This window comes from Chelonoidis abingdonii, chromosome 4 (assembly GCF_003597395.2).
Source record: "Chelonoidis abingdonii isolate Lonesome George chromosome 4, CheloAbing_2.0, whole genome shotgun sequence".
In the NCBI taxonomy this organism is placed as follows: domain Eukaryota; kingdom Metazoa; phylum Chordata; order Testudines; family Testudinidae; genus Chelonoidis; species Chelonoidis abingdonii.
In genome coordinates, this window is record NC_133772.1 from 123,947,187 (window position 1) to 124,019,275 (window position 72,089).

General features: G+C 43.0%; 1 protein-coding gene across 1 annotated transcript; it reads left to right on the forward strand.

Moving 5' to 3' along the window:
* The first annotated feature begins 22,258 nt into the window (after positions 1–22,258).
* GOLGA5 (golgin A5) lies at positions 22,259–56,837 on the forward strand. The gene is made up of 13 exons (XM_032777448.2): positions 22,259–22,510; positions 23,541–24,155; positions 26,267–26,488; positions 27,569–27,788; positions 28,591–28,714; positions 31,468–31,671; positions 38,408–38,578; positions 39,751–39,879; positions 48,240–48,338; positions 50,887–51,112; positions 52,472–52,577; positions 54,975–55,038; positions 56,332–56,837. The coding sequence occupies exons 2-13, from the start codon at positions 23,591–23,593 to the stop codon at positions 56,410–56,412; spliced, it is 2,211 nt and encodes a 736-aa protein (XP_032633339.1). The 5' UTR covers positions 22,259–22,510; positions 23,541–23,590; the 3' UTR covers positions 56,413–56,837.
* Positions 56,838–72,089: the final 15,252 nt, after the last annotated feature.

Consider the following 72,089-nt stretch of genomic DNA (forward strand, 5'->3'; position numbering starts at 1 on the left):
GTAGACCTGGTTTATGTAGATTAGGGATAAGATTCCCTTGCCTTCTCAATTATAATAGCTATTCACTAGGTTTCTTGCCCCAACAGAGTCTAAATTATACAAGACCTGAATTTATAGTGGAAAACACACTTAAAAGCTCATTCTTTTTTGCATCAAAAAAGCATAAATCACCACAAGCCCATTTTTCCTTTTGAAGTACAGTAGCCTTTAAATTCACCCTTCCCCTTTTCAAGAAGATATATTATCTTTTTTTCAGATTCCATCTGTGATCATTGTAGTACCCATTAACATGAATACAAGAAAACTAAACTAATTTTAATTATATAATTCTGCTATGACCTTCGCAGAAATTTGTTAGAAAACTGAGGAATCTGTATGGTTGAACTGTCTCCACCTATCACCTGATCTTGAGTTTAAAAGGTCATGGTTAACCAATGTTGGAGATAATCCTTTTTTGGATGCTGACATCTTTGGCTAGCAGACACATTTCTCCCAAACTTATGGCTAAACTTTTAAAATTGATTGTGTCTGATAGGTTACCCCTCTGATCTGTCAAAGTCCCCAACACTATTTTCTAACAGAAAAAGTTATTTTGATCTTAATTTACACTACAAGGGTTATGGTTTGTATCTTGAGCTATACCCTCTGGCTCTAGTGTCTGTGGAATACTTGCTATCTATCTAGTGTCTGTTAAGTGCTTGCTTAACCCAATAATTTCAAGTCCAAGGGTCTTTTTCATATTGTTTCTCTGTTGTACTTGGGTTACACCAGGTAAGCATGCTGGGATTTAGGTGTGTTACTTCCAATGGAGCTAACAGCTACATAGTTAAAAACTTGTGTTATGCGATGCTCAGCAATGTGCAAAATATAGAAGACAAGACCTCTGCCCCAGTGAGCTTAGCCTAATCTTTATACACTTAGGTCAGATGCATAATATCACTGATCAAAGTGGTGCAGAATTTTTTTCATTTAATACACTTCTTTCTCTGGTGGAGTTAACATTAAAAGGCTTCTTGGGTGGAGTGAGTGGGTGTTTGGATACAGAGAGGGTTTCGAGTGTAATGACCCTGGCAATGACAGTGAGAAGACAAAAGTGGGAGAAAAATATAAAAGGTCTGAGTAGGTAGGCAAGCTTGAGACAGACATAGGCAGAGCAAGGAGTAAGAAAAAAGGAGAGCAGAGAAGGGGTCCAGTTGTGCAGAGCTTAAAGGGAAAAACAAGATGTTTGGATCTGATGCAGCAGATGAGAGGAAGCCAAGTGAGAAACATCAGTAGAGTGTAGGAGAAGTAGATCAATCTTAAGAGAAAAGTCTTCATGGGCTAAAGGAGAGTGAGGGGAGAATCAAGAATGCCAGTGAGGAGATTTGTGTCGTCCAGGCAAGAAGAGACTAAGGCATGGACAGGACTTTGTGGTAAGAATGGAGTGGTAAAGGATAGGTTTTGGAGATGGAAAGATTTGGCAATAGATTGACTTTTGGAGAAGGAAAGAGGAAGAGTCCAATTAGACATCGAAGGGGTGCAAGCTTGGTGAAAGAGATGATGGAATTGTCAATGATGACACTGAGGTGAGAATTTGAGAGGAAAGAGTGTGTGCAGTTTTGCCATGTCTGAACTGGCATTATGATTAGGGTGACCACATGTCCCATTTTGGCCAGAACAGTCCCTTTAAGCCTTGTCCCAGCCATCATGACTTTTTTGGCAAAACTGGCCATTTGTCCAGTTTGCTCTTGCCAACTGATCAGTTGGCAAAAGCAAACTGGACAAATGCCCAGTTTTGCCAAGAAAGTGGGGTGCGACCCCTAGTGGGGTGCAGAGGAATGGGGGGACAAGCAGCAATGCCAGCCCTGTGCGGGAGGGCAGGCTCAGGACAGTGGCTTGGTCTGCCTGGGCCAGTCCCAGATAGGCAGGTGGCAGGACATCTGGGACTGGTCATGGGCGCAGGGGGGAAAGGGGAGGGCTCTGGGGGGGAAAGGGGAGGGCTCTGGTTGGCCCCACATGGGGAGGCAGCATGGGGAATTGGTCCGCCCCGTGTGAGGGGGAGAGAGGCATGTCTTAGGCTGGTCCCGCGCAGGCAGGCCACAGGGGAGCTTGGGCCAGCCTTTGCCGGGGTGCCTTGGGTCAGCCCCATGGGGTGTCTCATTTTCCCTTTGGGAAAATATTGTCACCCTAATCGTGATAATCAGGATGAGATACACAAGACAGCACTGGAGACATTAGACTGAAGTTAATAGAGGGAGAAGGAGAGATTTTAAAGTCAAATATCAACTATTCTAACATAGTTGTATGATCCTATCCTGGGTTAGACAGCAGCAGAAAACAAAAGAAGTTTGATGGTTTTGTGCATGAGAACAATAAATATTTGAAACCCTTTCCCAGGATGAATGAAAAACTTAAATGTGACTCTTGCTAGAATTGCTCCAAATAGGTTTAGCTATGTTGAGGCAGCTGTGTAATAATTAAAAGATCTGACAAGGGATAGGGAAGAGAGCTAACAATCTAGCATGACCATCACCACCTAGTGGAAGGGAAACAATGAAACAGGTGCATCTGTTGGCAGCTGGGTGAGAAAAATTCTGTTTTGAGTGGGGGGAGGGAGAGAGAGAGAGAGAAAATGGGGAGTGTGTGTGTGTCAGTGGGGAAGAATATCATACATGTAAAACATTCTGATTGTGCTGTCACAATTCTGGAAAGCAAACACGGCTGTCACCCAGACATCACGTGACAAACTCCTGGTACATTTGGGTGCGTTTCCACCAGACCAATGTTGCCAGAGATTATTTGAGAACTGAGAATTACTAATGGGCTAGAAAACTCGGAAACTTCTGACCAAAACAGAACTGAATTACTCACAACATGCATCTGCTCTTGAAAACCAAAAAGCCCTTATCTGCAACTTTCATATGAGGTTTTTGTAAACACAGGATGGAAAGTCCTACACTGTCATGTGTGGAAAGTTTATATAATTTACCTGAAATTCTCCTTTTCTGAAAATATCATTCCAACAAAATTCTCACTTCTGCATCCTAGCTATATAGTGCAAGGTTGGGCTGACGCTTTGGAGACTGATAATGGCATAGTTTGCCACCTCTCCCCAAAAGAAGTCTTCCACATTTCTGGTGTAGCCTTGAAGATTTTCTAACATACACATAGTTGTGGTACCAACTCACTACCCTTACAGCTAAGGACAACTGGATTGGGAACCCATCAACGCTTTTTTTAATCAACTAGAAGGGCTGCTATAAAAACATATCAAACCTGAGGTTAAGTATACTCTACCTCAGCAACCCTTCCATGGGTCAGGGATTATCTATATGAAGCCTCTCAGTCTGGGGGAGACTGACATGAGCCACAAATCAAACATAGGTCTTACTGAACCAAATGCTTAGCTTACACCATTAATAAAATGAATTGAAAAAGCAGCATATGAAGTTAGTGAGTTTGCCAATCTATAAAGAAAATTTTCTAGAGACTGTACCTTTTAAACCCTACAGGGACTTTCTATAAAAAATATTTCCTGTTTACTTGTTGGGAAAATTGTCACTAAATATTTTCAAACAGGAAAATGGTACAAAATTATGACCATTGAAACTGTGCTGAAGTCGTTGCTTAAAAAGCATGTTATCTACTAAAATTAGTCTTTTCTGATTTGATTCAATAAGAGGACTCCTGGGACAGTTCAGAGCCCAGACCATAGCAGTTCTACCTAACTTAATCTAGACGAATGTGCCTATTCAGCAACTAATTTTATACTGTTAAAAATGACTATAGGTTGTTTCTGCTGTCATTTGTTACAGGACAAAAAAATTGAAGGTAGCATGAAGGTGATGGACTGCATAAGCCTATTTGCATATATACATAGCAAAAATACCACCACATTGCCTAAATAGGTGGGATTAAAGACAATCTTGTCCACCCCAAATCCTCCTTAAAATTGGAAAGATTTCCTTCATAGCCACCCACAAGCAGTGGGCTTAGGTGAATGGCTACGCCTTTCACCCTGCCCTGAAGTCAACAAACTCTGTCTTGGGCTACGTCTACACTACTGGATAAATTCGAATTAGCTTAAACCGATTTTATAAAACAGATATTATAAAGTCGATTGTGCGCATCCACGCTAGGCACATTAATTTGGTGGTGTGCGTCCATGGTCCGAGGCTAGCGTCGATTTCTGGAGCGGTGCACTGTGGGTAGCTACTATTCATAGCTATCCATAGTTCCTGCAGTCTCCCCCCTTGGAATTTGGGTTGAAGAGCCCAGTGCCGATGGGCAAAAATCATTGTCGCGGGTGGTTCTGGGTACAGCCTCACCCCTCCTTTGTGAAAGCAGCGGACAACATTTCGCACTTTGTTTCCTGGTGAACTGAAGCAAACGCATAGCACAGCAAGCAGGACGTGCTGAGATCAAGTATAACGCAATCGTGGACATTGTTAAACACGCTCGCGCATTCTCGTGCTGTCTATGGTGAACATGAACTGCAAGTCAGGCGGAGGAGGCAGTAAGGCAGCGCGGGACAAGAGCGATGAGGCATGGACACGACTTCTCCTAACCAGGGCCGCTGGTTTTGGAGCTACTGCTGAGTAATGGGGCAGGTTTCTTACCCATTGAATGCGATTTTGGGCATGGGAACAGCAAGCGACTGGTGGGAACCGATAGTTTTTTGCAGGTTGTGGGACGATTCACATGTGGTGTGCGAAACTTTTCGCATGCGAGGAGCAGCTTTTTTGAACTTTGTGGACTTGCTTTCCTGCCTGAAACGCATATTGATACCAAGATTGATGAGCAGACCTCACAGTGGAGAAGCAAGTGGCAATAGCCTCTGGAAACTTGCAACGCCAGACAGCTACGGTCGGTCGCGGATCAATTGGAGGGAGAATACTTGTGGGCTTGCTGTGATGCAAGTAGCCAAGCAATCATTAAGACTGCTGCTACGAAAGGTTGTGACTCTGGAAAAGTGCAGGAAATGGATGGCTTTGCTGCAATGGGATTTCCCTAACTGTGGGGGGCCATAGATGGAACCTATATCCTATCTTGGCCCGAGCACCAGGGACCCAGTACATAAACGCAGAGTACTTTAAATTGCTGCAACACTGGTGGATCACAAGGGACGTTCACAACATCCGTGGATGGCCAGAAGGGTTCATGACGCTGCGATTTCAGAAGCACTACTTGTTTTAAAAACGGCTGCAGCAAGGAATTCCTTCCCAGACCAGAAAATAACGTTGGGGATGTTAAGCCTGTAGTTATCTGGTGACCAGCCTACCACCTTGATGCATGGCTCATAAGCCATGACCAGGCAGCTCTGGGACAGTGGTCAGGAGCTGTTTCACTACAGGTGAGCAAGTGCAGGATGTGGTAGAATGTGCATTGGCCGTTTAAAAGCTCGCTGCGCACATTACTACTTCGCTCAGACCTCAGCCAAACCAATGTCCTTTGTTTTGCTGCTTGCTGTGTGCTCCACAATCTCTGTGAGAGTAAGGGGAGACCTTTATGGCGGGGTGGGAGGCTGAGGCAAATCACTGGCGCTGTACAACGCAGCCAGACACCAGGGCGATTAGAAGAGCACACAGGAAGCGGTGGCATCAGAGAAGCCTGAAAACGAGTTTCATCACGGCAGGTAGACGTGTTGACTGGCTGTGTTTGTTTCCCCTTCATGAACCCACCCCTTCATTGACTCTTCCCTTAGCGAACCACTCTCCCCCTTTGTTTACAGCTTGCTTAAGGAAATAAAGTCACTATCATTTAATCATGTATTCTGTATTAAAGTCAATCCGTAGCACCACCCTCCCTTTGATTACAGCTTGCTTAAGGAGAGTAAAAGTCCTATGTTGTTAAAAATCATTTCTTTTTTAAAGTCATCATCCTGTAAGCAATCCACCTCCCCCTTTGCATGTATTCTTTTGTTAAAAAGAATTATAAAAAGAGTAGAGATACCAAGGTATCCCGGGTGTGGTTTGGATGAGATAGGAGAGAAGGAAGAAGGCCATTAAGCACATTTCAATGTAAGTGACAGCCTTTTGTGTGGACGTTGTCCCACGGGGGTGATGGCGGTATGCAGAACCTTCCTGCCACCAGTTCTAACACATCTGTGGTGAGAGATATGGACATGTGGTACTGAGATGTAAACGTGGGGTCAGTGCTACTCTGTAACCTCTGCTGCTCTTCCTGAAATCCACCGACGTCGGAGGATATTCAGTTGATCACGCAGCAGCTCCAGCGTGCATCCCGCCAGCGTGTGATCCTGCCTAACCTCTGATCTTCCTGCCGCCACCTCTCAATCTTTCGAAGTGTTCTCTCCTAATATTCATGTTGGTCCCTCCTGTCCTCATGTTCAACACGGCATCTCTTCCGTGTATTCTAGCACGTCCTATCCCTCATTCTGATGAGCTCTTTTCATTGCGGTGGTTACTTCATTGATTTCAAGAGAAATTTAGCACGTCTCTGCTTCTCTCCGCCTTACTGAGCTAGCCTTCGGATGGAGTAGGGAGGCTTGAAAAAATGTCAGCTGTAGTGCGGGGGGGAAACAGGATGAGAGAGTATGTAAAAGATACATTTTACGACAAGGTTATTACTCTTTCACAGTGAAGAACCACTATTCACTAATAGCACATAGTAGATTTCACTACAAGGTCGCATTTTGCATCGTTATATGAGTGCCTTAGTCTCTGGTGTACAGATCTCACAGACTGCAGGTCCGGACATCACTAATTCAGCTTCCATTTGCAGCATGGTAAGGCTTGTAATCTTTGGCTTCTTGCAGCCTTCATGATACACAGTGGCCTATGATTGCCTTTTTCACTGTTAACAGGCAGCCAGCAGCGCCAACCCCTCTCTTCCCTATCCAGGAAGTTGGCTTTAATCCTCCCCCCAACCACATGGCTTCTTATCATGGAATCATCTGCAATTCACCCCCCTTACCTCGCCACCCCAGCGCGGGCGTTGCTGGTAGCTTAAGGAAGAATTCCTGCTGTGAAAGTACCAGAAGATCAGAGCTATCCTTCCTCCCCTCCCCCTGCTTTTGCTATTGCAAGGAAGGATTTGTTTTAAGCAACAGCCCAGTAGGAAAATGGCCATCTGTTCCCTTAATTAAATTCCTGAATTTCAACCAGGTTACCATGAACGATATCACTCTGCTGAGGATAAACACAGCGAGATAAAGAGAACAGCTGTTTCTTGAATGCCAGCAATCACTGGATCCATACGCAGCTGTGATTGTCATGCATGATACCCGATTTACTTGCTCCATGCATGCGTGTAAAGTGTCCTACCATGGGGATGGAATTAAGGCTGCCTTGCCCAGAACTTCTGCAAGGCTTTTGGAGTACCTCAGGAGTGATCATGAGATTTCTTTGGAGGATTTTCCACTCCATCCCAGACATGTGAAAAACTTTCCTGTAACTTTACTGGCTGCGAATGCATTCCAAGCTCTCATGGCAAATCATTAAAAACGCTTGCTTTTAGCATGTTTCAATATTTACAAAGGTACACTCCCAGAGTCGCTTCCATGGCTTCACTGTCTGGGCTAGTGGCTTGGAGAGGCTGGACGGTAATTCTGTCTGGGTCACAAAAAGCTCACTGGCTGTTTGGCGTAACGGAGTGCTGTGTGCTTACTGCAAGGTTTGTCCTCCCTCTTCTTCCTCCTCCTCCTCTCATCTTCCCCTCCCGCTGAATCCTCAGCCATGGTTGAGATTTTAACCCCCACCTCGGAATCCATGGACAAGTGTAGGTAGTGTGGCGCAGCCCCCTAAAATTGCATGCAGCTCAGCGTAGAAGCAGCATGTTTTTGGCCCTGACCCTGATCTTCCATTTGCTGCTTGGTTCTGGTATGTTGCCTGAGTTCCTTCACTTCAATCTTGCAGTGCACTGAGTCCCTGCTGTGGCCTTTTCCCATCATAGCCTTTGAAATTTTCAAATATTTTTTTCATTTCGTCTTTTAGACGGAGTTCTGTAGCACTGAATCCTCTTCCCCATATAGCGATCAGATCCAAGTACTCTCGTGCAGTCCATGCTGGTGCTCTTTTTCGATTCTCAGGAGACTGCATTGTTACCTGTGCTGATGAGCTCTGAGTGGTCACCTGGTGCTGATCAGAAGCTCCACGCTGGCAAACAGGAAATTGAATTTAAAGTTTTGCGGGGCTTTTCCTTGTCTAACCTGCCAGTGCTTCTGAGTTCTGGTTGCTGTCCCAGAGCGTCACACTGTCACTTGGATACGCGTCGGAGGGCCAATACGTCGATTCGTTCCACACAACCACTATTCCGAGTCCGATATAGTAATATCGATTTTAGCTTTACTCCTCTCGTTGGGGAGAAGTACAGAAATCGATTTAAAGAGCCCTTTAAATCGATTTAAAGAGCAGTGTAGTGTGGACAGGTGCAGCGTTAAATCAATTTAACGCTGTTAAAATCGATTTAACGGCGTAGTGTAGACCAGGCCTTGGCAGGATCACAGTGTTAAGTTGGGTGCTTTGGCTAAATTATTGCCTAAAACCAGTCCTGCAGAAATATTCACATTGTATTAGTCTGTCCTGACTTTTTTTTTTTTTGAGAGCCCTTCGGAGTTCTCATCCCTTTGTTAGGGGCCTGCAATAACTTGTGTTTAACAAAATAAAAAGAGGAAATGAAACTCTGAAAGCAAATTCAGATGCTATGTGAGAAGGGTAGAAAAATCACATGGTTAATGAAGCAACGTGGTGAGTCTGACCTTATAAAATCAGCAAGACAAGATTTTGGCAGATGGGTCAAAGTGGCAGAAATGCAAAACTGCTTATCTTGCGAATCTATGCAGAGGTCAGACAGGATGATCCTGGTCCCCTTGGACATCCAGCACCTTTGAAAAGACTTAAGATCTAGTTCTGGTTACATTTTTACAGCAAAATTATCCAGGGAATGGATTATCTTAGTTACTCAAAGAAACAAAGAAAAAGAAACAAAGTCCATTTTTTCTGCATAAAAATAAGAGGGGACTTCACTAACGTTCCCATAGTTCTGAAGGAAATAATGACAGAGCTAAAGTCAGACACAGGGAGATCAGCTTAAGCTAAACAAGCTTGGGGAGCTAAAGGAGTTCATGCTTCCTTCCCTTTCTCAGATTGTGTCACCGTTTCAGAGTAATTGCACCTATGACACCCTCCAAAGTGTGTTCAAGGAATGCCGTCTCAAGCATCTAGCTATCACCTGTCATTGGGATGGGACCCATGACCTACCCCCCCAACCAGGAGGTTAGACTACGAGCCTCCTTGCCTTCACTCTGATTCTCCCCAAGCAGCTTTGGTAAACATCCAACCCCTGCTCTTTGTCTTCTCTCCAAAGACAGTGACAGTGATTTACCAGGAACCAAACAGCCCTTTCAAAGCGGAGTACATTTATTTAAAGACAAAAACATACAGAGAAAACATACAGCAATAACAGGATCTAATTGCTTTACCAGTAGGCCCCCCAATAGTCCTATGGAGACTCTGGCAGGTTCCATTCTTTCCAGTCCTTCAGGAGGATGCAGTTTCCTCTTGGACAAAAGGTCAGGTCTGTCCATTAAATCAAAAAGACGACCTCCCCCCCCATCAGATTAAACTGTGCCTTTTATGCCAAAACACTTGCTTTGTCTTCCAGCCTCCTGAAAACAGGTAAAACCAGTCACTGCCCTTTTTCCCCACAAGGTCAAACTTCAAGAGGCTAGCTATCTGCATAAATGCAAAATCCCAGACCTGGTTCTCAACCCACTCTCTGCTCCCCAATAAGCCAGGAACACCCACATACAAAAGTCTGTGGATATATGATGGGCCCATATCATTTTGCCCTTCTTAATATAATGGACGTCAAAGTTTTTGTGCTTTCCAGGGGATAACCATCCATTAAATACAATAGTTTCAGGATAGCGCTACGTTAATCATAGCTGTTACATCTTGCATTGCTGGGGGCAACATGAACATAAAGGGGGGAAGTGCTTGTAGATGAGGAATCTTTGGCCTAAATTTCTAGAGGCAGCATGTGATTGAGAGCCTGTTTTCAGTACCCAACTTGAGACGCATGAAGGGGATCTGCTTCTCAGAAGGCAGGTGCTCAGCAGTTCTGAAAAATCAGACTTGTTTGATGTCTCAGGTTGAGCACTCCAAAATGGAGGAAACTCAAATCACTAGTCATGTCTAAAAATGTAGGTCTAAAAATGTCTGTGTAAAAATGGCACCACCTTACTTGGAAGAACTCCTACTGTATTCAGTCACATACTGATTTCAATGACAGAAATACATTCCAAAGGATTCAGGTTTAAGGTTCTGATTATGGCCCACCTCTACTAATTAGCTTACTCAAACATCCCTCCATATGCTAGTGGTAGATGGATACATCTGTCTAAGGTACTTGTATGGCCCCCCATTACTGTAATATCTGGGTGTCTCACATTCTTTTAATATATTTATCATCGCAAAAAAACACTGGAAGAAGAATTGCAGCACAAAGAGACTAAATGACGTGCCCTAGGTCACACAAAAATCCATGGTAGAGAAGGAAATTCAATCTGTATTGCTGAGGTCCCAGGCTAATGCCCTAATCATTGGACAATCTTTATATGAGACAGAAGGTAATGAATGTCCTGCCTCTTTTGGTGTGGTGTCTGCTGTACCATTCAGCATTGTTAAAACAAATCTAGGTTGTGAAAGCAAACATACAGGGGGAAAGTCCCTATGTCACACTCATCCTATAACAAGCTCTGCTGGATTTTCTAGTTCCAAATTCCCCATGAGTACAGAATCTTCTGATACTGAATGCACCTCAGCTCCTGGATTCTCACACTTAAATTGTATGTAACTATTTAAACAAATATGCTGTTCACTTTTATTACACCTGGGAGAATTCCGCACCACTGAACATGAGCAGAATTTTTGTCCTTTGCAGATTTTTGCTGCCCCGCAGAAAAATGACTTTGACAGGGAAGCAAAGGGAAGCTACAGGAGTGATCATGTTACCCTCCCCAGCAATAGGTTTCTGGTGCCCAGCTGGCAGAGAGGTAAATCACTGTGAGGCATGTAGCTACACACCACAGTGAAAAGCAAGCTGTGTCCACATTGTGGTGTGTAGCTACACATACCCTACACACTGTCACAAGAGGTGTGCTGTGTATACATAGCCACAGATCACCAAAAGCACTCAGCTTTCTTACTAACGTCCTGTGAAAAGCTGGGTCAAAAATCAATTTCTGTCCTTGTATCAATCCTATGAAAAGCTTTGAAAGAAGTAACCTGAGAGACTGTCTCACCCTGTGTGATTGTGACTGTCCATGACAGTTGCATTTCAATGGAACAGTATTGCTGTCACCCTGTAGAGTGAGATTCATGTGTGCAGAGATAGAACTTTCTTGGTGAAAGATCATAGATTTGGAACTCATTCTTGGAAGATACCCACATAATTACAGACATCAGCATATTCAGAACAGAATGTAAACCCCATTTCTTTGAGCCTGCTTTCCCACTATATCACCATCAAAAGAAAGAGAAATTGATCCCTGTTGACAGGAAAAGGGAAAAAAAGATATCTTAAAAATTCATTATTTTGAAAGGTGCTGAGGTACAATGGAGACGAGCACTAAAAGTGGTAAAACAAAATTCAAAGTTTGAAAATTGTGATTGAAAAAGGACAGTTTTTTTGTGAAAATGTTCAGGAATTCATCCTTTTTTTTGGCCATCTTTAATGAGCACTCTAAGAATCTAGATAGATGCCATTTGTTTAGTTCCATGCAGTTTTACATTAAGCTGTGTCCTGTAGGTAGATAGCATTATTATCCTCAGAGCATTACTGTGAGCAGTCATAAGCTCTTTCCAACAAATGCTCTAGAAAGAAACCAAGCATATGCTTGAATGTGGGTGAAATACCCAAATCCTCAGCTATCATTTCAACCTGAGTCTTCTGATGTCTGACAAAATAAATGCACTCTTCATTTTGAGATTTTTTGCCTTTTTTTTTAACCACATCATCAGTTTTTATCCCCTAACTTTTCTCTCTATCAGCATTTAGAATGGCAGGCACTGTTACCAGTTTGTGTGACTACTACATCAGTACTGTAATTCTCTGACAGAGAAGGAGAGAAAATGGAAAGAGGAAATAAGCACTGAAGATACTGCAGGAAAAGTTGTGTCATCTGTTACATGAAGGAGAAGAATGAATTAGGAATGATGATGGGAAAGGAAAGATAATGTAACAATAGCAACACAAGGTTATACTTTTAACTATATTGTTGACTTCCACTAGGTTACAATTAAATAAAGTACATAGGAGACATTACACAACTGTTTTATCACTTTAAACTGTAGGGGGTGTGGCTTTGGAGGAGTCTTGTGACACAGGTGTTTTCCACTCTGGCTAGTCAGTGTCTTAAATATTTTTAAAGCTCTACATTTTGCACCTGGCAATCTGAGAGATTGCCACTCTATCCAGAGCCACATTTCAGCTAACAATCCCCATATTTAATAATCTCAAGGCTGGAGGAAGGATAGTCTCAGGGTCAGAGTCACTGCTGCCTTGCACCTTGAGTAGTCCTTTAACTGTAATGTAAGGTTGCCCGACACTCTCCATGTATTCAGTTGCTTATAACTTCGCCAGGCTTTTAGTCATTTCATTTAAGATTTTCCATGCTAGGTGTCTGCCTCAGGTTGAATGTTTTTTGGAAACTTCCAGATAAAATAGTTCAGTCATTTTTGAGAACAAAATAGGGGAAAAACATTTTTGCCCATGTTAAAACAAATTATTATAACCATTTAATTGGTAACTCTAGTTCCTTCCCACTTTGGAGCAGTAACTTGAAATTTGGCAAGGTGATTGTCCTAGAGTTAGGAATATGCCTTTTGCCCTCCCTATGAAAAGACATCCAAATTTGTTCATGCTGCAAGACTCTAAACATTTAGTTTGCACATGCTCAGTAGACTAAGTTTGGCAGTTTAATTACCAGAAGATTTCATCTGCCTTGAGCATGCGCCATCACAACACAGATCCTTCATGCTGACTGGACTGAGTACGCACCATCCCTACGGTCTGACGGAGCATGTTCCAACTTGGAATTTCAGGGGCTGGGCAGGACTTTCCCTGCAATTGCTCTTCTTTGTGCCTCAATTCTTCATCTGAAATATGGGAATAATACCACCTAGTCTCACAAGGGTGTTGTGAAGATAAGTGTCACTAATATTTGTGAAACATGCTAAGAAAGTTCATAGAGAAGGTGTGGCAGGCCTGGCACCACAGCACCCCTCTGTGGCAGGGGTAGGATGGGGTGTCAGCACCTCACCACTCTCAAGTTCCTGCACCTGCCTCTCTGTGGGCAACCAGTTGCAGCCTAATGGCCCCCTTCCACACAATCACTCTTGTTGGGCAAGATAGTGCAGCCTAGTGGCCAGGGTCCATACAATCCCCCTCACAAGCAGGGTAGCATGGCCTCGCCGCCAGAGCCCCTGGGATTCCTCACAGTTCAGGGGTGAGGTGTTAGGGGGACCCAGGCCCACCCTCTCCACCGGGTCCTGACCCAGGGCCCTGGTAGTGGCAAGCTCCCCTTGCCACCCACTCAGCAGGGATCTGCCCACAACACACCAAGCACCTATATGGCTCTAACACCATTTGCCTCTAAAGTTCCCCTGCGTCACTTCCTACCATGAATGCCAGGTTGTCTGCTGCGTGGGGTCCTCTGTCAGGGTATCGGGGTGTCCCGGCTTGGCTGGCCTCCAGATCCTGGTGCACCAGTTCTCCCTCCTCAGGAGCTAGCAGTGTGTCTCCTTCTCCTCCTGCAGTCAGCACAGACTGAACAGCTCTGCAGGTTTTTATACCTGTTCTCCAGTTGGCGCATGCCCAGCAGAGCTTCTGGGGCATGGCTTCCTCTAGTAGGAAAGATGGGTTAACCCCTACGATACCAGTGTGGGGCCACTTTGTCCCATCACAGGAGGTAATGAGGAAATCCCTATGTTTTTATTCAGTGCAGACTTTGGATGGTGTGTGGGAAATAAGGCCAAGGGCCACATACTGAATGATGAGGATAAAAAGAAATATTGAATAGCTAATCAGTGAGCCCAGTCCATCCTGTGCAATGAATGAGGCAGGGATACCATGGAAGAATATGTGATCATGAAATTAAAGACTCTGATAAGGCATGCACCCAAAGGTGGGGGGAGGGGAGACCTGAATTAAGATTGTACAGACAACCTTAATTCCGGTATTTTCTAAATTTTGAGTGCCAGAATTTGTTACCTTAATGTTCTTTTAGCACAGTTTTTTGTATGCAATTTGTCATATGCTTATAGAAGTCACATATTTTTTGATACATTGAGCAAAGGAAACTGAAAATTTCTTCTGAGTATTTGCATGTCATAACAGATTTTCACAAAACAGGTTCATATTGAAATGCTATCTCCACCATCAAAAAGCTTCTTGTCATGAAAACAGAAACACTGAATTTGTTCAAGATGGAAATCGGTTGTTTCCAAAGAGAAATGAGTTTTTCACCTGTGAAAACTGACCAATTTTTACAAAAACAAAAATAAAAAAATCAGAACTGAAACCAAAACATTATTTTTTGTGAACCCATGAAAACCTGACTTTTGCTTTGTTAGTAGTGATTCCGTTACACCGTTATTGTGATGTGCATTTACTAACTCTGTGACCTATATCCCCTTAGGAAAGGATGCTGTAATATGCAATGTGAATTTGTGCAAGTTCTTGATAGAAATTACTTATGTTCTTAATAAAAGAAGGGAATTAGAAATTCTATATGTAGAGCCAGAGTCTAATCTTTGATGTAAATCCACATCTGAATCTCTCAGATTCTGAGGCAGCAGATAGATACAAAAGTTCAATTAGAGACTCTCAAAGAGAGTGGCAACATATGCCAATTATCAGATTAGAATCTGGACTCTAGTGAGGGAATTGTAGACATCTGTTACAATTTCAATTGTGTTTAATGAAGCCATGATCCCTTTCTGCTATCATTTCATATTCCTGCTATCCAGCCAGAGTGGTGCAGGGGCTGATGCTCTGAAGAAGCTGTTAGGACAGTACAGAGGTGGAAGATTATAAATGTTTAACTGGAAAAAAAAACACTGCAAAATCTAAAAACCAAACAAAAACAAAAAAAACCCACACTGTGACAGGTCTCCTGCAAAATCCTGGACAAACCTTACTGAATTAAGTTAAACTTTAGTCAATTAAATTTAAATATTTTAGGAGCTCATTGCATTAAAAATGTTCATGTTTATGTGTCATTATGAGACTGTACAGTAAAAGCTGTTTTATCTGGCACTTCACCAACCAGAAAGCTCTATAAACTGGCATTTCTGACCTTCATTGAAATTTTGGTTTATAGTCTGGTTGGCGCGGGGCCAGCAGGGGATTGTCGTGCAGGAGGGAGTGTGGAGCCTGAGCTCTGGGAGGAAGTTTGGGTGTGGGAGGGGGCTTGAGGCAGCAGGTTGGGGTACAGGAGAGGGTGCAGGGTGCTGGATCCGGGAGGCTCTCAGTTCGGGCAGCTCCCTGCAAGTGGCGACCTGTCCCGGCTGCTCCTAGGCGGAGACACAGCAGTCGGCTCTGCACCCTGCCTCCGCCCGCAGGCACCGCCCCCACAGCTCCCACTGGGCGCTGTTCCCAGCCAATGGGAGTTGCGGAGCTAGTGCTCGGGGTGGAGAAGGGGCAGCATGTGGAGCCGCCTGCTGCGCCTCTGCCTAGGAGCAGCTGAGACAGGTCGCCACTTGCAGAGAGCCGCCTGAGGAGAGCACCTCCCATATTTTGGCACCTCACATCCCCTCCCGCACCGCAACCCACTGCCCCAAGCCTCCTCCCGCACCCAAACTCCCGCCCAGAGCCACACCATCCTGCACCCCAACCTGCAGCCCCACACCCCCTCCTGCCCCCAAACTCACTCCCTCTTAGTTTTTCACCATTTTTCACTTACTGGCACCCCCTATTCCCCCAACATGTCGGATAAAACAGCTTTTACTGTATATAACTTGGTTGGAGAAATAACTGAGGTAAATCTTGGGAAGTGTTATGAACTTTAAAGCACTTTGTAAAACTTTGGTTTGAGGTTTTTATCCCCCTGATGCCATGTGCTCTGAGTTGAAGCCTAAGCTGATAGGAAGAGACCACCTTCATGACTCATTGTCACAGGGAGGACAGCAGAATAGCAATAAGTCCTTAGTCCTCTTGCTGATGTGATGGTTTCTCAAGAAATACATAAGCATTTCCACTTGCAAAATCCAACCACAGCCCATCTGAAATTGCTGAGTCTCCTCTTTCAGGAAGCACGTAACAATTTTTGTAGAAGAGCAGCTCTTTGCAATAATTAACGTCCCTCTGCTGGATGGCGATTCACATAGTCACAGAGGATCACACTACCCCTGCTCAAATATTACAGTATGGATAGGGCCCTTCATTTTCAGTTTTTATTTTATTTAATTTTTTTCCCTGGAATTTATCAGAGTTTATTACCACAACAACAAAAACAAGTGAAAATCAGCACAAAAAACTACTGATTTCTCTGGGTAAATATCAGGGTCTATTTTGGTGGATGGAAAGACAGGGCATAAAAGTATTCAGTAGATTAGTGCTTTGAATTCTATTCATCAATGTGGTTTGCTGCAGAACTAAAACAGAACTCAAAACACAATGCCACCATTGAGTTTAAGAAAACAATACATCTCTAATCCCAAAATAAAACTTTTCATTTGAATAAACGGTTTACTACTGTAGACTTAAAACTATTAGCCTATAAATATTTACAATTAATATTTGTGACACACCATTTCACCGCATACACTCAGCTTCATCCTTTTTTCCTGTTTTTGTTTTTTTTTTTAACTTTTGAATACTTCCTTGTGTTCTGAGACGTATTATGACACAGATTTTAATTTCTCTCCCATTTTAGTGTGTCAAATCTTTAAATTGTTATCTGCTAACAGCTTGAAATGTGTACATAGTGGGTGTGAGATTTATCAGTACGTTCTGATGCGCACGCACTTCAGAGCTTCTGTGTGTGTCTATTTGTTCATTGTGTGTATCTTCTAGATTAATACATAGCCTTACTTCAACAGGCATCTTTGCATATACACACAGACTAATGTGTTATCATAATACATATATCTCATGCAGTGTACTGTATTTTCCTAATAAAACAAATTATTTTTATATCTTTGGTACAAAAGTAGGATGAAAATCTGAAAAAAATGAATACTACTTTTTGTAAAACCTGGGAAATTTTCAGTAAAAATCAGTTTAAACTGAAAATGAAGGGGCTTAAATATTGAATACAGATATTACTAGTGAGATATAACTTTTTGCTCTAATCAAAAACTGCTTCTTGGGCCTAGTACAATCACAAAGACAAAACCAGAAATTTGGCAGCTTTGTCCCCTGTCCTGCCTCTAACTTTGTATGAAATGACATGCCCTTTAAAAGTATTATCTTAACGAATCTCTTGTATTGGTACATAATATAATATTACAATTTGGTTCCTCAGTAGTCAGATCTTTCCATTCTTTTTATACATCATGAAGAATTTTTCAATCTTTCAGACAGACTGAAAGGTTTGAGCTTCTCCTGCCATCAGAAGACAGAAGTTACATTAAGATGAGGGAGCTTAAACAAAACCATCAACCTACTTAAACAATTTTCATTTTTACAATACTATTCGCTCTCACTTATAAAACCCATAGACATTTGAAACTGTAATCCATTAATTCATTTACAATCATTTTTCCATCATGCCATATGTCATAAGTAGATAGGTAAGGTAAGGGTTAAGTTTCTTTTACCTGGAAAGGGTAACCAAACACCTGACCAGAGGACCAATCAGAGAACTGGATTGTTTAAAGTCAGGGGCGGGAATTTGTATACTCGGGGTCTTTGTTGTTTTCTTAGCTATGAGGAAACAAGTCTTCTTCTAATTCTCTCCTAATACTTCTTCTAAACATCTGTAAGTACCCAGGAACCGCAAAGTAATTCAGCTATGATGGTCTTTGGGGTGTATTTACCTGTATGTTAATTTGTTGTGCTGGTTTAATTGGGCTATCTTTTAAATCAGACTGTTTCTTTATATTTTCTTATAAGCAAGAGCCTGTATTGAGTTTCTTAATGCAAGATTATTGTTTTATATTTTCTTTCTTTTTTTTCTATAAAGTTTTCTTTTTAAACCTTGTGAAAGTTTCTTTTCTAGTGAGGCAGAGGGGGGAGGGAAAAGCCCAAACTCGGTGTCTCACCTCCCTATTGTCCCAGGGCGGGAAAGGCTATAGGACAAAGGGAGGGGGAATTTCTTGTGTGAGCTGACTAGGTAAATACCTAGCCTCGGGGAAGCTAGATTGCTTCTCCGGTTGTATTCAAGGGGTGAAGCATAGCATTGCACCGGCTAACCCAGGAAAGGGGGGGAAGCTGGGAGAGAAGAGAGAGAGACCCAGGGCTCTGGGTCTTGGGGGTCCCCCAGGGGAAAGTTGGGGTGACTCGGGAGGCATACTAGGACGCCCAATAGTCCTAGTTGGTGGCAGCGAGAATATCCAAGCTGGTAGTGAGCTTGGGGGAGTTTCAGGTAAGCCCCCAGATTTTGGACGCAAAAGTCCAGGTTTGGGACAGGACCAGATTTTGGACGCTAAAGTCCAGGTTTGGGACAGGTGGCTATTACCACACCATATATGTAGAGGAAAAAGAACTGAAACATTTGAAAAATAACTATAACTGTGAACAAACTATAAATATCAAGAGTGTTTGTCAGATTATGAGTTTGGGAACATTAGGACCTGATCCTAGAAAACTGGATATGTTGCAGAGATGATGCATGGAGGGGGAGTGCCTAGATTTCTCCCTTCTATTTGGCCCTGTTTCCTCCCCGCAGGGCTTACTAGTCAGTACAGCAGGTCAAGTGACAGGGATAGACAAGGTGGGTGAGGTAATATCTTTTAGTGGACCAACTTCTGTTGGTGATAGAGACAAGCTTACACAGAGCTTTTCTTCAGTTTTAAATAGATATCTTGCAGGGATCTTGCCTTACTTTTCTGTATAGGGCACAGCCTAGTGTTGATCCAATTATATTATTATTGCTACAGGGGATAAAATCAAAGGCTAAGAGGAATATAATGTGGAGCTTTGATATTATGTGCCAAATGGGACTCCACATTAACTACAAACTACTGTGCTCTTCCCTGCTTAAAAAGCCAGCAAAATGGTTTTCATCTTTAAATCTTCTGCTAATCTTAAAGGTTAAAACCTGTTAATTTCCCACTGTTCAATGATAATCCAGTTTGCTCTTTTGTGCTGTTACAATGCACTATGGCCTTCTTTGCGTACCGTAAAGAATTATTAACATATATTGCTGGTTGAGATGTGTGTTGATGCTTTCAACAGTGAAAATGGAACTCCCTTATCTAAAAAAACACCCATATTCATCAACCAAACTAGTCAGCTGCACGTACTTTAGAACATGTATTGTACAGCTTGTGCAGGTAGCAATGCCTATAGATAAGTGTCGGGGCATCCTTTCCATTATAAGACCCTTGTTGCCCTTGCTTATAATTTTACCAAATTTAAACAGTTTTGTTCTGGAATTTTGCATGACAGGTGTTTGCCTAAGGCTGCTGCTGCTGTTTTTTAGCAATGTTTCAGCTGTAACAGTGTGTCTGTTTCAGAGAACAAGATTAAGGGAATATGTTTTGCCCATGTTCATTTTTTTCTCTTAACCATTTTGCTGAGATGCTCAGAGCCTGCTTGAAATGTGGAAACAGTGGAATCTGGTGAAAGGCCTTATAATGTTCATTGTAGGTGATAGGGTTGCCTGGTATCTGATTTTCGACCGGAATGCCTGGTCGAAAAGGGACCCTGGTGGCTCCTGTTGGCACCGCTGACTGGGTCATTAGAAGTCTAGTTGGTGGTGCAGCAGGGGCCCAGGGCTAAGGCAGGCTCCCTATCTGCCCTGGCTCTGCGCAGCTCCCAGAAGCGGCTGTCATGTCCCAGCAGCCCCTAGACACTGTGGGGCGGCCAGGCAGACTCCACACGCTGCCCCGCCCCCACCCCCAGCTCCGCAGCTTCCATTGGCTGGGAACCATGACCAAGTGGATCTGCGGGGGGTGGCACATGTGGACGTGAAGGCAGTGTGCACAGTGCAGAGCCACTTGGCTGTTCACGCACCTAGAGGCTGCAGAGACCTGGTGGCTGCTTCCTCAGAGCCGTAGTAAGTGCCTCCTGGACCTCGCACCCTCCCACACCCCAACCCCCTGCCCCAGCCCAGAATCCCCTCCCACACTCCAAACCCCTCATCCCTAGCCCTATGCCAGAGCCCACACCCCCAGCTGGAGCCCTCACCCCCTCCCGCACCACAACACCAACCCCCTACCCCAGTGTGTGATTAGAAAGTTGGCAACCCTAGCAGGTGGACTGCACAAAAGTACAAGTAATAGATGGCTAAATATGGGGGGAAGTAATGTGTGTCCTTTTCAAAGAAGGGGGCTGGGAAGGAAATATATTTTGGGAACTGCTGCGGTCGCAGAAGAGCACATACTGACAATGGGAATGAAGGATGATCCTGTGGTTAGATAGCAACCTAAGATTTAGGAAACACAAGTTCAAATCTCTGCTCTTCCAGGTGTCCTCTACGACCCTGGGCAAAATACTTAGCCTCTTGGTGCCTGTTCCCCACAGGGGCAGAGTTGGGGGGCATTGCCCCCCCCAACTGGATATGTTGCAGAGATGATGCATGGAGGGGGATTTCTCCTTCTATTTGGCCCTGGTTCTTCCCCGCAGAGGAATGTTTGCAGGGGCAAGTGCTGACATGCGACTAGGTCAGATTCTCCATCTGGGCTGCGTAAGGGGAAGGCAGGAGAGCACTTCCTCATACTTCACAGCACAGCACAGCCAGGAAAACTGACCTGGACACACAGAGCACCTAATGTTGCTGCTTCCCCCCAGCTCCCTAGGAGGGCACAGAGGAACGTTCAAGGGTTGAGGGGTAAGCAACAATGCCAGGCGCTCTTTGTGTCCAGGTTAGTTTCCCCACATGGGCTGCCTAAAGGGGGGGCAGAAGAGCAGCTCTTGACCCTCTCCCTCACAGCAGAGCTCTAGCTTGGGCCCATTTCAGTTTTATCTGCCTATAAAATAAGAGATTTGCCCCAGGAACACAGGCATCGAGACATGGGGGCCACATTCTAAGCACCACTGGTAACATGCAGCAAGTGAACATAAGATCTGAGTTGCTTCCTAAGTGTCTGTGCAGTGTACAGCATTGACTGTGTCAAGCCCAGGTGAGTGACAAAGTGAACAGGGAAGGTTAAATGTGAGTGGAATGGGGTTACGGAGATGAGCAAAGGGGACAAGCTTTAGCGATGGATTTGTTCGATGTGTGCATTGCATATTTATGTGTCTCTAAAACATGGGAGACATGCTTCAGTTGCATGAAAAAGCTCGGTTCTGTTTACTCAAGAATTTGTTTTTACGCTGATGTTGATTTTTAAGTGGTAGCTGGTAAACATGGCAAACAAGTTAAAACAAAAAATGAAGGGTGATTAAATAATGAATGTAAACTGTACCTGTGAGTTCAAGTACACTGTAATTTAAGTACCACAACAATTGGTAAATCCAAAAGTTAGATCTATGCCTATTATTACCCTCACACAGAAGCCAAACTACGCCTATGGTTCCCCATCCACACAACTGGGGCTACAGGGGCTGCCCTGCCTCTCAGGAGCAGCATGGGGAGAACCAGGTGAAAGACTGGGAAGCGCTCAGGGGGTGGGACCCCGGCACTACCCCTGATAAGCTGTTCCCACTGGATGGAGGGGGAGAGGAATGTGAGGTGGGGCGAGCATGAAGCTGCTCCGGGACAGAGCAGGGGCCAGAAGCAGGTTTCGGGCCCGGCCTGGACAGCTGGGGTAGCTCGTTGCTGTGTGAGCTCACAGCGCCCTCTAGAGGGTGCTCGCTGCTCCGCTTCACGCCTCGCGGCTGTGAGGGGGGCGGAGGAGGGGTTGTCTGCGTTAGACCCGTTGCCCTCAAACGAGAGGGAGGGGCCTGTGAGAGAGCCGCGGGGGGGGGGGTCACGTGGAAGGAGATCGGGGAGGAGGAGCAGCGAGGGAAGGGCCGAAGTGCGCAGGCCTCCCCGTCGCCTGGCAGCGCGACCCCAGGCGGCGCGAGAGATTGTTGCTGATAAAATCTGCAGCACCGCTCTAACTCCGCCCCTCCCGCCAGGAACGTTACGGGGCCTCTCTGGGAGTGGCGGGATCTCGTGGCAAGGGGCGTGGCCTTGCTCCCTCCCTGCCCCTCCTCTCCGAGGGCTCCGAGCTTCTGGCCCTCATAGGGCTAGTTCTGAGCGCGCCTGCGCATCCGGCGGCCTGGCCGGTGGTGCGCTGGGTCCCTGTGTCCACCCATCTGGTGGCCACGTCTCCCGGAAGATGGAGCTGAGCTGCCGTGTCCGGCCTGCGGCCTCTATGTAGCGCTGCGGTCTCCGCCGCCGATTTATCCCCGCATCCCTCGCCCGGCTGCCGGCTGGGTGCTCCCGTGGAGGCAGGGCGGGCGCCGGGACAAGGTGAGGCCGGGGCTGTGCTGGGGCCTAACAGCGCGGGAGGAGGGGTTTGGGGGCAGTGGGGGACGGGAAGGGCTTGGTGGGTGGGGGTTAAGGGCGAGTCCTCATTCTGAGCCGGCTGCTCCCTCCCCCCATGTTGTGCTGCCGATGCCAACCCTGTCTCCGACCCCGTCACTGGTGTCCGCACGGCTGGCGCCTGTGTCTCTTCCAGGGTCGGGACAGGGTTGTGGGCTCGTATGGGGCAAGGTCCCCCCGAGCACAGGCACAGTGTGTCTTCGCTGGCAGCCTAGGGGCGCTCAGGACCAGCCTGGCAAAGGTATATTGGTGCCTAGCCCCAGCTGACGTTCTCACCTTTAAAAGCCTGGCCCTTGCTGCCCATATGGGCCCTTCTCTCCAACATGGTTAAAGGGGTCCACGCAGTCCACAAGATTAGGCATTGCATCTGTTTTAAAGCAAACCATTTGTGTTGGGGCAGGAGTTCCTTCAAGTGCCTCTGGGGAGGTCTGTTTGTCAAAGGTCAAATAAACTTTTTTTCTACTATACACCTGTGGTTATCTGCATCACTTCCTATTTCCCTATCTATCCCAGTTTGTTTCCCTTTAATCTGCTGCAAGTAGACCATCATTTTATAATTATAGGGGTTGCCACAGCGGTTAGCAGGTGTTGATGCCCTGAGTGACTATGCTGGTTTAGTAACTAAAACTCATTCCTCTACAGTAGGGGTAGTCGCTTGAATGGACTCTGAAATCTTTTTATTTACTTATTATAATTATTTTTTTTTAATTTATTTTCTCTGGGGTCTGGACCTTAACTATACATTGACTGATAAATTTGGACCCTGACAAAAAATAATTGACTACCCCTACTCTACATTTTCCTGTAAGAACATCTGATTTGGACTCCTTCCAGTAATGTTAATGGATGAAACAAGGACAAAACCATTAACATAACCATAGTTTACAACAAAGATAAACCAAATGCCTCAGTTGGTCAACATATATTTGATCTGTAACCATTTTGTATCTTTTTGCAGCTCATGCTTTTGGAGTTCAATTCTATAGATTTTGTCAGTAGGCATCCATTATGTCTTGGCTTGCTGATCTTGCCGGAAAGGCAGAGGACCTTCTCAACAGAGTCGATCAAGGAGCTGCATCAGCTTTGAGCAAAAAAGATGGTACAGGGAACGTAATGTATGATAATACGGATTTGGAGTCTGCCAGGGAATATCCTGAACTGCACCAGCAAACCGGAGAATTGAAATATCAGACATCATCTAAAGCAACCTATATCTCCTCAGCAGCTGATAATATTAAACACCAGAAAGCTACAATCCTAGCTGGAACTGCAAATGTTAAAGCAGCATCCAAGATGTCTTCAGAGGCATCTTCTCCAGCAGAAAGTGTGTCCACACCCAGACCTTCTTCCCAGTTTGTGAGAAGGAAAAAGTCTGAACCTGATGATGAGCTTTTGTTTGATTTTCTCAATAGTTCTGAGAAAGGAGCTAATGGACGAATGGACCCTAGAAAGGAGAAGAGCAAGACAGTTGTTCTTCAGAATCACTCTCGAACTTCAAGCATTAGTTCTGTGCCTACAAGTACACAAAATATAAAGACTACTGAAGACAGTTCCATCAGGAGTCAAAGCCATGGTAGCTAACTAGAACTATAGATGTTTATTGAACATAGATATATTTAAAACCATGTTATGTGGAGGGAAACAAATTTACTGACAATAAATGAAATAGATTCTAATATGAGGGAAAGGTGTTCTAGAGTAATAACATGGTTGAGAGTCAAGAACCTCTTTATTCTAACCCCAGCACTTCTATTCATTCACAGGGTGGCCTTGGAATAACCTTACCTATTTCCCTCCATTTCTCCATCTGTAAAATGGGTATAATGCATGCATTGTCTCATGAGAGTACTTAGTTGATATCAGTACATTTAATTGAATATTTAAAGTTCTGTAAGTGCATGTATTAGTATTATTAACTCAAACCTATTCTATTCACTTATTGTATTGAAGTTGGTAAAAAGACTTAAACTATAAGGGGTGGGCTACTTCTCAAAATTTGTGTGTTTATAGTTAAGAGTTCTTAACTCTAATGATTAATCACAATTAACTCAGGATGTATTAATTGTAGATTCATGTCACATTATAGGCCAATCATTGGTCTTTTTAGTTAAGTATGTCTCTTAGTGCACCTGACATAAGAGAGTCCATAACTTTTGTGGGAGCTAGTTGTAAAATGGAGATAGGCTATTTGTGCATTTTATAATTATTGACAAAAATAAATGTATTGTCACACAGTGTCTGGTTATGTGAAGACTGTATAAACTAAAAGGAAGGGAATGGCACTGAGAACATTTCAACTCTAGGGCAGGAGTTTCAAGAAGTATTGAACAAATCTTACTTCGATTTGTGGTGCTTTTTTCTTGGTGTGTCAGTATTCAGAATTAATGTCCCACCCCATCTCCCTAGGGCACTGTGTGATGTGGACTGTTGAAGGTGGAGCAGGCTTGTTGGTGGGCACAAGGTGAAGTAAAGAGTATGATGACAGTTTAAAACACTGGATTCACGTAGACATCATTGCTTTGTACTGACTTCAGTCTGCATTCACTGGTTTTCATCCAGTTATCCATGGTGGATACGCTGAATCTGAAGTAAAATTAACATGTGTGGAACAAAACTTTGTTTACTCTCCCTGCATGTCATACTATTTCATGTTGACACCAATGCAAGGCTTTAAAGATAAGGCCCTATAATGTATGCTTATTGGCATCAAGAATGTTATATAAGACTTCAGTAACCCCCTATTAGGAATGCAAATTCCGATGTGTGTTTTCTGGTGACTTGGTGAGAGCACTGTCAGCTGTTAGCTTAGACTGCTGTTCTTTCTATTAGCATCTACTTTATAAAAGAGAATTTCTACTTAGTTCCTATAATTCAGGGAATTTATATGATTTAGGATTTCTAGATGGATGAAAATTACAAGGAACTTTTGAATAGTATTACAAACCTCTTACGGAAGTATGATATGAGGCAAGAATAAAGGAAATATTCCACAGCCTGCTACAGTGCTTCAAATCATTGTAATTTCCAATGTTGTTATAGTAAACATTTCTTTGTAAAGTGCCTCCCCAAGAAATAGATTGATTAAATACTTTGAGGCCAGGTGGTTAGTAAAGAAGTTGGTGAAGAGATCGGCATAACTGAAGTAACCTTAATAGGCAATCTTATATAAAGTGAATAAACTGCACCCATCTATGTCTGGATTAGATTTTTGAGGCTTGCTGTTGGCAATATAATTCCAAGATGAAAAAATTTACTTTAGAAATATGTTCAAGTTTGTGTAGCTTTAGAATGTAAAGTCCTAACAGTGAGCCAGTGTGAACCTGGACATTTATATTAAAAAAAAACAACAACAAAAAACACATCACTTGCTGACTGTATCTCTGAAGTTTTCTGCAGCATAGTCATGAAAATGTTAATATTTTCCCACCCGAAATATGACTTTTTGTTATAACCAATTGCTAAAGATTATGCCATCTGTGGCTGTTCTCACTACACTGTACGAATCATCTGCATTATACTATGTACTAAAATATGGTACCATATAAGTCTATTGTGAATAGCTATTCAGTGATCCACTTTAAAGGTGAAATATCTGTATTATATATATGGATCATTGTATGGCTACGCACAATAAGTAGACCAACAAACAAATATACTTGATTTAACTCAGATTTCTTTGTACAGAAACTCCTGATGGCTCTGATTCTGGATTGGATACGCAAGTGTGTGTTACAAAAGATTCATCACTAAATACAACGACTAATCCCAGCCTCTCAGCTAATGATGATTGCAAATCGCATGAGCTGTCCAATCTTCGCCTGGAGAATCAACTGCTTCGGAATGAGGTTCAGTCTTTAAATCAAGAAATGGCTTCATTAATTCAGAGATCCAAAGAAACACAGGAAGGTAGTCTAGTTTGGAAGCTTATATTTCAAAATATTAACTGGTTTTGAGATTCTAGTGAAAAGGAGTATTGCCTCTCCATCAGTGACTTGTGTTCAGATTCAAGTACTTCTAGTTAAATCTATAGATGTGGCTTATTAAGCATAGTGATTTTTGACAGTCTAAGTGAGTACTAAGCTGAAGAGAATGAAAAGTGTCTTTGAGCTATCCACCTTAAGCTCATTAGTGCCTAATGAAATTAAGACAAAGATGTTCTCATATGGTAGGTAACATGGCCTTCACTGAAACCATCTGGAACAAAAAAAAATTTACTTGAGATAGTTGGGAGAAGTAATCGTTCAACAACAATAATAACAAAATAATAAGAGTGGTGATTAAAGGGACACGTTAATTAGACCCAGTATTTAGATTGTGTAAAAACAAGATTCAGGAATGGCCACTGCTTTTAGAAATGTTTACACATTTAAAAAAAAAAATTTTAAGGGAACAACAATTCCCTGCAATATTTGAAACACAAACATTATGGCATGTATTATGCAAGTATATGAGGTCCAGAAAGTGAAACAGTCTCAAGAATAACAAAAAAAAGTCAAATTGACTAGCCTGTTATGTTCCATGCCTAAGCTAATTGAAATGCAAAATCTAGTAAAAAGCCAATTAAATTTGTAATATTGTTTAACTAATCAAAGCTGATAATACCACAGGTTAGGGAAATCTTTTTTTAAAACAGTATTGTATATGGATTTTAACCTGATAATTTTGAGTAAAGGTTAAAACTAATATGGTCTTTTTTTTGGGTACAAACTCAGATGTCATCTTAACACAGACTCGTTGACTCTAGTAGTTGTAACTTTTTAAGTTTTATTTTGTGCTTCAGCAGCTTGAATTAAGAAAATCTGCTCTAGTATTTGAGTCAGCTCTCACTTTTTTTTCAATGTTATATAAACTCAACTGGTTGCGCTTAATTTCTTCTTGGGTGATCGTGACACAAGTGGCATTCTAACCATGTGGCATCTATTTTTTTTTTTTTTTTTGAGGCAGCAGATTTTATTGTATTTATGCATATATATCCTTTTTTTGCAGAATTAAAGAATGCCAGAGCAAGGGTAGAAAAATGGAATGTTGACCATTCAAAGAGTGACAGGGTGGTTCGAGAACTTCAAGCTCAGGTTGATGATCTTACAGAAGCTGTTTCTGCCAAGGATTCCCAACTGGCCGTGCTGAAAGTGCGGTTGCAAGAAGCTGATCAGCTACTGAGTACTCGAACAGAAGCCCTGGAAGCATTACAGAGTGAAAAATCACGGTACTTTAAAACCCATTCAAAACAATAGTAAAGGTTGGAGAATTCAAGCTATAAAGATTGGTGTTTCCAGTAGTCAAAATGACAGTTGTTATCGCTTTCCTATATATCTAGATTTGAGAATTTTAGTTTGAAAAAATGTAAGTATTATTTAAGACTTGATTCAGATATCATCATACTTAACATGAATGTGCCATTGACTTCAGTGGGAACAGGTTAGAGTCCTAAATAAGATTAATTGCCACTTGCTTGTGTAAGTGTCTGTTTGTGAGTGAATTGATATAATTGTTCAAATACATTTTATATATACCATTTGTGTAATTCTAATATTTGAGAGAGAAATTTGAGATCTCACATTGGTAAAGACTATTTGGCCAAAAGGGCAAATAAAATATCTTTGCCTACAAGTGTAAGAACTTTCCTGTTTGTGTCCACGTTGGGTGTTCAGTAGTCAGTTGAATACTTGCTCCTTTAGTTAAAAACAAAACAAAACAAACCTAACAGTAAAACTCTTCAAGTTAGAAGTAGAATTTAGACAACAGAATATGTGGGGTGCTCTTACTTTTAGAGGAGCTGTAGGTTTTATTCTTGCTATTCTACCTATGTTCTGAACTGTTTTTGAGAATATATATTTGTAGGATTTTTTCTGCATTAGAAAAGAAAAACATTGCTAAGTGAAAACCAGGCAAATCATTTAATTATTACTCTCTGACAAAAGATAGTTTGAAAAAATCACCTTATTGTTTCCACCTTGAAAGCATAGTATATACGCTTAGTTTTCAATGACATTCTGTAATACTTTTAGAATAATACAAGACCACAGTGAAGGGAGCAGCCTGCAGAATCAAGCTCTTCAAACTGTGCAGGAGAGGCTACGTGATGCAGAGTCCGCATTGAAGCGAGAGCAAGAAAGTTACAAGCAGATGCAGGTTAGATGTGAAAATGGATGTGGAGTGTCAGATTCTGCTTTTGGGTTTCTGAAATCCTGAGATTCCAAGTGCCCTCAACTCCCATTGACTTTGCCTGGAGTTAAGGGTTCTGAGCACTTGGCAGGATCTGGCCTCTGATGAAGTAGGTGTCCATTGTACATTAATTAATTAATTTAGCTTTCTTTAAATTTTATTTTCCAGATTCAGTGGCGAAACAGTCCAGAAACTATTGACCACTTTTATTGTAGTTCTGTTTTTACCAGACTTTGTGTTTAACATAAAACTCCTCTTGAAATAGATTTGTGAACTCATGTTGTTAATAGATTACTGAACTAGTTTTAATTTTGTTTACTTTCCATAGTTTATAGTTTTTGCTTATTACTTAACTGCACTTAATTTGGACAATGGACTCCATTGATCCATTTTTTTTCTGATTCTCCCAAATTAGTATGCTTTTTGGGTGTTCACTCTACAACAAGAAGATGTTAAAACCTGTCGCGGCCAGAGGAGAGGCACCCCAACCTGGCCCAGCTGTGGCTAGGGAAGAGGTGCCCCAGCCCCAGCCCTGCGATGGCTGAGGGAGAGGCGCCTATCCCGCCATAGCCTGGAGCAGCCTGCACCCGAAACCCCTCATCCCCGGCCCCACCTCAGAGCTCACAGCCCCAGCTGGAGCTGCCCCCTCACACCCAACAAACACACTCTCCAGCCCTCTGCCCCAGCCTGGAGCCTTCACTCCTATACTCCAAACCCCTCAGCCCACCCCCGTCACATGAATTTTGTTATGTGCACCTATGTGGAGGTGATTTATTTCTGAGGACATTCTGTGCCAAAAAATTAAAAATTCTGCACACAATATTTTAAATTTCTGCAAAATTTGTCAAATTTTATTTTTCAAATGTGGAGGCTCCAGCATGGCATTGGGGAGCACAGGTGCTGACTCCATGGGTGCTCCAGGGCTGGAGTACCCACTGGGAAAAATTAGTGGATGCTCTGCACTCACAGGCAACCAAGCTCCCCGCCTCACCTTACCTCCTCCTCTGCCTCCCCCTCCCCCGAGCACTCCACGTCGCCACTCCTCCACTTACCTCCCAGCAGTTGCCATCAACAAACAGCTGTAGCAAGCTCCAGGAGGGAGGGGGAGGAGCGGGAATGTGGTGCATTCACAGGAAGAGGCGGGGCCGGGGCGGGGATTTGGGGAAGGAGTTGAAAAGGGGAAGAGAGGGGGCGGAGTTGAGGCGGGGCCGGGGCAGAGTGGGGATCGAGCACCCACCGGCGTCATTAGAAGTCGGCGCCTATGTTGGGGAGCACAAGCCGCTGGCTGCACAGAGGTGGGAGATCACTGTGCAGCTCCCCAGGACATTGACTCAGTGATGAGGCTGCACCCAATCCTGACACAGCACAAGGACAGGGCCTGCCCCAGAAACACCCCAGTGTGCCCCTCCATTCCAGATGCACCAGGCAGGTGTGGGTAGGCAGGCTCAGCAAGGCAGGATGCAAGTGTGGAGGGGCTTAGTGTGGGGGGATCCAGGTGTGGGTTGAGAGGGTTCTGTGGGGGGGGGATCTGGGTGTTGGGGGGGATCTGGATGCACAGGGGCTTGTTGGGGTTTTTTGGGTGCAGTGGTAATGGGACTCTGCAGGGGGATCCAGGTGAAGGTGGTTGGGTCTCAATGCGGGGAGGGTTTAGGTTTGGCAGGGATAGAACTCAGCAGGGGGTCTTGGTGTGGGGTGCTTATTTGGGGGAGGTCCAGATGCTCGGCGAGTGGGGCTCGATGGGGGGGATCCAGATGCAGCTGGCTGGTGCTTGGTAGGGTGGGGATCCATGTGTGGATGATTGTTAGGATGGTCTAGGTACAGGGCGGGTGAGGATCGTCGGGCAGGGCAGGGGTTCTGGCTGCCAGGGAGGTGAGGCTTGGCAGGAGGGTCTGGGTATGGATGCATGGGGGTTGGGCGGATCCTGGAGTAGCTCCTTGTACCATGATTCTTCCTCCCTCCCCCTCCCGCTGCCCTGCCCCGCAGCTGAGGAACAATGGGTGCAAGGAAGTGCGGTGGGGAAGGAGGAGAGAGTTTCTTGCAGCCAGGGGAGAAATCTGGGGGTGGGTCTGACACAGCCCTGGATGCTTTACAGGGGAAGAGGAAGTCCATCTTCCCCAGCCCAACCAGGACTAGCAGCTGTGCCCAGTGCAGGGTAGGTGCCATCAGCCAAGTCTTCTCTAGTCCTGCCTCCTGCCCCACAGTGATTTACTTCTCTGCCAGCTGTTCTGGGCACCCGAAACATACTGCTGGGGCAGATCTCATGACGCTTGTGGCTTCCGTTTGTTTCCCTGTCAGAGAGTCATTTTTCTGCGGGGAAGCAAAGAAATCTGCGGGGATCATAAATTCCACGCATGCACAGTGGCACCGAAATCCCCCAGGAGTAAAAATTAGAGGGAACATTGGTCTAAACCCGAAGTGGACAGTGTCTTTTCAAGGGGTAGTTTGCTCATTTTGTCAGTCATATGGCTTAAATAATAATATGACTTTTCTTTGCTTAGTAAAGAATATATCTGTTTAATGACTTGGATCTAGCTGCTTTCTAGGATTTAGCACTCCATTAAAGTTAGTGTGAGTTTTGTCTGAATAAAAAGTACTGAAGAAGATTTTAACCTGGAGGGAGTGAATGTCTTGTTTCTTATATAGTTAGCATTGAAACCTCTTTTTTGCTAACTGAAAGTTGGGATTGTGTTAATTGTTTAAACTCTTTTTGCCACTAATAGAATGAGTTTGCTGCTCGCCTTAGTAAAATGGAAGTTGAGCGGCAGAACTTGGCAGAAGCAGTTACTGCAGCAGAACGAAAATATGTGGATGAGAAGCGGAGAGTGGAGGAGCTTCAGCATCAAGTCAAAGGAACGAAAAACAACTTGGAGTCTGTTAAACAGGAATTGGTGGACTACAAACAAAAAGCTACTCGCATACTCCAGGTAAGCATGCAACTCCCTTCTGAGTATAAATAACTGAGAAGAAATCCAGGTTAATCCAAAAACATCGACACGCTTGATTTTAAAATGAAACGGAGCAGTGAATTGTTGGAATGGGGCATCATGTTTAATTTTGTTCCATTTATGTTTTCTACATCTGATCAGTGATGTATTTGCTTTTGCCTCTTTTTATATTAACAGTATATTATAATGGTGCAATAGATCTTGAAATACAGGATGATAGAATTATATTTAATAGAATCCCATGCTGCTGAAGACTGAGTTAGATAATTGATATGCAAATTAAAATCCTGATCCTGCAATAGAATCATAGAAGATTAGAGTTGGAAGAGATCTCAGGTGGTCATCTAGTCCAACCCACTGCTCAAAGCAGGATCAACTCCAACTAAATCATCCCAGCCAGGGCTTCATCAAGCTGGGCCTTAAAAACCTCTAAGGATGGAGATTCACCACCTGCCGTTCGTAAGCACCATTCCAAGTGCTTCCACTACCCTCATAAATGAATGTTTTTCCTAATAACCAACCTAGAGCCTCCACCACCTTGCACACTTGAGACCATTGCTCCTTGTTCGTTGTCTGCCACAGCACTGGGACAGCCAGCTCTGTCCCTTTGGAACCGCTGCTTCAGGTGTGAAGGCTGCTATCAATAACCCTCACTCTTCCTCTGCAACTAAATAAGCCAGTTCTCTCACCTCTCTGGCAAAACATGGTGCCCAAGCACCTAATCTTTTCGTTGCCTTCAGCTGGAACACTCTCTCCAGTTTGTCGCACATCCTTTCTAGTATGGGAGGGGACAAAACTGCACACACTAATCTCCAAGGTGTAGGCGCTGCACCATGTGCCAAATAGGGGGATATCACTTCACTCTAAATCATGGGCTGGCATGCCCACTAATGGCAGTCCAATATAGCAATACAATGGGGCATTCTGGCAATAAGAGCACACCGTGACTCATATCCGCTCTTCTCGTCACATGTAAATCTCCAGATCTTTTCTGTAGAAACTTGCCACTCTTGCCAGTCGGTCTCCATCTTGTAACAGTGCCTGGGATACCTGTCCTAAGTGCCAAAGGGTCTCTATGCTTGTACTGTTAAGAAATCGAGGAGTTCCCTGGCCAATCCTCAACATTTGCTAGGCACATCTGGCCCGTCCCTGCCCTCCAGCATACTACCATTCCCCACCAGCTTTAGTGCACTACAAACTCGAGGAGTGCAGTCCATCTGATCATCCAGATATAAGCCAATGCGACACAATACAGTCCCTCAGCGACCGACCATGGGGCCACCCGCTTGATACCCATCGCTGCCAACCTAACATCCGACCTGTTGATTGCTAAACCCGTACTGAGCCTGACATCTAGCACGCTTTTCGTCCACTTATAGTCCATTTCATCCAGTCCAACTTTTTTAACTGCGGCAAGAATTCTGTGGGAGACCGTATCACAAAACTCTTGCTGAAGTCAAGATATGTCCACGTCCACGTGCTTTCCCATATCACAGAGCCATTATCCATCAAAGAAGGCATCAGGTGGTCAGCATCGACTTGCCATGGATGAGTCCATGTTGAACTGCTTCTGATCACCTTAACTCGTCTTCAAGTGCTTCAAAAAAGGATCCCTTCGAAGCGCACTGCCTCCATGATTTTTCTGGGGACTGGGGTGAGGATGAACCGCCAAGTTTCCCAGCGGACTTCCCTTCTTCCCTTTTTTAAAAGAAGGGCACCATATTTCTTTTTTTTTTTATTTTTTTTTTAGTCAGCGACGCATCCCCCCAAGTTGCACACAAACCAGATTTCAAAATGACCAAGGCTCATGAAATCAATCAGTCCAACTCAACCTCAGACATCCCTCAAATCATTGGATCTGGCCCATGGATTGTGCGTGTCCGCATTTCTAATAATCGTTACCCTGTTTTTCACCATTCAGGGGCCGCTCACACTCCTCCCCAATACGTGCTGCCCCAGATGCAGTGTCTGGAGCTGAACCTTGTCTGTAAGACATGAGGCAAACAAACAGCATTGAGCACTTCAGCATTTCCCACAATCATCTGTCACAAAGTTGCCCATCCTCCACACAAAAATATTCAATAAGAGACAAAACCAACACTCCCCCTGACCAGAATATAATCGTACTGGCTAACATAAGCACAAACGCTGTACGAAAAGAACGCCCCAGTCTCTCTTGACGCTCCACCCACCCACGACCAACCAAGTCCACCACCTTGCGCAGCCACAATATCACAGTATGTGCTTCCATCCATTACGCACCACAACCTAAAAAGTACTCAAGCACTACAGACAACAACTCTTCTTATATTCTTCTTAGTCATCTGTCCAAGCCTACACATTACACAATGTCAAGCCATTTCTTCCTTAGTGTAACACAGCTAACCCAAAAATTCGCACATCGTAAAACCGAACGCAAGAGGTCACCATGCCATACATATATATATTCTTTCTGCACATCAGCGACTGGTTTAAAGCACATCCATGTGCACATCCACATAAGCGCAACTCATTTGAATACAGCCAGCCTCTCCTGGCATCCTTCCCACCCCCCCATATCCAAATAAAACACAAGATCTGGGTGGACCAATGCACGATTCGCCACCGCGACAAGCCCTAATACAAAAGTCATGTGCCAAATACCATGCAGCACGTAAAAGCAAGAAAGGTCCCATCACTACAAAATCAGCATTACCAGGCTTCAGCCATACCATTAACACAGATGTAGTGTGTAACACTCGCTGTCGCTCGTAGAGATATACCAGAAACACCAACAAAACAATTCCCTCTCACACCCGGTGACTGGTGGCTATGAACTCACTCTCCACAAACCCTCAGAGTCCTTCGAACCCACACAAGGCACGGGAGCTATATGAGAGCGTACTTGCCCCGCACGTATCTTAGCTGGTCTCAGCAACTGAGCAACCTCTCCTGGCACCAGAGAGCTCGATCTACAACAGGATACTGTTGAGCACTACAACCCCACCTAGGGAGTCCACCCAGCACCCAGACGGGCTCATACACCACTACTGGACCCCAACTTGGCTCACTTCCTACAACATCTCTATTCTCTAAGTCACCTACCATTCGCCCTGGTACTCAACTCCGCACTCTCTCATATTCAAATATTGTCCACACCTGATATCCTAAGAGTCACTTGGGCCACCGAGCCTACTACACCAACTCTACTCACAAACCACACGCTGTTCCATCTCCTCTGATATACACATGCACCACCGACATCAGTCGCACTTGGCCAGCACCCCGTCCGATCCCCGGATATCGGAAGTCCCACACCAAACTTAGCCTGCATATTAATCTCACGATACGACCACAAGCCTTCTGCGGAAACATCTCACCAATCTGAGATCTTGGCAGAGGTCGAAGCCCATCACACGCTGTGACAAGAACCATGTTCCTGTACCACAATGCCAGCCACTTGGTTGTCGCCGTCACAGTGTATCGAAGCCTGTTCCATGCCTCGACCATCTCAAGTGTTGCACACGAGAGTCTCCATAAATCAGAAGACACAGGAAGGGGCACATCCTACCCACTAGTGTCTTGGACAGAGCTCTGAAGGACCCTCTCTGTCACAGTCTGCACCTTGGTCTACTCTCAGAGTGAGCGATAGAAAACACACGCCCACTCAATGGATCTGGTGCTCCAAAGTAGAGCCTGTCCTAGTGCTAGCCACTATGAATAGATATGACATCAGCCGCCTCGTACTCTAGTTCACAATAGAAGCCTCATCCAGCCATGAGGAAGCACATCTCAGCAATGTCAACCACCCAGCTATCTTTGATAGGTACCAATCCACATAGGCGTCTTCGTCTAGCACATCAGCCACCAATCTCTTCAGCTATGAGAGTCTCCGCCCAATGATCTCGCCTGCTGCCCTCAGGCCAACATTCTCTCAGCAGCATCACCCTTTGGGGGACAAAATCCTACTGATGTACACTCCTCCGGAAGGTTCCGGGTTTCATCACGCAGCATAGCACCCTTCGACGCACGACAACGCCAAGCCGCCGCCTTTCTTTCAGGCTGGCCTATACAGTCCTCCTGGTGATGGACTTAGGGGTGGAACCTCCGTGCATTGTGAGGAGCTTCCCGGATTTCACAATGGCACACTCCCATAGTCCTCCTTATGCGCCCACATCACTATACCCGGCAGGGTATCTGATGACGCACACGGGCGTATCCGTGACTGGCGCGGATTTCTTTCCTTCCCCAACCCACATGAGCTGCTCTCCACATCAGGAACTGGCTTAGCCTGCTGGCATGATCACCTCTAGATGTCTCGCCGCTCATTCAATGCTGCTCACACGAAGATCCGTGGTATTCCACTGCAGTGACTCGCTCGGGCACGCCTCAAGGCTACACTCTGTAGCTGGCCTGTACTGTCTCAGCCTAACGCCTAGGAGCCCGCACTTGGTACCGTTCCACCCCCAATCAGTCACTGACTCAACATATCCATCTCTCAGAGCACACAAAACACCACTCCAGACGCCATCAACGGCCACACTTCTCCAGTCCGAGAACGTAGACATCCAACGAATAATCCCATCACTGAGTAGACTAAACAGCTCAGCGTGGATTAGCGAGTGATGTTCTCGTTCATCTCAGCATACACTTAGCACTAGTACCATCCAGCTAGTCATAACATAGCGACTGATAGCGTGTGAGTTAAGAGACGCCGCCACTTTGATACGCGGACCAACCAGCCCGCCCGCCCGGACAACCTAGCCACATTCTTGAGATCACGAGAGACAAGCGGTCCAAATCCCCGGTTCGTCACCACAACCATACAGTAGCGCACGGTCCCTTGGTCAAAACACACCCCTAACCACAGACAGCAAGCCCTGCCCAACCCCTCAAAAATGAGAAGTGAAACGACACATAGGCAAGATCATGCACGGCTCGAGACATCAGCTCACAGGACTAAACAAGGTCCGCGCCAGAATGTTGAGGAACTCAGGACAATCTGCACGATAAGCATGAGCTACCTGGAACACACAACACATCAATCGAGACGCACACAAGAACAACCTGCGAATTAGCTATGACAATGCTACTAACAAACAGTAGACACCTAATGAGAGGGATATATGAAACGTATGAGGGGAAACTGGTACAGGATCGAGACAAAAGACCTACATCACACTTACTGAGAAACTATGACTAGTACCCCAAACGCTGTCAACATAGTAAGAGGAGCTGCAACGGAGAAACTATCCTCCACCACGACTGAGATCCAACACACTCCATACATCGCAGACTCAAGAAGCTTGGAAGAACAAGTGAAGTTGCGGCCGACCCATGAAGCTGGATAAACTTCACCTGCACACTTCCATTCCATTGCAGAGCAGCACGCAAGATATGAGGCATCAAGATTCATGAAACAACTACACAGTCAACTCCTATCAGAGACTGAATTACCAGGCTCAGTGGAGAAGTACCACCCAATACGTAAATTTTCACGAAAATGATGCACAAATAATAACGCGCATCCACATCCCCCTACCTACCCACCAAACTCAAACCAATGAAATGGATAATCGCTAAAAGCCTCTGTAAGCCTGAAGATGCTTGGCTACACGACTCAAGAAGAAAACAACAGTATGTACCCACCCTGGAAAATGAGGTTGGAGGATAAGATCAAGCGCCGGAGAGCAAGTAGCAGCTAGGTGGAACTACACGAAGGGTGTAGAGATTAAGGATAAGACTTGGTACGGAAAAAATACAAGGGCCGATCACTGAGCCCTACGAGAACTGCTAAACAAAGGCCACACAGCCAGGCTACCAGGCTAAGGAGATACACTAGAGAAGCAGGAGGCCAAAAAAGTAAATGCCCTAGATTATCACCAAAGACCACATCCAAAGGCTGTACCAACTGCGGCACAACATGCACCCAAAAACAAAAAAACCAGTGCAACAACACATAACCAGCAGAGACCGCAGCATGAAACCGAGAACAGAATGAGAAAGCAAACACATCTATCGGAAGAACGAGAGAACATTACTAACACACGAGTGAGCAAAGTCAGGCTGACAGGACCACTCCGAGAACCACAGCACAACACAGCACCATACTAACACAGCAACAGAAACCAAGACTCACCCATCAAGTATAAGCAAAACAAAAGAAGCAACAACCCAGCGAAGCAGGGTCGAAAAACTGGAAGAGGCTGAGAACAGCCCACTGGACCAGACATGAATCCACACCTATACTCGACATAACAAGAAATAACAACACAGTGACAAGAACCAGCCTAACAAGCACAACAAAATGAAACACAGCTCCAGCAGGCTGCCGCAACCACAAACTGGCTAACACAAAGGACGGACACGTCGCTGGAATCACCCTGACAAGACCCCACCACTGCAAGCTGGGACGATGCCACTGAAACGCGCGAGAATACAGCGAGGATACTCGGGATATTATAATATATTCACTACCACACTATATAATATATATATACATATATACCCTACTATATGGGGGAGGGGGGGGCGGAGAGAATCATATATAGATAATTACAGAAATGTTAGGTGTGGTTATTAATTTTAGTTTCATGCCTGAAATTTTAGAGCCAAATCTTGCTGAGAGATTCAAGCATGGATCTCATATACTCGGGGGAGTGGAGCACATGTATTTAAGGGTAGAATTTAGTAGTTAGTGTCTTTTATTAATACAAAAGCATTTTTAATCTTTCAGTCTAAAGAAAAGTTGATAAACAGCCTGAAAGAAGGCTCTGGCATTGAAGGGCTGGATAGCCTTACTGCAAGCACCATGGAATTAGAAGAATTGAGACATGAGAAAGAAACACAGAAAGAGGAAATACAGAAATTAATGGGGCAGATACAGCAGCTGAGAACAGAGCTACAGGTAGATATCTTTATATGCAGTCCTTGTAGTTAAACACGTAAGTATGTGGAATTACAGTGGCCTTCGTATTGCTTGTATTAATACCACTACAATGGTAGTCAAGACACCTTGTTACAGATGGAATAACTATTATGCTGCTTTTAACATTTATTTATTAGTATTAAAAAAATCTCTTGTGGGTGAGACAAATGCTTTGTTATTGATACTCCAGTTTCTTTCCATTCTCCTTGACCACTCCAGTTCCTAGGGTAGAGGTAATGAGGTGTCTGAGGGGACAGAGGACATAAGTGTTGCCCCTAATACTGTCTGTCCTCTCCTCCATCCCAGGCCCCCATTGAAAGATGGTATTTCTGCCCAAAAAACTGTCCTAGATATTTCTTTGTGGAGTGAAGGGTGTACCTTTTTATTCTAAGCTTCCTTAGGATTGTTGATCTGCACAGTAGCTGTAGTCTCTGGGCAGCCACTGTTCCCTTAGTTGGCCCCAGAGGCAACGCAAGGGGGGCATGCAGGGTCACATGCCCCCCCCTCCCGATTACTTGGTCACATGGTACAGCTGGCTGGGCCCCTCTCCCTGCAGAGCAGCTGAGCCGGGGGGCTGCGCCCCTCAGGGAGAGGCATAGGCAGGAGTTGAAGAATAGCTGGGAGCTGCTCTGAGTCGCCACTGCTTTAACTCTTCCAGGAGAGTCAGAGGAACAGCTGGGAACTGCATGGAGTGGCTGGTGCTTTCCCAGAGAGCAGGGGGGCTGCTTTCCAGAAGGGGGAGTGCTGCTGGGAGAGGGGGTGTGTGTGACTCCAGTTGTTCCGAAGTTGTGCGCACGCACACACGCAGCAGGAACGGGTTGTCTGTGGTTAGCCCTGCTCCCTTCAACGATGTACAAATTTAGCTGCTGAGGCTTCAACCTGTAGACAGAATGAGAAAGGAAGTAGTCAGTTGGAGGTATCTACATATTTTTTTTTAAAGGCATCTATTTACATAGTAATAAAAAAAAAAAATTGTAAGTGTGTATTTAGTCATTTATACCGAGGCTCTTTTTTCTTGAAAGCAATGATGGGCAAAAAAAGTGGGTAAAGCCACTTTAAGTTCCACTCTACAGGAGTAGTTTTTGCTATTACTACAGGGATAGCTGCGTGGCTTGATGTTACTGGAACAATAACATTTATATTATTTTTAGGATATGGAGGCTCAGCAGGTAAGTGAAGCTGAGTCAGCAAAAGAACAACTTCAAGACCTCCAAGAACAGATAGCAACCCACAGAATGGCCAAACAAGAAGTGGAGGCTGAACTGGAACGGCAAAAGCAGGTAAAGAATTACAGAGAGCTGAGAAATATTATTCTAGGCTCTATACAACCATGGCTTTAAACAGCATTTTGACTTAGGGTTGCCAGATTGTGTGTGGTGTGGTTCTTTTTTTTTTTTTTTTCTTTCTTTTTAAATAAATAGGTATATCTCCCTATCTCATAGAACTGGAAGGGACCCTGAAAGATCATTGAGTCCAGCCCCCTGCCTTTACTAGCAGGACCATGTACTGATTTTGCCCCAGATCCCTAAGTGGCCCCCTCAAAAGACTGAACTCGCAACCCTGGGTTTAGCAGGGCAATGCTCAGACCACTGAGCTATCCCTCCCCCTTACTATGAAGGCTCAAAGGAGAATCTCTTCAAACTTTATAGAAGCAATTTGTCAGTCATTTGTCATGCATCAGCTGTATTTGAAGAAATTGGTTTGTAATTAAACAGCATTGATGATTTGTGTGTGGCTAGGCCCAATGATTTCAGTAGGAATTATTTGCCACTGATTTCAGTGAGTACAGAATTGGGCATTGTGCTTCCTGCAGTCTGATCTGCACAAGTATATTCTGCCTTCAGGGAGTTCAGCTCAAGCTAATGGAACCATTGTGATGGGGCCACTCACCTCACATGAGTGCCTCCTATCGGGTGTGCATCTGCCTGCATTCTATCTCATTTACGGCAACCCCTGTTGGGCATTTAACTTTTCAAGCAGGTTTTCTATGACTCAGCTCTCCATCCAAGTCACACACACAGTCCGTAGGAGTACAACAAAACAAACCCCTTCCAGGGTACAAGTCCAACAGGGCCTATCACAGTGCCCTCAATTAATATCTTTAGCTCTCTCTCTGGGCTTAGTGCTCAGCTCCTGTCTAGGGTAGCTTTCAAATTGTCCTTTTCAAACAGTCTCTGCTCTGGGATGGAGCAGTGCCCCCAGGTCTCCCTTTCTAGAGGCTTTTTTTTGCCACCTGGGAACCCCAACTGACCCCAGCTGTGCAGCTCGCTCTCTGCTCTGTCCCTTTCTGACAGTCCACAAATGCTGACCCTCTTCAGAGTCTTCAGTCTGCTCCTTGCACCTGTGTAAACTCCCCTCCTTCAAGGCTTTGGCCACTCTATGGCCAGATTGGGGAGAACCTGGGCCCGGCCACTACTCCATTCCCAACCCAGGAACCCTACAAAAACCAGGGAACCCTGCTATGTCCCTTTTAACTGTAGAGCTACTGTTTCCTAGGCCACTTCCCCACAGCCCTTTGACCTTTACCATCACCCTTAGTTCAGGGCTGAAGTCTTGCTTGAGTCCCTGCAGTCAGCCAGGAGCAGCTTCCTTGCTCCCCTAGTCCCTGCCAGCAGCTGCTCTGTCCAGCTCTGCAGGTCCTGTAGCCAGGAGCACCATCCTTGCCTCTCTGTCTCCAGCCAGTGACTGATCTTCTCTGTCCAGCAGTTTTGTGGGAGGGATAGCTCAGTGATTTGAGCATTTGGCCTACTAAACCCAGGGTTGTGAGTTCAATCCATGAGGGGACCATTTAGGGAACTGGGGGGAAAAATCTGTTTGGGATTGGTCCAGCTTTGAGTAGGGGGTTGGACTAGATGAGCTCCTGAGGTCCCTTCCAACCCTGATACTCTGTGATTCTATGACTCTGGTTGCTTCCCCACAGGTACTCTAGGCAGCCTGGAGGACTCGCCTCTACTGCTCCTTTTCTGGGGCAGGGTGTGGTAGGCCGGTGAGGCCTCCAGCAGGGATCTCAGGGTCTGGTACACCCCATTACAACTATACAGGGGTCTGATTGGAGTAACTGATTACAGGATTAGGGCCTGTGTGTGTGATCATGTTGCCCTCTATTGGCTGGTTGCAAATTAGAAAGGTTATAAGGATATTTCTGTAGGTGACTGATCTCAGAGCTCTTTCTTCAGCTCTAGTGATAAGAGAGTGGTGGTTTTAGAGCTGGAGAGACAGGATTCCAGTTCTAGTTCTGCAAGAACATACTTTATAATGGAAAGGAGGCTGCCTCTTCATAGTTAAGGTTGCAACTACAGTCCCATTACAAGATTGATTTCTATCTCACTTTAACTCCAAACAGAAGAGAATCCTCATGCTTTTGTAGTCTGAGTTAAGTCTGATTGACAATTAGAACGTTTTCTGAAAAATGGATTTAACTGAGCAAGTACTCTTGAAAATAAGTCTAGTGTTCCTTTAAAATGTTTACAAAGCATCTAATGTTTCTTTGGGTCCCTCCATATCTCTAATGAAACTACTCTGCTCTACATAGCAGACTTGAAATATAGATGGATTTTGACAATGACATGTGCAAGAGGCAGTTTTTAAGAGCAGGAATAGTAAAATGTGTATTTGAAAGATCAGTGCATGATTTTCTTTGAAGCCAGGAACCAAAAAAATTAAATCATGGTGATGACAAATATTTGCACAATCAAACTTTGAACTGATCTGGGCTAACATTCAAAAGTGAAATGAAACTACAGGATCTGATAAAACTATTCCTTTATACCTTATCAAAGGGTATTTTCCCCTTTTTGTCGCAGCCCTCCTCCCCCTGCCTAGAAGGAATTTCAAAGGTCTGTTTGCAGCAGGTGTGACAGGAATAGACAGTTTGTGGCTTTCCCAAGTTTACACAGGAAGTTGGAAACCAAATTAGGCTTTATATGCAGTCTTCTCAAATTTCTATATTTAAGGCCAAATGTAAAATGAGGCTAGTTACATTTACCCCTTTTTGTAAAGTTCTTTGGGTTCTGCAAATGAGACAGCACAAGCTAAGTGCACAGCATTGTTAGTGACTTTTTTTTGATGAGATAACTACAGTGCAGAGAACTTCAGTGGGTTCTTAGAGAGGCACTGTGTTCATTAGACATTTGGCTGTGAAACAAAGAGACCAGGAGTGTAATCTCTGGTATGACATTACAGTAACTTTTTTTCCCATTGTTCAGAGTGATGGTGGGTTGTGTTGAACATTCATTTTGGCAAATTTAAGTGTAAGTATCAGTGTTTCCCTCTAATTTTTCCCACCCATGTGCGGAATGAATTTTGTTATGTGAATCAATATGGAGGTGGAGTGTGCCGCATTACCTCCATATTGGTGCTCAAAACAAAATTCATGTGGCAGGGTAGGGCCTAGGGGTTTGGAGTGTGGGAGGGGGCTCAAAGCTGGGGCAGAGGGTTGGAGTGTGAGGGCTCTGGCTGGGGGGTGCAACCTCTGGGGTAGGGCTAGGGATGAGGGGATTAGGATGTGAGAGGGGGTCTATGGCTAGGGGAGAAAGTTGGCGTGTATGGGCTCTGCCTGGGGGTGTGGGCTCTAGGATGGTGATCGGGAAGAGGGGTTTGTGATGCAGGCTGCCCCAGGGCTATGGCAGGGGGAGAGGACTCCCCTCAACTTGCTCTCCCCACATCAGCATGTGGGCTTGGGGTGCCTTTCCCCTGGCCACGGCAGGTCTGGTGGGGCTGGGCCAGGGGAAAAGCTCCTCTCCCTAGCCAGAGCAGCTCCGTCAGGGCTGGGCTGGGCTGGGGGAGGTGCTCTTCTTCCCAGCTGGGGCAGGGCCAGGCAGGGGGATCTGCATGGCCCTAAATAGCCCGTTGCATGGCCACGCAGCTTACAGGGAACCTAGGTAAGCATGCATATTGTGTCATTTACAGGTGTCTAATGCAAAGGAAAAAAATTATGAAGAAAATAAATATTGCCCATGTAATTAGACAATACATTATTCTTATAAAATATAAAGCAATATATATTTCATCATTGCACAATAAGCTTAGCTCCAACAAAATATTTTTCATTAGTAAACTCAAAATTGAAATAGAGTACAATCCATTTGTAAAATAGACAAAACCTGAGCATTTCTGTAATACACACATTCATCAGCCTGAGATGCTAGTCTATATATACAAAGTTTTACTAAAAATTAAAGTGTTATGAAGTACATAAATAAATTGATATTTCCCATTTAACAATATTACTTAAAAGTACATGTTTACATATTGGAAGCAAGATAACAAAATAATGTACTTAATTCACATTTAATGCTTTATTTAAGATTGTTACAGTTCTCATAATCTGAGCAGTATAAATTATGATGTCAGCAACTGTTCATTTTCCAGCTTTTAAATGCTTGAATTCTGTAAACGATGTAATAAGTAACAATATAATTACATAACAGCCTTAATTATTTTTCAATACAAATATTTTGGTTTTTGTAAGACTTATAAAATATTACATATGTATATGTAGTTTAAATTATATAAAGTTTAAACTTTAAGATAATTTGGGTGTACTGGTGGAAGACTGACATCTAGTGGTATAATGGAAAAATCCATGAATAAATGAATTTTTTTTTCTGTTTATTTTCCCTACTATTTAAATACTTATATGCAAGTAGGAATGTATGTTCTAAAAGTAGTAAGTCATCACAGAATGTCAAGGTATATCAAGATGTTGCCCATTGCAACAGTGAAAGCTTGGGGGCTGCCAGCCCTCTGAGAAATTACGATATTCCTGTTGCCTCCCTCTGACTTCACTGGTATCTTTGCCAGGGTCTTTCCTGGCTAGTACCATATTGTGTTTTCTTTAAAATGAGTCTGGAGCAACTCCGCTCAGTTTATTCCACTGTCCTGAATACGTGTATTATCTTAAGCCTTCACTGTCTAATCAGCAGGGATCCTATAGAGCCATTTGCCTTGGAAAAACGCAGCATTTGCGGTTTTTTCAGAGAATCTTTAGTTTTTTACATTTTGTGAGGGGGGAAAAAAAACTTATACAGTAGAACCCCATATATCTAAGTCTCCATTATCCAGCTCTCCACATTAACTGAATCACCAGCAACCTGGGACTGTCAGCGATGGGGCTTGGGTGGTCAGCCCCTGGGCAGCTGGTGGTTCAGTTAGTACAGAGAGCCGGATAAAGAGGATCAGGTAAACAGGGCCCTACTGTATATCAATAAAATGTGTTCAACTGATGTCTGTCTGTCTGTCTGTCTATCGCAGAAAATGTGGATTTTTACAGGATTTTTTATCGGAGAATTTTGTGGGATTTTTTGTTTATCATTGAAAACTAGGATCCCTGCTAATCAGCTACCTCCTTTTTTCCAGATGTTTTTGTAAACATGAACTAAGATTAACTTGTTTAGCACTGTTGAATAAATAATTTTGGTAATAAACTAGCAATGATTCCAGATTATTACTTACGCATAGTTTTCTGTTCAAGTAGTCCTTTAGACTTATCTTGCTGTCAAGTTGAAGTACATTGATAGGAGATATGATAGAGGCTAGTCTTGACTCCTGTTCACATCCTTCTTTTCAGAAGGGTAAATATTATGAATGTAGATGGTAAAATTATTAAAATGATTAACTTTTAGTAAAAGTTAATGACAGTCTTCCAGTATTTGTATGTTTTGACTTTTTTTGTTCTGCATAGTCAGAATATGCATTCTGCAACTTTTCTATAAGATGTGCATATTGATGTGTTTTAAACAAGTAACACAGAAATTACAGGACTTGCCTTCAGAAGCTACGACTTATGTGCATTCATTGTATTTCTTGGAATTGTGAAGGAAGATTGATAAAGCAAAAAAGCCTGAGAATCCCAGATCCTAGTTTTGGTAAAAATTTGAATTACAAACTTATTTTTCTCTAAGATTTTATTTTTCAGAAAAGAATAAAGCAGATGTAGTTATCAAAAAGCATCAAGTACAAGAACATCAAGCACAATTTTGAAGCTGTCTTTTAAATCTCTTATGGTCTGCTTTAGGGAGATCCAACAGATTTGTATGCAGAAACACCCTATATTATCCAGGAGTGCCCCACATATAGCTGTTGTAAATGTATATAACAAAAGATAAAATAGCTTAAATTTTAGAAAATGAGAATATGGTCAAAATGATCATGTAGTATTTACTGCATAGGTAAATGGTGTATTCTTTGTAAGAAAATAAGTGTAACATCTGTTTGCTCCTTTCATATTTTGTATTTCCGGTGAGATGGTTTAAACATTATTTAAATAAAAAAAATTAAAACACTTAAAAATGGGGTATGGCAGAGCTTTTTTTGCCTAATTCATGCAAAGGACTTCAGGAAGTCTTGATTACATTAGCCTGTAGTAGTTTGAAAATGTGCCTACTTATGCAGACTTTTTTGGAATCCATTGTCCAAATATTGTTACTCCCAAACTGCTTAGTGTATGGTACTGATAAATTGCTAATAAAGGGTTCTGAGAGCATTGGGCCATATTATGCTAGACCGCAAGCAGAACTCCACAGTGATTTCTGGGGTGGGGGGTCCTCTGCTTTAAATTATGGCATAATAGGGCATGATGTTAATGACTAATACTATTAGGCTTATCATTCAGTTGAACGCAGGCCAGTGTCTTGTATCATGATAGAAATTTTTATTGTTGTAAATAAGTTGCCACTGTTAAGAGAGAAGATAATGAGGAAGGCTGGAGAGTGTACCATAGTGCTGGGAACAATTTATTTTGTGGGATTATCTGTCCTTTTTAGAAGTTACATTTTAATTAGATGCTAGCTTGAACTAATTAAAATTCAAAAGTTCAAGTCTGCTTTAGATGAATGGTTAAATAATGTGTATTATACTAAAGCAGATGGCAGAGTATATCCTGTTACCTCTGTCCTTACAAGTGTGGGATATATTCTAAGGCAATGCTGTATCAAGAAAGACAGAGGTGGAGTGAAAAATATGGTAATTTTCTTTTATATTCATTTAACAAACTGAAATTTCCATTTTAGAGACATAATGAGTTATTGTAATATCCAAATTCTAGGTAAATCTGGTACTAAGTCTGATGGGTTTCCCAGGGTGCAACTTGGAAGTGGGGTATCTCTGAGCCCTTTGGCTTGCCAGCCTGGGCTCCCTCTCACACTTGATGTTGTGACAAGCTGCAAACCTCTTCAGATACTGCACTTACACAGACATCCACAGGCATGAATTAACAATAGAAAGGCTCCAGCCAGTTCTCCCAGCTCCCCAACCTAGGACCCCAGGGCTGTATCATCTTGCCCTGGTCAGAAGCCTGACCATTATAAATTTTTATAGCCCAGCACACCCTTCCCTCAATGTGGAGAAGACATGCACCAGCTTTTGTTCCTGAGCAGATTTCCCAAGCACTTCATCCAAAACACACTGTTCTAGGTAAAACATAAGACAGATTCATTAACTAAAGATAGATTTTAAGTGTTTGAGTAATAAATGTACGGATCAAAGTTGGTTACCCAAGAAATAAAAGTAAGATTGCAGTCTGAGTTCTATAAACTAGACAGGATTTGACCCAAGCAGTGTCTCACCCTGATGGTATCATTCCTAAATACACAGGATTCTTTTTTCCAGTCTGAGACCACCTCCCCAATTCAATCTTCGTTCTCCAGACATGTTTCCAGGTGTTGAGTTCTGGGGGGTGAGAGGCCAAGTGATGATGTCACTTCCCCTCCTTTATAGTTTCTTCCAGCTTGTTGGAACATCTGTGGTTGTGACATGGGTCAAGCAGTCTCCATAGTCTGTGTGCTGTCACTGAGAACTCTCCATTGTATAGGTTCCTGGGACAGTCCTTGTGAGTGTATATTCCCTTTAATGGGCTATTAGCGCAGCTGGCTCCTCCAGCGTTACACCTGAAAGGCTGGACATGGGTGTTCCGAACCTCACAACATGCTTCTGTAACACACAAGTAGCAAAATTTCATAACTCCACGTACAATAATAGCCCATACAATCCAACAGGATATTAAAGTTCAACAGATCAAGCCTTTTAAAATGACACCTCACAAGATGCACTTTATACAAAACGTATAATTTATATCACCACGGTAAATATGGGGGTGCCAGGGTACTGCTTTGGAGCACATAGTGTCACACTAAGATAGTTGTAATATCATATATAATTGTGGCATTTTATATATGGAGATTGATTGATTGTTTCTTTAAAGTATTTGCTGTTTAGGCTTTTGATATTGAAGACTGGTTGAGGATCAGTAAGATAAGGATTTTTTTCTTCTGCTTTGTGTACGCAGTGATTTGAAGGGAGAGTGCAGTTATGTGCTGCTCTAACAATAAATGACTGAAGTAAAATAGATTTTAAAAACATCACAGTAAACATTAAAATTTTAAATGGGAATTTAAAGGAGCTGTTCACAAATTATGATACTTACAAGATCTATGGTAATCTTCACCACTCATGGAGTTGCTCTTGGCTAAATCCCTTCCTTCACTATGTTGTCTCTTTTGACTGTAAGTTTTTTTTCAGGGCAAAGTACTACCTCTCCTTTAGTGTAAAGCCTCAAATAGTGGCTAAAATGTCATCCAAAATGCTTTCCAAAGGCTGTCTACTAATACTTTTGTTTTGTAACTGATTGCAATTAATTTTATAGGAACTCCATTACAATGAGGAAGAATTGTATCGGACAAAGAATACTTTGCAAAGCAGAATAAAAGACAGAGAGGAAGAAATTCAAAAACTCAGAAATCAGGTAACTTATTTGCATTTAAGAATATTTAATACTGTTAAGTCATTAAAAACACTAAACTACCTTCTTTGTTTTAGTTTACACTTCTGGTTGAGTAAAACTCTGTTTTTCAGCTGGTTGTAAAGTTGTTAAAGTGAAACTGTTAGATTCCATTTGATAAACTTTAGTGTTTGCGCACATCGTTTTAATAATCATTAATTCATATTCCAATAATGAAACAGAGTATATTAGGTTTTAAGAAAATCTGCTCTACAATGAAAATTAACTTTGGAGTAAATATCAAAAGCGAACACAATTTTAAAATGACTGTCTTCAAAAACAAAGGGCTATATTGTCTGATAAGGCCCTGTATGTGCGCACACTAACTAGAGAACCAGTGCTGAATCCATACATTCTCTCCTATGTAATAACAAAGAAAGTATTGGTGACTGTATGGGTAGTATGAATTTCTGAGCTGGATCCTGTTAATGTAACGTTATTTGTTTCGTTTCATGCAAATTATGTATAAGGCTGCAGAATGCAATGTAGACTATTACAGGAAAAAATGACAGTCTAGTGTTAAACACTACTTACTGTACATACTGGATGTCAAAGGACTTGAAAATTGTCTTGATATATTTTTCTTTGAACTCAATGGGGCTTGCTTTCCTGATATTACTTCACTATACAAAATTTACTTCAGAATGTACGTATTGTCCATGTGTACCATGCCCTGCCCAGTGCAGCTGATTTGTATTTGCATTGCCTGAATGCCAGTCATCCATGATTACTCTGGTATCTCACTGTAGACTCTGTACTAACCACTTAAAATGTATAATGACCACAGGTGGCTAAGATTCAACTTACAGCAAGTTAAATGATTGGGTCAATGTCAGTATATTCAGGCCGTAGCATACTGAAGCAGGAGTAAGATCTTCAATTTAACACCAATTTTGATTCTATGCTATACTTGACTTTAGTAGTCCAAAGGATGCACAGTTTCTTGATGCTGGTCAATATTTAAGAGACGAAATGTTCTCTCTCAAGGAATTAAATGACTTAAGTATACTGGTGCTGATGGTTTTAATTTTCTGTGTCCCTGGTGATAACTGGCATGTAACCTTGTCTTTGTAAGGTGAACATAAGTCCATTGTTTGTTTGTCATTGCAATTCTGACAAACAACTTGGAGAGCCTTTTCAGTGTAAACTGTCAGATCACATTTGTCTGCCAAGGCTTTGTTGAAATCAAGCCTGTCTGGTAGAGCTTGTCTGATGTGAGGAATCTTTTGCTCACCCCCATTTGGAGGCCATATATTGCATCTTCAAGGCGAAAAGAGGGAAAAGACACACATTCTTTTTCAACACTGAGTTCTAGTTCACACTGAGGGGTTTAAGCCATCAGCAAGTACTCTCCTGAGCATACAACTATGAATTTGGCACATAGGCTGACTTATTTTTTCCTGGATAACCAAACTTAGCTAAGTTTCCATAATTATGCACAGTTTACAGGATGAGTCTTGAGTGTTTAAGTTAGTACAGGCCAGGTAGAGGTCCAAGTGTTGTCTGCACCATCATCAACATCACAGTTGTCTCATGCATGAGATTCAAGACATACCTTGAATTGTGTACTGAATCCAGTTAGAACCTGGATAGAAACTATAAAACAGAATCACTTAAGAAAGATCCACTTCAAGTGTCTCCTCCTTAGTTTCAAAAATCTCTGCTAGTTGGACCCTATGACCCATGTTGCCTTAGGCTTGGTCTACACTACAGGCTTATGTTAGTATCACTGTTGCCCAGGGGCATGGAAAATACTCACCAAATTCCTGGTCTGTACTGAATTCCTGGTGTGGACAGGAGGACTTCTCCCTTTGGCGTAGCTACCGCCTCTTGGGGAAGTGGATTATCCCATTGGCAGAGTTAAGCTCTCCCATCAGCGTAGGAGCATCTTCACTAAGCGCTACATTGGTGCAGCTGTGCTGCTGCAATGCTATATGGATAGTCAAGCCCTTAGTTTCATCCTTCTCCCTCTATTGTTCATATCCAGTGCCCAAGTGCCTCACCTCTCCCTAATTTTCCTTCACGTGTGTCCAGTTTCGTGCCGCCTTTAATGCTGCCCCTTAGACATATAACAGCTTCCCAATTAACTGGCATCAAGTTCCCTCATTTCCGTCTGTTCTGTGAAACTTGCTAGTATAACGGCCATGGGCCGATCAGTAGTGTAGTCCTACACAAGCCAGTAGCCTACAAATTCTTTCCGGCTAGGATTTGTTGTTAGGTGCAGTGTTCACATGAGGGTAGCACCATATTCATAATACTTGCCAGGAGCTTCCTGGTGACAGCAATTATCAAGGCTTAATGCTTCTACAATCACGTTTCTCTCCTTTACATTTGTTAATGATGGTGGTAGTAATAGCTGTTGCACCATTAAAATCCTGAGGCATTCCACTCCTTGCATCAGCTCCTCTCTCATAGGACTTAGGAGTTGAACTATATTTTAAAAATCTAGTTTTTAATTTTTACAATGGTTTCATCTTCTGGCTTAGATTTTGCACTGACTTCTCTTTTTCAGCTCACAAACAAGGCTTTGAGCAGCAGTAGTCAGTCAGAGCTGGAAAATCGGCTTCATCAGCTGACAGAGACTCTGATTCAGAAGCAGACCATGCTGGAGAGTCTCAGCACGGAGAAAAACTCCCTCGTCTATCAACTGGAACGCCTTGAACAACAGCTTAAGGCTATCCAAGGCAGTAGTACCAATGGACCTATGATTAATATGGCCGGAATTGACAGTGGTGAAGGTAAACATGGAAGAATCATTTTTAAAAATGTGTGTGTGCTCAGCTTAACTAAGGACTCTTATATTCCCCATTCATTTCCTTAAACATCTCTGTGTTTAAGAAAAATATGATAAATAAGGAGTTTGAGTTGATCTTTCCAATTATAACTAGTACAGTCAAAAAGAGCCAAATGAAGACTGCTGTTCGATGTGTAGGCAATTTTAAGTGAATTTAATAAAGCAAAACTTCATTCTTAATTCTCACCAGTTTACCATGACATCTGCCAGTACAACCAGTAGTGCAATTTCACCTGTGAATTACTTTGTTTGTGTGGGTTTAAATATTACTTGCATGTGTGTCCTGTAATTTCTTTTTTTATGGAAGGGCTCTAGTTGTTTGGGTTGGGGGTTTTTTGTTGGATTTTTTTTTGGGGGGGTGGTGGATGGGAAGGGTATGTTTTTTTGGAAGGTGGGGGTTAGAATTACTGTTCCATTATGAGGTGATCAAACTTAAGTGGAAGTCTCTGCACAGTCCTCCTTTTTGGTTAAAAATCAGTTTGCCCTCATTCTGTTTTCCTTGGAAATCTGTGAGAAAGTAGCTTACAAATATGTCTTCTCCACTGAGATTGGCTTGGTTACTTTGAGTAGTATCGTATCTCAGATGTCTGAGAAACTTCAACTGCTCTTGGATTCTGCTTTGCTACCTTACTTTGATTCAGCTCTTTTAAAAAAGCAATTGTGCTAACTTTTGAAAACAAAATACACCCACTCCTTGAACTTCAATGTAAAATGCCTGCCCAGTTATTTGCCTGTGAAATGTCTTTCTTTTAAACTCCCTTTGTCAGGAGAACAATAAAATCTGAAATAATGCATACGCTTAGATGTATCCTGGTCTGAAAGTCTATGAAAATTTTAACCTGAGTCAGCTTTTTTTCATGATATTACAAAACCCTGAAAAATAGGAATTTATATCAGAAATGCTGTCAGATACAGCTGTTGTATGACAAGTGTTACTTTGTGATAAAAGTACAGCAAATAAGAAAATCTTAAGAAATTATAATGAAGCAAAGAAATAATTTTGGAGTCTAAAACATCTGAGCTGAATACTAAAATGCTTATTTAGTAGATACAGAAATATAATCTTTCTCAGAGGCATTTTTCACAAAATTGTAATCTTATCCAACAATTCCTCTCAAAACAGACGTGCCCTTTAAATATACCGTGATTAATCTGGTTGTTTTCCCTTGTGCACTGAAAATCTTGAACATTTCAAAAAGGCAAAATTAATGATTAGACTTTATGTAGACCCTGTATAGACAAAGACGTTACCTGGGAAGGCATCTTTAGCCTACTTAGATATGTTTTTGTTTGTTTTAAATAGGTGCTCGCATGCGAACTGTTCCTGTCCTTTTCAGTGATGTAGATGCTAACGTGGCAGGAATGTATGGAAGAGTTCGCAAAGCTGCCAGTAGTATAGACCAGTTTAGGTAAGAGTACATAAATCATAAAGGAATGTCTCTCTTCTTGGTCTAGTTCCTTATACAGTCTTCCTCCTCAGTATACTTTTTATTTTGAATTGTTTCCAATTGTATAAAAACACACCCATACATTTAGTATGGTACAAATTCATATTAAATATTGACATGGTTAATTCCCATTCACTTTATTCCCATCATGATATCTTGTAATGAGAATATTCTTGTGCTACCACAGATTATGTTAACAGTTGAGTACATGGTACAAGAACCCATCGGATTTTATTGGACATCGCAGTTATCTTGCATATATAAAAATTAACTTTGACCATTGTCATGCTGTCTGCAGTTCACAACTGAGTGCAGCCGCAGGGCAGACATCCCAGACAGGTGGTATGTTCTGTGATTAGGTTTCCCCAACCAAGTATCAAGTGTGAATTCCTGAATCACTATAGCACAGTCCCCTGGGGCATTCCAATCTGTCTTGCCACCCAGGCAAGCTAGACTTAGTCATTGTTGGTTGCCATATACCAAAGATCACAAAATATTCAGGTTGCTCCCAATCTCAAGAGACTAGTCACTTACCTTAGCTATCATACCAAAGACAATGCTGGTAGCCAGTCTTATCGTATACTAACTAAAGATTTATTAACTAAGAAAAGAAATGAGTTAGTCTCTGGTTCCAAAAGGTGACGGATGATGTAAGCCGTCCACCGAATGTCTTTTAGAGCTAGCCCAGGTTGACCCTGGGGATCTCTGCTCCAGCCCTTGTGAAAGTCCAAACAGCAAAGAGAGAACTATTTCTTCTTGTGACCGTCTTTATATGCCCTTCCCCCAGAGTTCAAACCAAAGGGGACGAGTGCTTCTGCACATAATTTCTTCATGGGTGGATGGGGCAAGAAACAAAGGTGTGTTTTTTGTCCTACAATTGCCTTTTAGTTTTTATAGTCCTTCCTGATGGGTGGGGGAACTGCTCTTCCTGCCTAGACTCACAAATTCAGAGGAGGCTCTTTTATATTTATAAAGCAAACTTATATTTTACTTTGAAATATGAGGTGCAGACATTAAAAGTGAGATTAATGTATGCAGAAACTTACAAGTATTTTATAGAGACTAATCACATTCTTACAAGTCTAACACCCATCTTGAACAATACTAATGTGAGCTTCCAGCTGTGAATTTGTCAGTGCTCAGCTGATGCCTACTGCCTTGGCCAGAGCTGGCACCTGGTCTTCCAACATCACAGCCACTACTAATTCTCCTCTTCTTCTTTTCTCCTTCTGAGTCTTTGGCAGAGAAATCCTCAGCATCAGACCTTTATCACTGTTAATGTTTCTAAGTTACTTAGATCGGGAACATTCTGCCAGATAATGAAATGTTCCCAGTGTGTTAGTTTTACTGTAACATATTAATGTGTCATGGATCAGCAATAAGGGCATGAAAAGTAGTTGTTATAAATTATTAGCTACTTTTTCAGTGTGTTTCCTTTATCAAATCCTTTTTAAAATCATTCATAGCATGGATTTATTCTTTGATACTTTAAAAAAAAAAATGTCCTCAAAAATATGTGCCTAGAATGCGTCAGAAATGCTTTGGAACCACCAACTAACTCATTCTGATCTCTTGTCTCCGGAGCTATCTTATCCATCTAATCTTAGCCTTTCCAAAAAAAACCGGTCTTCTCTAGAGTTTAAGCTTAAGTCAAATTTCAGTTGGGAGTAATAGTTTCAAACCCTTGAAAATCAGGATGCCTCAGTAGGATATGCTTTGCATCTCTAGAGTGATTTTAATATTAGGATTATAAATACCAGTGCTTCCTTGATGAGTGGCCTGTTGTATGTGACACTGTGATTGAAATATTATTTCTGTATTAGTATTTGTCACTTTCCTACTAATGTATTTTTATTTTATTAAAGCAGATTACAAGGCCATGATGCAGAATACTTATGCGATATACTTCATATCACATTAGTACTAGAATTCTACAGGCCAGTCTGTTTCTCATGTATAACTAAGTGTAAGAATGACACAGACGTCTTTCACTAAGATTTTCAAAAGAACTTAAATGAGTTAAACAACTAGATCTCATTGTAAGTCAGTGGGAGCTGGGTGTCTAACTCCTTTAGGATTCTTTGAAAGCCCTAGCCTTTGTTTCTGACAAGGCCTAATGTGACATATTTATAGCAACAAGGGGACTGGCTTTTTTATGGTCAGAAAAGTATTTACAATTTTTTGTTGTGACTAAAGACTATATTTTCTCTCAATCCAGTAGCTGTTGTGAATAAGTAGTAGAAGGCAGAAATGTGGAAAACTATATGTATAATACCAGTTGATGTTTACAGTTTTGTGGGGATCAGGGTGAAGGAACAGGAAAACTTTTCTGTTCTAACGTGTATTATACTTTCACAGCATTCGACTGGGAATCTTTCTAAGACGATATCCCGTAGCGAGGGTATTTGTCATCATTTATATGGTGAGTACATTGTTGTGCAGAATTTTTGATAGTCAGTTTTATATAGTATCTGCCTTCGTCTGAAAGGCATTCAATAGTGTATAAAAGAAAAAGGGTATCTGATTAGTTTTGACCATTTTATAGTAGACTATAAAGACTGCTTATGGAACATGGGTTCTTGAGCCCTGTAGCTTGACAATATATGTACAGTCTTGCCTTGAACTCGCAGTGCCTTTAAAATTTTTACATTTCTGTGTAACTAATACTGGTTGTAATTTTGTAATCTCATACTGAAAGTACATTTCTGTGGCTTACTAGCTTCCATTAAAATAACTTGGGAAACTGATGTTTTAATAACATTTTACCTCAGCCCAGTGATTAATAATGATCCTTTTCAAATAGCTGTAAAAGCAATGAGCATGATCTTTATCTAATCTTGGGCTATAGAAGGGAAGTTTGTTCTTCACGTCTTGCATGATTGTCAGTGGAATTTCTCCTTGTTCCACTAGAGGGTTGATGTCTCTGTCGGTTGATGTGATCAGTAGTTATGTAAGTAAGCCCAGCTGCAGTGTGCTGTTGCTTTAAAGATTTCAGATTTCAGTATTCTAGCTCCATATTTCATATGCAGTGAAAATGCCTCGCTTGAGAAAGCGTAATGATGCTTTTAAAGTAAATCACTGGGTGAATAGGGTTGCCACTTTTCAGGGATACAAAGCAGCGAAGTATACACGCTTGACAAAATTAAAGGTAACCACATTTTTCTGTACCACCACCTCTCCCTTTTTTTGAGTAATAGATGGAATTTGGCCATTTTAATTCCCCCTTCTCTCTTCCCTTCTAATGTAATACTGCCATTGTACTGTTTAATAGGTGAACAAAATGCTTCATACTGAAACAGTTGAGAATTTTACTAATTAATATAGTTCTGAAACCATGTTCTAAGCTGGATCTCAGTCAGTATTGTGAATTAGCCCTATAGGGGCCATCTGTAATGTAATTCTTTTTTATCAGAGATGGTTATTGCCTAGCAGGACACTGACATGCTAACTGTAATTTTTTAGTAAGTTTTTTTTTCATAATTTGCTATAAAATACTTTTTGCGTTGGAATCTGGTACAATGCTTCACTGTGCAAATCACAATAGTTTTCCTTTGCTAGATGCAATGGAGTAAAATGGAAGGAACCCTTAAATGTTTCATGAAAGGCATTTAGCCAAAACATGTCTACAAAATTAGCTGCTTCTGTCTACATTCAGAACTGTAAATGGTGGATGGTAGTCACCGTTGTGTGCTCACTCCTGCTTTTCTTTTGCCAGGCATTGCTTCACCTCTGGGTCATGATTGTTCTGCTCACCTACACTCCAGAAATGCACCGTGATGGTCCAGCTGGGAAATAGACTGAGACTTTATGTTAGTGCTCACTATATTCTGGACTGAGTATATTTAAAGTGATTAGTACGGAAATATGGGGAAAATCGCATTCCTGGCATTATCTATGGAAGAAGGACAAGTATCTTGCCTGTTTTATTGCTACTTTTTAAAACTTAAATTATTGGACAAATATTACTACATAGCTTCTTCAATTTACTTAAAACAGCAGCAGTTTCCAGGACAAAGGCAGTTGTTAAGCTAAGCATAGCCTTTATATTTTACATAAATCTTCTGATGGTTCATGTACAATATGAGTCACATGTGCAAGAGATACAAGGATTTCTAAGATTACAGCTGTATATGGTACATACTCTAGATCATTCTGGACATGGGCTATAATCAGGGAAACTAATTGTACTTAGCAATTTAAATAAACTTTATTCTTCCTGTTTTTCAGTCTTTTGTATTAGTTTTTAATCTTGTTATTAAAGAAAAAACTAACCTATATTCTGTTAAAATACTGCAGAACTGACAATTGGTGCAATATCTCTCTGTAAATACCTTTTAAAAATAAAATATTATGCATTCTTCTTAGCATTGTCCATTTAGCACAACAGAAATGTATCTTCCCTGATATGCGGAAGTGTGGAATTTTTAATGGTGCACAGGAGAACTTTTACTCTTAATTCATAATTAATTCAGACAGAAAAGAAGTATTCAGCTGCTTGAAAAATGCCATTTGCTTTTGCACTTTGTGTAATTAGCTATGTCGTTGTTTTTTATTCTATACCTCTCTCTCATTACACATAAGATATCTTAGAAACTACATAAATTTTTAAGATTTGCTATCTGAAATTCTAGGCGAGGGGTAGGCAATCTATGGCACACATGCCAAAGGCGGCACGCAAGCTGATTTTCCGTGGCACTGCCCGGGTCCTGGCCACCAGTCCGGAGGGTGCTCTGCGTTTTTAATTTAATTTTAAATGAAGCTTCTTAAACATTTTAAAAACCTTATTTACTTTACATACAACAATAGTGTTAGATTTATAGAAAGATGTTCTAAAAACATTAAAATATATTACTGGCACACACAACCTTAAATCAGAGTGAATAAATGAAGCCTCAGCACAGCACTTCTGAAAGGTTGCTGACCTCTGTTCTAGGCAGTTAACCAAATTAAAACAATATTTTTTTACAAATCTGTAATCAGACATGATTTCAGAAACTCCCCCATACATAATCACTTAGGAGATTCATCACCCAGCAACTGCATCAGGCAATGATGATAAAAACAATAACCCCCAAATCAAACCCACTGTAATTTTGTTCTTACGTTAGATTGTGTTCCTCCATTTATTAATCCTTCATTCTTTACTCAAGACTGAGTAATGAAAAAACAATTAAGGAAATTTGTCAGATACGCCTACTCCGGTGATTTTGTTCAAATGGAATGAACACAGACTATCCATGATAGGTCCTGGCTGGCTGGCACCATCTCAATGGTGATATTATAGCTACAACTAACTCTTGAAGACAGCCTATTGGGATGAAAGGTGATCAGCTGAGGGGTGTTTTAAATACATAACATGATTTTGTGAGTATGTGTGGGGTCTTTTTCCTCTGTAAAATTTGTAAAGCTGTGTAATGAGCCAGCCACCCCCATGCGCCTTCTGGTGGCCAGAGGTTGCTCTCCAGCACTCTGCTTGTTTCCCTTTTTCAGAGCCTCTTAAGGACTCCATACGCAAGGTTTTCTATAGTTCAGCAACACCTCACCTTAGGGTTGGACTTTATTTGGAAATGATTTTGTTATTGTAATAAAGTTCTGAAATCCCCGTCAAGTCCATGCTCTGTCTTCCCTCCAGGGTTCTCCCTAAACCTCTCTGCCTGGAGCTCATTTCCTCTCTGTAGTCTTCAATTCCCTCCACTGCCAATGCCTCCGGGTTCCCTGCTGGAGTCTGCTTGCTCCCAGCAGCCATTCCCTGACTTGCCAGCCTCTGCTGAAGTCTTTCTCCAGTTTCCCTTTGGTTGTCTCTTCCCTGAGCATCACCCCTACTCTGCAGCTTCTTCCTGCTCTTTATAGTGGAATCAGTTGGTCTCTGCTTAGGGGTGCTTCCTCAATAACCGGGGTCAGCTGGCCCCAGGCCTCTAGCTCTTAGTGGGTAAGATTCTCTGTTACAAACTGCAAAACTTCATACACAAGGAACAGACAAATGAGGTTCTTGGAAATAGATGTTGAAGTCTGAGGAACAGATCCTCAGCAGGTGGAAATTGTCATAGGTTCATTGAAGATGATGGATTATGCCAGCTAAGGACCCTGCCCACCCCGCCCGCCCATTCTCTGCTCTCCTTTTATTCCTATGATTTGTGCTGGGGCATCTGTATATCTTTTTATTCCATGTTGCTTACAAAGATCACCACAGCAGTATTTATATCCTTATACTCTAGCATACTTTTTTAATCCCTTACGTTATTCAGCAAATCTCAAATTCTTATGCCAGAAATGTTACATACTGTGTACCCAATCTAACATTCATTGGAGTGGACAGAAAGACTCCAATTATCTGCAGTGGTCATCTGATCAGGTTCCTAGACCCTAACCCTGCATTAGAATCCACTATCGCTAGGGACAGTCCCATGTTTAAGCTCTCCTGCAGGATGTCCTGACTTTTTCTTAAAGAGGCAAATTGTCCCGTATTTTCCATCTCCCTCCCATCAGTACTGGCAGGTCCTGCTGCTGGCCAGATCCCTGTTCGCCAGCCATCCGACCAGCAGTGGTGAGTGAGGGGGTCCAGCGGCCGATGACAGGGGGACAGGAGGCAGCTAGGTTAAGTCGGTGGCCAGCAGCAGCCTGGAGGTGTTAGCTGCCTTTCAACACTGGGCAGGAAGGGACAAGCTGCTTCCAGTCACAGGCAATGGGGGAGTAAGAGAGGAGCTCTGCAAAGAGAGAGGCCAGGTCATCCCTTCCCCCCCTCCCTTCTCCTTGCCCGTGGTTGAAAGCAGCTTCCCTCCCACACAGTGCCAAAAGGCTGCTGCTGACCCACATTGTGGTGTGAACCCTGGCAGAAATCTGGGGAGGGAGAGTATGTGACTCTGCGTGCCCACTGCCCATGTGTTGCCTCGGGAAGATGTGGTACCAGGTACAGGGAGAGGCAGGTCTATTCCAGGGGCCTAGCCAGGCATAGAGTGTGGAGAACGCGGGGTGGGCAGGGAGGGTGGGGTTGGTCAGTCATTTCCCCCCACCCCTGTGTGAGAGAGTTGTATGGGAATGTCTCATCTCTCCCTGCGTGTGGGGTTGGAAATAGGGGTGTGTGTCACCTTTCCCTGCGTGAACTCTAAAGCCTTAAAGATAAGAAGGTAAATAAAAAGAATCCAGCTACACGGTATATCTTTTTAACGTCTGCTCAGTCAGCTTGATGTTAATTTGCATGTTTGTACAGTTCTAATTGATTGCTGTTGAACTCCCTTAATATGAGTAATTTTACCAGGTGTCCCATATTCAGCATAGGGAAATATGGTCACCCTAACTATCAATGACCCGTGTGTAGCCTCTTTGACTTCAGTGTGATTCCACACGGGAACAGCGATCCATGGTAGTGGATCCCGATGCAGACTCAGGGCCATATGCTTTAATCTTCCCCTACAATATACAGACATAGTTGCATGTATCTGGTCAAAGTAGCAACTGGTCTTTTTGTTGCGGAACTGACTTTCTCCAGTGATACATAAAAATATCCCTCCTTTCATCTTCAGTTGCTATCTTTATCTTCCTAATAATTCTTCCTTTCAAATACATCTCTCCTGCTGGGGAGAAGGGGGGCAGCAGCCAGCATAAGCAGACAATCCAGGGAGGATCAGACTTGATTTAAAAACAAAAAGTTGCAAATTGATCTTATTGTTCTGTGCAAAAGCCTGGAAGCATGTAGGCAGTGCAGTGGGTGGGAAATGTTCTAGAGACAAGGGATTATTCTCTGTGCAGAATTAAGACTACCAAGTGTGCTTGGTATTAGGAAACAAAATGCTCTATTTCCTCTTCTAATATGTCATTTTTTTTTGTCATGTTAAGTTTATATTATATTCTACATAAACCCATTTACAGTCACTTTTAAACCAGCTTTGGAGTCTATGTTAAAGAATATGGAGATCTTTGGAAAGCAACTGTCCATTCCAAAGCTGGTTGCATATACAAATGAAAAATTAAGGGTCACTGTCAAAGTTTTATAGACTTCCTAGTTGTGTTTCTTTTGTTCCCCTACCGCATTGTGCCTGTGCACGGGAAAGCTAGGTTCCTAAATCCATATTTGGGCACCTAAATAAGTGGCCTGCTGAGCAATCACAACTTCTGTGGGATGTGAAGAGGAGTTGTAAGTGCTCAGCACCTCTGAAAATCAGGCCACTTAGGTGAAAAAATATGGATTTAGGAGCCTAATTTCAGACACCAAAAATTTGAAAATTGGGCCCTATATAGAGATGATATGCGACAGAAGCTTGCCACTTCAGCTTGTGGGCATGGAGGGCTCTGACTGCAGAGGAGCTAATGTGGGAGTGGAGTTATGAGGATCTAAGTCTCCAAGCCTTGAAGTGCAGAGTGTGAGTTTGGGGCTAGGGACAGGCTGGTGAATTCATGACTAAATGGATTCACCAGTCATTACCCTGCAGAGTGTATGAGCAGCAGTAACAGTGAAGTCCTCTTCCACCCTGAGGTCTGTAACCTACAGAGGGAAGGGATCCCTTCCTCCCAGTCTGAATTGTGCTTAAAGCATAGCCCAGTTATTTGGGCTGTGTGCTGAGAACTGAATTTAGGCCTATGTGAATATGGGCTTTGTGTGAATATTGTTTTTTCTACCTGATATGGCATCCTGTGCTAGTCATGGGTCCTAGTGTTCTAAAAATGTCCCCTCCCTTGCAGCCTTGCTTTGCTAACATCTTGATTTGCAGTATATCACTGTAATACGTGAGGCCAGCTATATGTGCATTAAGACACTGAGTACAAAGGAAGTGGTTTCTTTGAATAAGTCTTCAAATATCAACTAATCAGTAGGGAAAATCCAGAGTTACAAAATAATTAGTATATTCATTGCTTATCTGGGTGGCTGCAGCAGCTGTTGCTTTACTATAGGAATCAGATTTGTTTGCTTCCCATATTCCCTCCTAAAAGATCAGCTGCTACCTAGTCTGAAATGTGCCTTTAACAAGTCAGATAAAAGGCTTGAGAGACACAAATTCAAGGGTAATTTTTTTAAAAAGGGATCTACAAATACAGAGAATAAACTGGCATTTGAAATGCTTTATCTGTCTGTAAATTACTACCGGTGCAACAGGCTCAATGTCCTTGTATCTCTGGCTAAAGAGCACTTTTTGTGGCCTGTTCATGTATATCAAGTTAAAAATGTGACAAAAATGTTCATGAGAGATAGTAGAAAGATATCTGAGGGTATTTTTAATAATAGCAGCAGAAAGGAGGAATTAAAGAAAAAAACAGACACATACTGGTTTTTTTTTAATCAGTAGTCAGAATCTGTTGCAATTGTTAATTGCAGTCATTACATCTCTCTCAAAGAAACATGATATGACATATTGGGCCAAAAAGATGTATCAACCATATGAAAATGTATCAACTTCTGTAAATATCACTTGAATTCAAATACTTAGGGCGCAGGGCAAAAATCAGTACTTGGTCCTGCTAGTGCAGGCAGGGGGCTAGACTTGACCTTTCGAGGTCCCTTCCAGTTCTAGGAGATTGATATATCTCCAATTATATATAGAGAGAGAATAAGTGGTCCTGGAGTAAGCAGTTGAGCTGTTTGTGGTCATAGCTGCTTTCTACAATCAGTCTTTCAGCCTTCAGATGGAGATGGGGAATGACGTTGCAAAGAAAAGACTCAAGACACAAATGGAAATTTGGGGACGATGGCTAAGACTGCACAGGTGTGACTTCAGGGTTAGGTACAATGCACGAAAGCAGGGGTAGGCAACCTATGGCATGCGAGCTAATTTTCGGTGGCACCCACACTGCCCGGGTCCTGGTCAGCCATCCAGGGGGCTCTACATTTTAATTTAATTTTAAATTGAGCTTCTTCAACATTCTGAAACCTTATTTACTTTACATACAACCATAGTTTAGTTATAGATTATAGACTTATAGAAAGAGACCTTCTAAAAAGGTTAAAATGTATTATTGGCACGCGAAATCTCAAATTAGAGTGAATAAATGAAGACTCGGCACATCACTTCTGAAAAGTTGCTGACCCCTGCTTTTTTGGGGTTACATTTTCAAAAGTTTGCGCAGGGTTACTTTTGGAAAGCGATATAAGATCTGTGGATGAAAAGGGCTGTGGGAGTACCAGCTATTGTTATTAACAGGGGAGAAGATTGGCTTGATGCATCTGACGAAGTGGGTATTCACCCACGAAAGCTCAAGCTCCAAAACGTCTGTTAGTCTATAAGGTGCCACAGGATTCTCTGCTGCTTTTACAGATCCAGACTAACATGGCTACCCCTCTGATACTTGGCTTGAACAGTGTCTTATTAGTAATGCAATGAAGGAAAACCTTATAAGGCTTGGATCACGCAAATGATAGTTGATAATGTCATTAGAGCTGGTCAGGGAAAAAAATTCTTAAAAAAAATCAAACTTTTGTTTTAAAAAACATTTTTAAACTGGTTTTTGAATTGTTTTGACAAAAACAAATATTTTTGTTGAAAACAAACATTTAAATGAAGAAAATTATTTTTGACCAACCCCCATTTTTTTTACACAAATTTTGACCAGCTCTAATCATGGACATATTTATAAGTCAGTTGATCATTGGACAAAAAATGTTGCGGGGGGGGGGGCGGTTTGTCATGTTTGTAATTGTTAACAAACTCTGCAGTTCAAGTGGTTCAAATTCTGAATGGGTAACTCTGGTGTGTGACTAGGGGAGCTTTTAATTAGAAGTCTGATAATAGGAAAGGCAGGGTCTTTAATGTTGTGATTTAAGTTTCTTTAATCAAGGAAAAGGAAGTACAAAGCGTTGCTTCACGTATGAATCTCAGACATTATCACCTACAATTTTATTTCTGTCATAAAATTGAATTCTTATTCAACAGAAGGTAAAATGCTACTTGGTGGCTTAAAATCAAATTGGTCTTGTAAACTCTTTGTTTACAGCCAAGTTCATTCACAACAAAGTGGTGCATGGCATTAATAGCATTCTGGATTCCATTATGTCCCCTAAATGGGTTCAGCTGACCCCTCAAACTGACAGATTTTCAGATGGATTTTGATTTGAGTTTTGCAGCCGGGGATCTAATAAGACTTCCATCCTGCTCTTGCCACCCAAACAGGCATTTAGTACAGGTCTCCAATGGGACACAGGAACTGAAAAAAACCCTCAAAATGGAGAGAGGTGGGAAGGAAAATTGAGACAATTCAGAGTCTGTTATTGCCAAGGGTTAAATCCAGAGTAACTCTGATGAAATTAACAATTTCTCCTGCTTTATGTATATAGCTGATACCAGAATGTGACCTATTATTCAATATCCCATCAAGAAAAAGAAAATATCACCTTAAAATTAGATTTCTGTGCAACTTGGATAACTCTGTACCATATAGATTACTATTTATGTGCCACTTCAAAGGGATAATTAAATCCTAAAGTGCCCTATTTAGAAAATGAAGAAGCTTGTTGTGAGCATTTGTGTTCCTGTCTTCTGTGGTTACAGAGTATAATGATTCCCAATTAGTGTATAATTTGTAATTAGAAAACATAGTCTGCTGGAAGAGAGAGAGGAAATGCCAGCTTTTCTGGCAAAACTAACAGGTGTCTTGGGATATCCCTCCAAGGAGTATACCATCATTATTGTATCATACCCTAGCAAGCAGTGTGGAATTGCACCAGATAGCCTCTATGATTTATCATTGCTGCTGGGAATCAGCAGGCTTTCTTCCTCTCCTCCCCACTGAAACAGGAGATGAAACAAACAGCAGGAATTCATATTTCCCCAGTTGATCACACAGTGATGTTTAAAGATAAATTACACACTAAACAAAAAAGCCAAGACAAACCCCAAATTGCCTATTTGTCTCTATCAGTAAGTGTAAGATACATAGGGGAAGTTTCTCCAAAATGGATACGGGATGTTAAGCTCTTCGATCCATATATAGATATTCAGATAAGAGGTCTGATTTTCAGAACTCTTGAGCATCTGCAACTCCTATTGACAAGGTAGTTGGCACTTTTGAAAATCAGGCCATTGATTTAGCTATTTAAATATGACCTTCTGTTACCTGTGTTCCAGTCTGTCGCAAGGCATGGATCAGTCTCAGGATTATGACCTGCTCCAGCAGTTGGCATTTTGGGAACAGCAGGAGAAGGCAGAGCATGAAATGCAGTGGAGGATGTGAAGGAAATTGCAATCACATGCAGTATCTTTAGGGGAATATTCTGCATTAAGGTTATGCATGGTTTATGCAGCACTGTGAGCCAGGGATTGTATACCACTCCAGGAGGAAAGGGTTGCTTTAGCACAGAGGTGGGCAAACTACGGCCCACGGGCCGGACCCTCCTGCCTTGCCCCTGAGCTCCTGCCCCGGGAGGCTAGCCCCCGGCTCCTTCCCTGCTATCCCCTCCTCCTCCACAACCTCAGCTCGCTGTGCCGCCCACGCAATGCTCTGGGCAGTGGGGCTGCAAAGTCTTGCCAGGCAGCGCAGTTGCAGAGCAGGGCCAGATCTGGTGCTCTGTGCTGCACAGTGGCTTGGCTGGCTCCAGCCAGGCAGCATGGCTGTTTGTCCTGGTACTCTGGGTGGCATGGCTGTAGCGCCGCCAGCCACAGGTGCTCCAGGCAGTGCAGTAAGGGGGTAGGGAGCAGGGGAGGTTGGATAGAGGACAGGGGAGTTTGGGGTGGTGCTCAGGGGGTGGGGGTGTGGCTACGGGTTGGGGTGGTCAGAGGGTGGGGAACAGGAGGTTGAATGAGGGCAGGGGTCCCGGGGGAGCAGTCAGAAAGGAGAGGGGAGGTTGGATGGGGCGGCGGAGGGTGGCCAGAGGTTCCAAGGGTGATCAGGGGACAGAGAGGAAGGGGTGGTTGGATGGGGCAAGGGTCCCAGGGAGACAGTCAGGAAAGAGAGGGGGTTGGATGGGGCGGTGGAGGGTCCGGGGGCTGTCAGGGGACAGGGAATGGGGGTGTTAGATGTGGCGGCGGGGGGTCTGAGGAGACCGTCAGTGGGCAAGAAGCAGGAGGGTTTGAATAGAAGGCGGGGCCAGGCCACACCTGACTGTTTGGGGAGGCACAGCCTCCCCTAACCGGCCCTCCATACAATTTTGGAAATCGGATGCGGCCCTCAGGCCAAAAAGTTTGCCCGCCCCTGCTTTAGCGTCTTCAGGAATTAAGACCTCCAGAGAGGTACCACAAAGAAAGGGCTTCTGGCATAAAAAGGCTGGGTTTAAACTGACTAGAGTTCTTCTTTCTGATCCAGCAAATAGACTGGACCTTCTGTTCAAAGGGGGCACCAACCGTGTGGAAGGGTTGGGAAAGGCTGTGGCCTACAAAGGCCCCATAATACAAATAGGTGACCTCTGGTAAGCTTTTAGCATGCTTATAGGGATTTGTATTGGTTTTATATGTTTTCTCTGTAATGCTTTTATCTTAAGAATACATGTCCTTGCTTAGCGAGTGCTCTGTGACAGCTTGTAACTGCTGGCAATACTCTGTTCATAGCCCTCAGAGGGAGAAAGCAAAGTGCAGGCACCAGCTTTTAGGCAGACTGGCTTGCTAGGGATATCTCAGTATAAGGCAGGGAGTTGTGCAGCCTTAAAACCCCAGTCAGGAGCAGGAGACACACAGGTCTCTGTGCAAAAGAGGTGATGTCTGGGAGCCAGAATCCTTAAGAGGATGCCCTCAAGGGACCATGGGGGGAGTACAGGTGCAGTTAGTCTGAAGCGGTGACAATGGGCATTTCAGCTTTGACTTATCACTCTGAAGAGGCAGTGGTGTGCTTTGCTGAGGAGAGGTAGCAGGCTGCCTGCAGACATGGTGGAATGGAGACAGCTGATGCATGTTAATAGCTGTGGAATCCCCTTATGCTGACCAATGGTTCTGGAACAGGACCTCAAGCACAGAGTGGGACTACATGGTCATGCACATTTGGGATGGCAGCAGTGGCTCCAGAACATCCACATGAAGGACACCTTCATGAAGCTGTGTGAGGAGCTTGCCTGTCCTTTCAGCACCAGGACATGCAAATGAGGGTGGCCATACCAGCCCACAAGCATGTAGCTATAGTCATCTGGGAGCTAGCTACCCCACACTGCTACGGATCAGTAGCTAACCAGTCTGGTGTTGGCAAGTAAACCGTTGGTGCTGCAGTGGTGAAGTTTATGAAGCGCTTACTGCTCTAGTTTACCCCACAGGAGATGAAGACTGCTTATGACACCAGAATAATTGCTACCTTTGAGAGAATGAGATTCCCAAACTTCAATGGTGTCATTGATGGAACCCCTGTCCCTTGCCTGCCCTCCACAAGGTGCATGTGAAAATGTCAAATAGAAAGGATACTCCTCATTCATTATGCAGGCCTTGGTCAACCATGGAGGAAGGCTCATGAATACCAGTATGGGATGCACCAACAGGGTACCTGATGCCAGGATATGCTTCTGTTCATTTGCATATTTGGACAGTGAGTGACTTTAATGCCTCCCAAAGTAGATATCAATGGGGTGTCTGTACTCTTTGTTATTTTAGAGGACCCCCAGTGTACCCTATACTGTCCTGTCTCAGAAATCTCAGATGTTTAATTACACCTAGAGAAGTTGGAAGGTGATGGTAGAATGTGCATTTGGTGGACTGAAGGTGAGAGGGTATTGCCTACAAACTCATTTAGATGCCATGTACCTAATGCCATTCATATTACTGTGGCACACTCAGCACTGCACACCATATCTGAGAACAGGGTGGAGAATTTTCACCAAGAGTGGGTCAAATACAGCGCCAGTCTACAGACCCAGTATTAGCAACTAGAAAGCACACCTCTGGTGACTGGGGCCAGGTCTGGGACAATGAGGGAAGAATGGGATGTCTTATGTGCCCACTTCTGTGTGTATTACAAGGGGAAGTGCCTGTGAAAATGCGCTAATGTGGTGTTACCGGATTCAGCTGTACTATGTCTATTAATTATACATATCAATTTATCTATTGTTAATCTCACTTTATTAAAAGCTTTCGTTTGAACTTCCTGTTGCTTTATTGTTTCCCAAACACACAGACATTGATTGTGCAGCCAAATATTTTATTAAAAACAACATAAGCAGCCCAGCTGCCACTGCGTTATGCAAAGTGCAATGTGCAGTCAAAACCTATACTGAGCTGTAAATGGAGCAGACAATAAAGCCCATTGGCGCAATGTCATAGGAAAATGAATTGCATATTGCCAATGTACCTCTTATCCTTCCCCCGTGAATGCGCTGGCATTGATTGAACATCTGTGCATACACGCTTCCACCACCTGTGTGCAGCAGTTGGCTCATTCCACCGCCAGAATTCTCCAGTGGCTGAAAAATGTGGTAGCAGGGTGAGGAGTTCATGGGAGACTGATGTACCAGGGAAGCCTGCACAGGGGCAGGCACTGTTGTTTGAATCTGCTGCCTGTTGGCCATCATGCTAAGTAGCTGCTCAAACAGTTCCCTCTGCTGTTGACAGTCCTGCTCCATCACACTCTTGTCACCACTTGCTGCTCCCTCTCCTATGCTGACCTGTAGGCAAAGTCTCCATGCATGTCCTGGGGCAGGTCATCCCTGACCCTTCCTTCTTTCCTCCTGCTCATTCAAGGTTCTTGCCCAAGGGGTCTGGGAAAGTGCCTTACTTCAGCTGAGGTGGAAGGCTCTGCAAAGGCAAAGAAAGCTCTTTTTGTCGGGGTGGTGGGGGGAGAGCAAATGGGACGGAAGAGAAGTTCCTCCCTTTCAATGTGGTATATCACATCAAGGCCATGAGTCAATACATCTGTCTCCTTGGTGTGCCTTTATTCCATCTCCCTACATTTTCCTTCTCAGAAGCAGCTGAATCCCAGGTCCTCAGCCCACCAAGACAATGGCAAATATTTTCATATTTATTTTATTTTCAAAAAATTCAAGCAATGTTTTTTGTCCTTGGGGGAGGACGGCACAGACCACGGACGATTTTACCAGTGATGGTCCTGACACTTTCAGGCAGTAGTGGCACTGGAAGATGTAAATTTGCTGGTGATTCCAGATTGGAAGAGGGCACGACTTTTCCTGGTCGCTGATAGAAGGCCTTCTATCTATGCCAAGGAGATATTTTTTCCCATGGTGGCTGATCAGAAAATTAATGACTGGAGGTGTCTAGTATAGGGTGGGGAGGGGATTGTGGAAAGTTTGCCCTGTCCAGAAGTGTTACAGACCACCTTGAGTTTCTCATCTGTGAAAAGTTCGCAAACATCACTAAAATTCAGATGAATGTGAAGAGGATGCTGAACTGGATGCAGAAACTTGCTTGCAACAGATTTGCCTTTGAAGCCCCTCACCCCACCCCTTTGCAATTCCACCCACAGCAAACAGGCAGTGGACCAGCAGAACCAAGAAACTTTTGAAGTGCTCTGGTCTTTATACAGCCTCCAAGTTGTACAGTGGGAATTAAAATCTGATGATGGGAACCTCACTACGGTATATAACAAAAATACCTAGCTCTTATATAGAACTTTGTGTCTGTAAATCTGATGAAAGTAATAGTTGCATGTTGACATTTTCCCCCTGCTCAGAATCCATCTGTGATCTCACATGTCTGGGGAGGGAAAGAAGGGGGAGTAGGGAAATGGCATTGCTTTTGCTCTCAACTGAAACAAAACTCACCTCACTGCATATAACATATCCCCTAACAATAATTAGACTGGTCATAAACCAGCAAACCCATCCCACCGATGTTGTAATGTCCCCCTTAACAATAACAGATGGCACTGGCATCTTACCAGCCTGGTGTGACACTGCTTCCTCCAGTCCCAGTTCCCTGGGCTCCTCTCAAACATGCCCTGGGAATGTCCCCCAAAGGACTCTGTTCATGCTCTTCCTTTTCCTCTGCCCCTGGCATCTGTTCAGACTTCTCCAGTCCTTTTTCCTTTGGTCAAATAATAACTCATTTTACTCTCCAAAGCATGTGCAGCCCTTCAGTGGATTCTGCACTTGGGGCAGTGCTGAGAACCTGGCTAAACTCGTCAGAGTAGGGGCAGGTTGATAGCAATCTACCAGGCTTGCCGTTGCAGTCTGGGATCTTCAGGGTGTTTTTTATTCTCTCTGTGTGCTGAACTGACATCTGCCTAGTTGCCTCTTTGCATGCTGTGAAGAAATGAAGCAGGCCATGTGGAATGTGGAATTTAAAGGCTGACCAGCTGTATATAAATTTGTAGGTGATTTCTAATGTAGAGGAAGGGAGTAGGCTGAAGGGCAGGAAAATAGGGCTTCAAAGGCATTATGGGAAGGCATTGGAGGACTATCAAAACCGCTTCAGTAGCCTGGGTTTACAGCCTGTGTCCACACTATGAAGAGGGTTAGGTTAGAGCTTGACTTAAAATGAAAGCCAGGCTCTAACCTATACCCCTAGCTGGGTAAGCAAGCCTGACTTCAAAGCACATATAAACTCAGGTAAAAGGTTTGTGTGTGTGTATTCGGTTGGAGGGAGCAGGGGTTTGGCTCATATCCAGGTAAGAGCCCAGGTAAACTCTGCTCTGAAGACATACTCGAAGATGGATGTGAATTTTCATTCAATGGCAACAAAGTGTGAGCTTAATTATTTTATTTTATTGCTGCAGCTGATGAACAATGAAATATCATTGTGGGTTTATAAAAGGAACATAGTTTATGAAGGCCTGTTTCCTTAAATGATCACACTATTTATTTGAATTGAGTAATGCCTAGAAGCCCCAGTCATGGATTGTACTAGGCATTATACACAGATAAAATTTAAAGACTGTCCCTGCCCCAGGGATCTTACAACTGAAGTATGTTGGTGCCATTTTCCCTGAGTAAGTATTCAAGAGTTTACTTTTTATACCTTTTAATAAACAATTATTAGAACTTAGCAAAGGCCAGATGAAGCAGTTTTTTACAATACATTGAACAAATTTGTATAGCCAATTATTTACTGTACCTGGTACCTAATTAATCATCTTTTATTTCTATTACTTCTGCCCAAACCTCAAACAAGATAACACTGGTACTTTGAAGGTCACTACAAGTTTAACACAACTTGTCTTCTTTCTCATGATCTCATTTTTTTGGTCATATGCTTTGGGCCTATTGCTCATGCTAGTACCAACTCCATTTAAAACCATAGTTTACCCAGGGCTAATATGGGTTTATATTCCTACACTAATTCTATTCAACAGAGCCATCTTGCTTTCACTTAAAAGACTACATAGTAATTTGTCTTTAACCTAAACACTTGTAACATAAGGGCACAGTTCCAATTTTTATCATGTGGTGTCATTCTAGATGAGCCAAGAAATATAGCAATCTTGTGTATTTGGTACTTCACTGATAATTATTCTAGATCAGTAGCAGTGCAAAAGTATTAGTTTATATTTCTAAATAATTTTGTTCTGAAATCATTTAGACAAGGCCGTGAGAAAATATAAATGTAAACATCTATAAGTATTGTAATCTACCTCTCTATGTTGGACCTGATTGGCTAATGCACTGTATGCCAAATGCCTCCACAATACAGGTTGTGCTCTGATTTCATGATGTGTGGAGTTGCATGTGTAAATTCCCAGTCCTCAAGCTGAGGATATACTTTTGAATATACCTTACTCTGCATAATACTTCCTTGTCCTTCGTGAGGGTTGCCCTTAGTAGAAGCCAGATCTTGTAGGTGTTGGGTTCTGAACAATTCTGGAAATCTGGTCATCTGTTTAAGTGCCTAAATGGGAGATGATGTTGCTTGCTGAGCTCTCTTGAACATCGGACCCTCATATTTTAAATCCAAGTTTAGCTCTTCTCCATCACACAAACCTTTGTTTTGAAAGTCTACTTCATAAATACAACATCGTGAAATAGAGGTTATAGCAACTCTTGTTTATACTAAGGCAACAAATGCCATGTCATTTAAAAATAAGCCCAGTATTGTTTAGTTTTGTTTCCGGGTCTGATCCTAGGGACTGTGAGGTTAAGAGGTATATGCCCCTGGGTCTCTCCTGTCTGAGCTAGTGTCACGTCTGTGTAATGCTTGATACGTTGGCTTGCCACAGGCAGTATAATTGTCATTGAACGGGGGTGGACTTAATCATAGGTCTTATCTGGAACTGACTATGATGAGTCCTTCACAAAATGAATGAGACTCATGGTTGCATTCACACCAGTGTTTTTTGCTTCGCAGCAGAAAGTGCTCTCAGTACACAGCTCTGAAACTTTCTCTGTAGGAACAAAGGATCACCTGAGATGTGGCAGAGGGATCTTACCAAGACTATAACAGGGTTAAAAAAGAACTAGATAAGTTCATGAAGGATAGGTCCATTAATGGTTACTAGCCAGGATGGGTGGATGGTGTCCCTAGCCTCTGTTTGCCCAAAGCTGGGAGCGGATAACAGGGAATGGATCACTTGATGATTACCTGTTCTGTTCATTCCCTCTAGGGCACCTGGCATTGGCCACTGTGGGAAGACAGGATACTGGACTAGATGGACCATTGGTCTGACCGTGTATGGCCGTTCTTGTGTTCTTTT

Bases quoted from the DNA above. Each gene is read 5' to 3' on its own strand.
- GOLGA5 (XM_032777448.2), top strand. From the start codon at position 23,591: ATGTCTTGGCTTGCTGATCTTGCCGGAAAGGCAGAGGACCTTCTCAAC. The intron at 38,579-39,750 runs GTAGATATCTTT...TATTATTTTTAG, and splicing joins AGCTGAGAACAGAGCTACAG to GATATGGAGGCTCAGCAGGT. The intron at 51,113-52,471 runs GTAAACATGGAA...TGTTTTAAATAG, and splicing joins CGGAATTGACAGTGGTGAAG to GTGCTCGCATGCGAACTGTT.